This window comes from Zingiber officinale, chromosome 8B (genome assembly GCF_018446385.1).
Source record: "Zingiber officinale cultivar Zhangliang chromosome 8B, Zo_v1.1, whole genome shotgun sequence".
Taxonomy (NCBI): Eukaryota; Viridiplantae; Streptophyta; class Magnoliopsida; order Zingiberales; family Zingiberaceae; genus Zingiber; species Zingiber officinale.
In genome coordinates, this window is record NC_056001.1 from 3,745,726 (window position 1) to 3,817,814 (window position 72,089).

At 39.0% G+C, this 72,089-nt stretch overlaps 4 protein-coding genes and 2 long non-coding RNA genes across 11 annotated transcripts; 5 read left to right on the plus strand and 1 right to left on the minus strand.

Moving 5' to 3' along the window:
- The first annotated feature begins 695 nt into the window (after positions 1-695).
- Positions 696-3,190, plus strand: LOC122014438. The gene is made up of 2 exons (XR_006120674.1): positions 696-2,356; positions 2,868-3,190. It is a non-coding gene; the product is annotated as an uncharacterized LOC122014438 (long non-coding RNA).
- Positions 3,191-7,329: 4,139 nt separating this feature from the next.
- On the plus strand, positions 7,330-23,039 carry LOC122014320 (mediator of RNA polymerase II transcription subunit 15a-like). 3 transcript variants are annotated; one of them, XM_042570519.1, is made up of 11 exons: positions 7,330-7,591; positions 9,636-9,747; positions 10,220-10,334; positions 14,779-15,990; positions 16,909-16,976; positions 17,792-17,866; positions 17,978-19,381; positions 21,396-21,740; positions 22,212-22,403; positions 22,494-22,582; positions 22,666-23,039. In XM_042570519.1, the coding sequence occupies exons 1-11, from the start codon at positions 7,482-7,484 to the stop codon at positions 22,868-22,870; spliced, it is 3,927 nt and encodes a 1,308-aa protein (XP_042426453.1). In that variant the 5' UTR covers positions 7,330-7,481; the 3' UTR covers positions 22,871-23,039. The 3 variants fall into 3 exon arrangements, with proteins under 3 accessions (XP_042426453.1, XP_042426454.1, XP_042426452.1); XM_042570520.1 differs by having other exon boundaries at positions 22,669-23,039; XM_042570518.1 differs by having other exon boundaries at positions 22,212-22,582; positions 22,669-23,039.
- A 2,114-nt stretch (positions 23,040-25,153) lies between these two features.
- Positions 25,154-36,010, plus strand: LOC122014319 (F-box protein At3g54460-like). Of its 4 annotated transcripts, none has more exons than XR_006120643.1 (10): positions 25,154-25,808; positions 26,700-29,339; positions 29,417-29,630; positions 29,741-30,019; positions 30,093-30,152; positions 30,229-30,359; positions 31,611-31,725; positions 33,111-33,259; positions 35,706-35,784; positions 35,871-36,010. XR_006120643.1 is itself a non-coding variant. In XM_042570517.1 (9 exons), exons 1-8 carry the CDS (start codon positions 25,315-25,317, stop codon positions 33,255-33,257), a joined length of 4,080 nt encoding a protein of 1,359 aa, XP_042426451.1. In that variant the 5' UTR covers positions 25,154-25,314; the 3' UTR covers positions 33,258-33,259; positions 35,706-36,010. The 4 variants fall into 4 exon arrangements, 2 of the variants coding, with proteins under 2 accessions (XP_042426451.1, XP_042426450.1); XR_006120642.1 differs by having other exon boundaries at positions 25,155-25,808; positions 35,638-35,784; XM_042570517.1 differs by having other exon boundaries at positions 35,706-36,010.
- LOC122014323 lies at positions 35,496-36,690 on the minus strand. Its single transcript, XR_006120645.1, has 2 exons — positions 36,299-36,690; positions 35,496-35,826 (listed from the first exon to the last, which is right to left on the minus strand). It is a non-coding gene; the product is annotated as an uncharacterized LOC122014323 (long non-coding RNA).
- A 328-nt stretch (positions 36,691-37,018) lies between these two features.
- Positions 37,019-39,022, plus strand: LOC122014322 (two-component response regulator ORR9-like). Its single transcript, XM_042570522.1, has 5 exons — positions 37,019-37,467; positions 37,574-37,665; positions 37,757-37,834; positions 37,913-37,983; positions 38,527-39,022. The coding sequence occupies exons 1-5, from the start codon at positions 37,365-37,367 to the stop codon at positions 38,777-38,779; spliced, it is 597 nt and encodes a 198-aa protein (XP_042426456.1). The 5' UTR covers positions 37,019-37,364; the 3' UTR covers positions 38,780-39,022.
- A 1,438-nt stretch (positions 39,023-40,460) lies between these two features.
- Positions 40,461-41,328, plus strand: LOC122014321. The gene has a single exon (XM_042570521.1). It carries the CDS (start codon positions 40,570-40,572, stop codon positions 41,215-41,217), a length of 648 nt encoding a protein of 215 aa, XP_042426455.1. The 5' UTR covers positions 40,461-40,569; the 3' UTR covers positions 41,218-41,328.
- The last annotated feature ends 30,761 nt before the right edge of the window (positions 41,329-72,089 follow it).

A 72,089-nucleotide genomic window follows, 5' to 3' on the forward strand; every position in this document is an offset into this window, starting at 1 on the left:
AGGTAGAGTGGTAGCTAGCTAAATTTCCATAGTTAGGCGAAGTCTCGTGAAGAACGTGGAGTTCGGAGCACGATTCAACCTTCCAATCGTCTTCCCCGTTATCGTTTCGGAACCAACAAAAACGATTTTTGTGACAGACCCATTTGCAACACGAATAGTGGAATTGGCTCGGCATGGAACATAATTATGAAGGAGGAATATATCGCCCGTCATGTGATCCGATGCGTCTGAGTCAATAATCCATCGTCCAAGAGACCTGTTTATATTTAAGGTATTAAGAAAAATACCTTCATTGTGAGTTGAGTAACTAGTGAACTCCATATGGGTTGATGTAGCATTGGGTCTTTTTTTGGCCCGAGTGGGGTTAAATTTTAGATTGGGCTTTATTACCCCCAGGGTGTGGCACAGACGGTGGGTGCATGACATCTCTGGCATAATGGCCAGGGGTCGATTCTCAAGAATTGACGACCTGAGGTTTACCCCACCATGCGCCTATGGTCTGTGTACCTGCATGTACCTCCCTCCATATCCGTGGGGCTGGCACTAGGGGGACTGCTGAGGTAGCGGAAATGAGAAGATGAAAGCATTAATCTGTCATTGAATCTATTTTGTCACAAAGGCTACTTCCGGCACAGTAAGCCAACAGCCATCTCTTTCTTCGGAGCACAGCAAACTCTCGGCGACCACTGTCTTGTTCTCGTCATTAACTGCAACAAAAAATTGTCGGCAGCCAACCCCTTCAGCACTTCCTATGAAGATGTTGCGTGATCTACCAAGCAGCGAGAGACATGTGAAGGTTGAAAATCAGGTTGGATTCTTTTCCCAACACAGGCCCACTGATACTATGAAGAAATTTAGAGAGAGAGAGAAGGAACTAGAATGAAGAATTTCTCAAATTATTGATATTAAATCTGTACATGAGGATCATTGCTTATTTATACATTTCTTCCCTAGTTATTTATGGAATGAAATACAATCAAATCAAATAAACAATCAAATCAAATAAAATTTGATCCGTCTAAATTAAACTATCCATATTTACAATATATTCTATGAAAGTTATAGTGTGAAAGCTATAGTTATGAAGTTGCTGATGATAAAATAGTCCCCAAATTTTTTTTTTGTTAGTGAAAGCTATATTTTTTTATTCTAAGAAAGTTTTAGATTGATTTGAGATGTGGTGTTTTTGGGGATGAAGAGATTTTTTTTAATTCCCCGCAATGATACTTTCTTTGAAAAGAAATACAATCAAATCAAATAAACAATAAAATAAAATAAAATAAAATCTGATCCGCCTAAATTAAACTATCCATATTTACAATATATTCTACGAAAGCTATAGTGTGAAAGCTATAGTTATCCATATTTACAATATATTTTGCGAAAACTATAGTGTGAAAGCTATAGTTATGAAGACGCTGATGATAAAATAGTCCCAAAATTTTCTTTGTTCCGTGAAAGCTATATTTTTTCATTCTACGAATGCGTTAGATTGATGAGATGTGGTGTATTTGTGGACGAAGAATTTTTTTTTTAAATTTCGCGCGATGATACTTTCTTTGACAAGTGTTTTTTTTTTAAAAAAATATTCTGATACAAAACAAAATTAATGGATGGTGAACTTGAAAAGCTGTTCGTATGTCTAGTATCTTATTAGTCCATATAAGGAGGAAAGACATCACATGTGTGAAAAGTATGGACATCGAAGGATCTAGAAATAATTAAAAAATAATAATTTGATAGAGTGCTTATTGATATATACATGTCATTTTTTTACTTGTTCTTCTCTATTTTATTTTAATGTTGAAAGGCCCTTACTGAGATGCCCATGCCCGCCTAATGCCTGGGCGCTGTACAATGGGCTGAGCAGCTACTGCCTGAAATTACTTTTCAAAGCTTGGATTCACAACTCGATATGGTTTAGGGTTTGAAAATTCATGAAAATGATTCATGATACAAACCTCAATTGGATAACTTTTTTATGGACATCATTCATGCTTCTTCTGATATTTTCCAATATTGTATGCATGCTTCTACCCCTTTTCTTGATGAGCTATGCTAATATTTGTAGAATGCATATGTGTTTTCTTAAGTGATACAAGTGTCTGCACCAATTTTCAGTAATCTTCTCTCTTATCCACTGCCCAGATGCTAATTGTCATTCATCTATCAATTATCAACTATTCTATTTGTCCTATAATCTTTGTGCCCCATATATTTTGTAGCATTATACTTGAATAATTTATATTTCAGAGTGGACCTTTTGATGAGGCATTTGCCGGTTGATTTTCCTGTGCATGAACTTCAGAATGTTATTATTCGGTTCGAGGAGATGCATACTACAGTTGCAAATAAGGTCGATCTTGTAATCTTGTTCATTTACTCATCTATCTTGGCCTGGTCTGTGCTAGGATGCTTTTACTCTCAGTTAGGTTCATGCTTAACTCTTGTTTTAATACTTTTTTTTTTCATGTCTGATGAAAATGAACACCATAGTCTTATGAAAATTCTCGATATCTATGAATCAAATGTAACAACACAACTTTATAGGATCTCTTATTACGGTAGCAAAAAGTAGCTAGTTTTTCTTCTTTTTGTGTTCTCAAGCAACCGAATATTTTCTTTCTAGGAATTTATCCTTCATAAAAAAACTTCATGGCGCTCACAACTTCGATAAAGGAACTGCACTGGTGTTAGTTTAGTGCAGTTTCATTACCAATTTTTTTTTGGATGATTACTTAGATTTCTATTTTTTTTAATATCACTGTGCTATTTATGAGAGGCAGGATCATTTCTTGGCTACTACTATTTTTTGCCTATATTTTGTTAATCTTCCGGTGTATTCCTCTAACACTATAATTTCACAGGACGAGTATTTCAGAAAAATATCTCAAAGACTTCAGATAATTGTGAGTGAGATTCAACATCCCATATGGCTTGGAGATATCAACCATCCTATTAACTAGAATCCTGTATATCCAAGCATGTAGCGTAGAAGTTTTCACTTTCATCAAGGTTAGGGATCCTTGACATGGATGTGAATAATTTTTGCTGGAAATCATAGATCTTTTTTGTTTCCATTTTTTGTTTTTTGCCCTTTGTAATCTAAAGCAAAAGGTTTTCTGAGGATTGAAAGATTGATTCTTGTAGGACTCAAAAGCACTATAGGGGATGGGATGAATATCGATCATTTGATTTTTTTTTTTCTTTTTCAAACATAAACTCATATCTGATCTACACTTTCCAATCTTGTTTAGTCGATTGATCATCCTGATCAGTCGACTGACTTTGTTTCATTTGCATCGATACAAATTTGTCTGTGCTTATCCATTTGGATCGATCGACAGACCATCCTGTTCAGTGAACCATTCGATCAACCCAAATTTTATTTTTTGAAAATAAAGTTAGCACACCAATAATGAAAATAGTCATGCAAAATAGAATTATAAACATATGATTATGCATGAATCAATCATAATAGTTATGACTGTTTGATCTCGACTTAGAAATTTTCATTAATTTTTTCAATTAGATTAATGTCTAAAGTTGTCTTAACTTAGACATGTCCTCATTGCCTACTAGAATGAAAGGTTTCTTGAGGATCTACTTTGTCAAACATTTGGTCTAACAGACCTGTTTAGACTTTTTCTTCTGCTTAGTGTCCAATTGATCTGATTCACTAAGACTTTTTTGCAACATCAAATTAGCATAATAGATACAAATAATAAAGGTAAAACAGTGTTAGCAATATTCAAAATATGTTGGTCCGGTGATCGCACGACTTCCACTTGCTTAGGTCAGTTTTGACCTGTCAAGACTTCTCTCTTGTTTGTACAAGTCTTGAGACATGACTGATTTAAGAATGATTGTTGGTGATCCATGACTTCTTGTAAATTGACATTTCCAAGTAACTAGACAATTTTTCTATTCTCAATGCATGCAATCAAATTTGCTCAACATTCCAGGGAAGCCATGCCTCTCATCATGTATTTGAAGAAGACATTGAATATCATCATCATTCGACTTTCTAAGTATCAATCCTAAATAGTTCAATCACAGAACCATAGAACTTGAAAAGACTTTTGATGGTAGTTGATTCGCCCATGTGTAGGTACTTGTTAAGATAGTTGGTTGGGACTCCATAAGCTAATTGGTGAATCACAGTCATGCATTTTTGTAGTGGTGACAAGCCTTTTTTTCTCGCAGCATCGTTCCTCTGCTGAAAATATGATGAATAACTCTCAAGTGCATTCACTATGCGACAAAATAAATCTCTTCGCATGCGAAATCATCTTTGAAATATTGGATCTGGACACACTGGGTTTGTAAAGAAATGATCATTGAAAAACCTTGCATGTCCGACTTCACGATTTCTTTGAATAAACCTTCTTTCTTCGCCATATCTTGTTATTATTTTGATATGCTTCAACTATTTGTCAGCTTTGTTGAAGTATCAATGACATTAGCTTATTTCCCAAATCATAATCTTCGTCAATAACTTCAACCTAGTCTTCATTTTCACTTGTCGAGTCAGAATTGATGTTACTTTAATATTGAGATATTTTGGAAGAATGTTCTTAGAATGAACAATTGTAGAGCACAATATGTTTATTTATTTTTTCTTATCAACGATTAAATTATAATGACTATATTTCAATGGACACTTTGTAGTGACTATGTGAATTGACCAGGAATTGTACATTAATAGAAAAAGTATAATAATACAAAATTACGTTAATTAAAAAATATAATAATAAATAATTATATTAATTGAAAAAGTATAATAATTAAAAATTATAATAAATGAAAATTACATATTCATCTCCCTCTAATCTCTTGACATAGATGTTCGTGGATAATAAATTATCCGTCTGTCATTTACGAAGTGTCCTTTGAAAGGATTATGTATTTCTTTAGTTGAACTTTGACTAAGACAACTTTTGCTTTCATCTCGGCAACGTTTACTTTCATCTCCTCAACTTTGAGTTATTTTTTTTATTTCAACTTCAGCCTTTTTTATACTTGTATACTTAGTAAACTTTACAAATATATTCTCCAAATTTATTATCATACATTCAATGTCTGATTTCATTTTGGCTTCTTCCTTTCTTTTTGCTTTCATTTTGGTTTCTTCCTTTCTTTTTGCTGCCTTCTAATCCATTGGACTAGTTTATTTTTCGTTTAGGCCCACATGTAGACTCACATCTTGATTAGATGATGTGTTGCTTGCCCAAACATTGAGGTGCTTGCCTTTTTCATGCCAACAAGGTGATTAACGGACTATGGAATAAATATTTGATGACCTTTTATGATTTTCCATACATGCTCGAGATTAAATATAATGTCGTTATTTTCCTTGTAATATTTTTCATACGCAAGCCGTAATATGTCCTCATCACTGTGGCCGCTATGATACATATTTTAAACTTATTGTAATTTACATTGAAGTGATATATATTTTTTTTGTATGGTATTGTACTAGTGCGATCATATGACACTAGCAATTCTATTGGATGTACTTGGAGGACGATTCTCATTATAGTAGCTTGCAATACGTCTCTAGAAATCATCCACCTTCTGATCATTGCCGATGATTGGATCATTACTGACAGTAACAAATGATCTTGTTAAAACCTCGTTTTCAATCTTATTCCATGTTGACTATTCTCTTCTATCCGTAATGTCGAAATCCGCCTTCTCTAAATTTACGAGTTTAATTGGAGATTCATGATTAGACAATTGAGTCTCTGAAATAAAAATAGGAGTAAATAATTTATTTTCTGCCGGAGATATATAAGATATATTAAAAAAACGTCCAACGCGTTTATTTTATTGAATGAGTTCCATGTTTTGATCGGCCTATGAACGTTATAACACCTTCGTACATTGGTTTTAACACCCCATAAACGTTATAACATCCTATTAATTGTTTAATATGGATGCTCTAATAAATAACATGAGTTTAAAAAATTTATTCATTAAATTATTTTGAATTAGAAAGTTTTGAAGTCTTAAATTGTTTTTATTCAATGATTGGAGAACTCAAATTCCAAATGGAAGGCTGTTTCAATTTTGTTTTCTATTTTTGAAACAAAATAGATATGGCTGAACAATTGATTAAAAATAGAATCTATTAAATTGAATAAATTATTATTCTTTAATAAATTAGATCGATCAAATTTTATTAAAAAAATAAATTAAATTGATAAAAAATTAATTAATTTATTCTGTTATTGAATTAATTAATTGTTTTTAAGGGTCTACATCTGACTGAGATTGTAAATCTGAAGTATTCTGAAATGAGTTGGGAATATTAATTATGATAAAAGATGAATACGTTTATCCCCAGTGTCTTCGTTAATTCGTCTCAAGATTAACATGGAGAATTCAAAATAATCAAGATTTTATTTAAAATTTTGAATTAACGGAAAATTTCATCGGTTTTAATAAAGATTTTGATCACAAATAAGTACGAACGTTAAAACGCTTTAAAACTTATAAATTGTTACGCTTATCTTTTTCAAAAAATAATATTAAATTATCTAAGGGAACGATAATATGGTAAATTTAACTTTGGGAAGATAATACCTAAATCTATCGTAAATGGTAGGTTTTTATTATAATAGTAAAATGATAATATTTTCAAATTTATCGTTATTATAAAAATATGTAAATATTAGAAAGTAAAGTTAAAATTTTATAAGTAATTTCGAAAATCACGAAATATATTAATTATTATATATGTCCCCGAGTCCGTTCCGTGATTCGGACGAAGAACATCTATAAATAAACCTCTCTTTCCTGTTTGTTTGTCCTCCCTGAACCCTTCCGCTCATCCTCCCTAGGGGTGTCAAAAATGAACCCGACCCGACGACCCAACCCGAGTCGACCCGAAAAAAATCAAGTTCAGGTTGGGCATTTTCGGGTTCGGGTCGAGTTCGGGTTGGAGGGTTGGAGAGTAAAAAATTTTCGGGTCGGGTCGGGTTCAGGTTGACCCGGGTTAACTTAAATATAGGGTTTTGTGGGTTTTTTTAGGGTTAAATCAAATTTTATTTTAAAAATTTAGATGTTTTTATGTATATTTGTATGATAATGATGGAGTATTGAGATAAAAGTGAAGAATTATAGGGAAAATAGCCCAAAAAAGTCGTTTTGAATCGGATTTTCGAGTTATATGGGTCGGGTTCGGGTTGATTGGGTTGGTCGGGTTCGGATTCGGGTTTAGGTGTTTTGGGTTGAACTCGGGTTCGGGTTGGGTTAAAAAAAAAAAAAAAAACTAAACCCGACCCAACCCGACCCGACCCACCCGAATTGACACCCCTAATCCTCCCCGAACCCTTCCTCCTCCACTTCCTATCCATTGTCTCCTCTATCTCACATCCGATTCTCCTTTGCTCTATTTTCTGTGAGCGTCATATCTTTTTGGTCCACAAGGTTAGATTGGTTGGAATCTTTTTGGTTCACAAGGTTAGATCGGTTGGATGGAGGCGAACAGTTGGAGGTCGACTCAGGGGGAGATGCCAGATGGGAGATCTGGTGACTGGAAGACCCAGCTCCATCCCGAGGCGCGGCAGAGAATCGTCAATAAGATGTATGTGCGACGCCCTAATATCTCCCTTTAAATATTACTCCTTTTAAGGTGATTGGATCATTCGCGTGAGTAATTCCTTATATTTACTGATTGCATTGTTCGATATTTGACAATTGAATTATTATTCGATTTGGGTGTTTACGTATGGTTCCTATCAATTTCTGTTCTTTTTCTGGCAAGTGTTATCGTTTCTTTGTTAACTAGTTTCTCTACTTCTATTTCTGGATATTTATTTAATGATATTCTTCTTTAAGAATCAAATTTTCATTTTTTTTTTTCAGAAGAATCGATGTCTCGTGCTAAAAGATTCCCAATGTTATGATTTCCTGTAAATGACTTCATGCTTCCCTCGTGATTAAGTTGCTGATGAAATAAAATAGTCACAAAGTTCTCCTCACTGGGAAGCTATATTTTTTATTCTACGAGAGTTTTAGATTGATGGGATATGGTGTTCTTATGGACGAAGAGTTTTTTTTTTTAATTTTCTGCAGTGATGCTTTCTTTGATAAGTGATTTTATTGAAAATATTCTGATACAAAATAAAATTAATGGAAGGAAAAAAAATGGAATTTCTATGATATGGATGATGAATTTAAAAAGCACCTCGTATGTCTGGTTTCTTATTAGTCCATATAAGAAGGAAAGGCATCAAATGTTTGGGAATAAGAGAGCGTTGACAACATTGTTTTCCCTTTTATATTGATTCTAAAGTCGTGTTGCCCCTAACCCTGGTCATTCTACCTTGTCTATTATTTGAAATATCATAGGGTGTTGAATTCTTGGATATGGGTTATTTTTGTGATCTAGTTCAACTAGAACTTTGCACTTCCACACTACTAATCCTATGCTCTGTTCTTCCTCTTGTTTGGGAAATTATGCTGGTGGAATGATGCTGGATTTCGTTGCCCATATTTTGTCCATTTTTTTTTAATTTCTTTTTTTCTTCAAACATATGACCTATAGATTCTTATAAGTAGGATGAAGTACTTGCATTGAAATTACTAAAAAAAGGAAACTGGCTTTGGAGTACTTGTTTAATTCTTGCTTAATTGTCTAACATTATTGTCTACAAGGCATGGGTGGTCACAGAATTTGTTCCTCTGTCAGGTGCTTGCTATTCACCTACAATAGAAGGCCAAGAACTTTATATTCGACATTAATAAATTACAGTGCTTTGTTCTTTCTCCTATATATGTTTATCTCTTAGCTTAACTTTATTGAGGAATTGACTTCGTGGTTGGTATCAGAAGTACTTGGATTTGATGCCACTATTATACTTCTATTGTGGTCTCTCTGTGAATTGTATTACTTGTATCTGATTTAACATTATATACCTCAAACCTAAGAGTTGGGATTTGAGGATTCCTAAAATTGTACATTGTATTCTTAAGTAATTCAGTCTAGAAAAAGATATACACTATTGGAAGCTCACTTGATTAAAGAAGAAATGTATTTGGAATATGCCAACTTACTCTATAACTAATATGCGTAAAGTAGAATTATATTTTAATCTAAACTTTATGATTGACCATAGTTCTAAAAGGAAGTATTGGTGGCTGTCTAGTCCCAAATGGGAAGCAATCACTTCACCTAGTAATTAAAAGATCTGATCTAGGTGGTTGCTTGTACCTTTTTTTCCTGATCTCTTCTAATGTTTCTAGATTTTCTATGTGTTTGTTAAGCGATATAACCATCTTCATCAATATTTAGTACAATTATATTTATTAAATATTTAAAATCAAACTTGTATTGTCTTTAAATAGCTAGACCTACTATATGCTGGCTTTTTTACATTTGGTTATTTCTTCGATCATTGTCTTTTAGGATTTTAATTTTTAAAATGTTCGTAGTATGTGCATTTGGACCAAATCTTCTCTCTTATTTATTTCTCAGGTGCTAGTTGTCATTCATCATAACATCTCTCTTTTCACTGCTCAGTTGCTAGTTGTCATTCATCTATCAATTATCTATTATTCTATTGTTCGTTGAATCTTTGTTGCCCCATAATTTCTGTATATTAATTCTTGAATAATTTATATTTTAGAATGGACACTTTGAAGAGGCATCTTCCAATCTCTGATTCTAATGGTCTAAATGAACTTCAGAAAATTGCTATTCGGTTTGAGGAGAAGATATATACTGCAGCGGCAGATCAGGTAAATCTTGTTATCTTGTTTATTTACTCAGTTATCTTGGCCTTATTTGTACTAGGGTGCTTTTACTCTCTGCTAGGTTCATGCTTAACTTTTGTTTTATTGTTATGTCTGATGAAAATGAACAGTCTTACCTCATGAAAGTTCTCAGTATCAATGAATCAAATATAGCAACACAGTTTTTCATAGTATCGCTCATTATGGTAGCGGAGTTGGTTGTTTTTTTTCTTTTTTGTATCCTCAAGTAACTGAATATTCTCTTTCTTAGAAATTTATCCTTCATAATGAACTTCATAGTGCTCATAACTTGTAGGCTTGATGATTGAACTTCATAGTGTTATTTTACTATGATCTTTTTGGATGATTACTTAGGTTTCTAAACTATTATTTTTATTTCAGTACACATTCTTTCTTTTTTTTTTGCCTATATTTTGTTAAATTTCTGATGTGTTCCTCTAACACTATAATTTCTCAGTCTGATTATTTGAAAAGGATTTCTCAAAAAATGTTGTCAATGGAGAAAAAGCCTCAGCATCCTGGAGGATCTGGACAAATTAACCATTCTATTAACCAAAATCATGTAGATCAAGGTATGTCCTGTTGAAGATTTCACTTACATCTAAGTTAGGAGGATCGTTCATATGTATGTGAATAATTTTTGCCAGAAATCTACAATCTTAATTTCCCCCCACTTACTGTTTAAATCTGCAAACAACATACACTCGTATTGTGCCTTGAATGTGTCCATTGAGTTCGTCCATAATTAGTGTAAAAAGGTAGGGACTTAGAGAGTTGATCCTTGATGTAATCCTATATTTATTAGAAATACTTTAGTTAATCAGTCTGAAGTCTCCAGGTCCTTAATTAGTTTAATATATGTTACGCTAACACATCTCTTTTCTAGAATTCTCGATATAATTTCTCTTAAACTCTATCATAAGTTTTTTTAAATAATACCATATGTAAATCTTGTTTTTGCTCTTGATACTTTTTAATTAGTTATCAAAGAAGATGTATAACTTCTTGTCAGCTTCAAGGCATGAACTCAAATTGATTTTTGGTTATCGTGGTCTCCTTAATTTTTTTTCTATTACTCTTTCCCAAAGTTTCATAGTATGACTTATTAGTTTAATTTTCCTCTGGTTTGCACAATTTTGTACATTTCCCTTGTTTTTATATAAGGGAACTAGAGTACTTACTCGGATTAGACATTTTTTCGTATTCAATTTTGTGTTAAATAATTTTGTAAGTCATTCAATGTCTTATTTTCCTATACTCTTCCATACCTCTATTGGAATATCATTTAGTCAATGACTTTTTCATTGTGCATCCTATTTAAAGCTTGTTCTACTTCTAAAGTTTGAATAATATGATAAAAATTAAAATTTTTACACTTATTTGACTTACTTAAATTACTTAAGTTAAATTGGTCACTTAAATCTTCATTGAAAAGCGAATGAAAATACCTTTTCTATTGCTCTTTTATTTCTCCATCATTTACTAGTATCCTATTGCATTCATCTTTAATACATTTTATTTGGATAAGATCTTTTATATTTCTTTCTCTTACTTTAGTTATTTTATAAATATCTCTTTCCCCTTATTTTGTATCCAATTTTCGATATAATTGTTTAAAAGTTTTATTCTTTACTTCATTTATTACTTTTTTAGCCTCTTTCTTAGTTATTGTATATTTTTAAAGTTTTTCTCGTTCTTACAAATATATAATTCCTTATAAGTTGTTTGTTTTTTCTTCCATTTCTTTTGTACTTTATCATTCCACCCCCAAGATTCCTTAGGAGCATTCCCTTTGACTCACCGAGTATTCTCTTAGCTACTATTTTCTAGTGTTCTAAACGTTGAGGCGGCCGCCTATGCGGGAGGTGGACATCAACCACACTGCCTCAGGCTGAGGAAGTGCTTTAGGTGGTAATTCACCGTCTTCCGCCACCGCCACTCTTGTTGTTGCCGTTGCTATCGTTTCGCCACCGAGACACGTCCAGATGCATGGCTTAGACCCGACGATGAGTTCGAATGCATCGTGCGAGCCCAGACGTGGCGTTTGGGCCTGTGATGCGTCCAGATGCGTCGCGCAAGCTTGGACACGTGGTCCGGGCTTGGCGATGGCCCTGGAAGTGTCGCTCGGTCCCAACGATAGGTCTCGACACGTTGCTTATGCCAATGGCGCGCCCGAACTCGTCGCGTGGTCCTGACGATGTGTCAAACTTGTCGCCCGAAAACAGAGTACGCGAATAAGTTGTAAGTTAGAGTTTAATTAAATTACTTTATGTTAATAATTTTAGTCAACTCTTAACTATGATTGGGATAATTTAAATAGACTTAATTAAAACTTAATAAAATTATCCTATTATATATATATATATATATATATATAATTGTAATTTTTTATTTTTAAATATTTAGATTAAATAATTAATTTTTAATTAATATATTTTTATTAAAAGTAAATATTATAAAGAATAATGATTATTTATAATATTATGTATAAAAAAATGTAAAGAATATTCAATCACCTAGGCGGTCGAGGCGGTAGGCGGTCATTGACTGCTCCGCCACCGCCGTAATTTACAACACTGCTATTTTTAACTTTGATTACTTCTTATCCCATGTCGTATTAGAGTCATCGTATATTTCACCTAATGTTGGTATTTCTACCTTCTTCTTAAATATGTTTTACTTTCCATCCTTTAACTTCCACTACTTAATTGTAGGAGTCGTATATATTTTTCTTCTATCAATACTATGCTTGATTCATATATCCAACATTATATTAGGTGACCTTGCAATCTTTACAAATCTTTCTATCCCTCTTTCTAATTATAAAAAAATCAATTTGTGATTTATTATTTCCACTTTTGAATATGACCAAGTGTGTTTGTCTTTTCTTAAAAAATATATTAGCTAATATAAGGTCATATGCTATTGTAAAATCTAAATATAGTTTTCCTTCTTTATTTCTCGTTTCAAACCCATAATTCCATATAACCTCTCATATTCCTCATTATTCACTCCGACATGCTCATTTAGATTGCCTTCTATTAAAATCATTTCATCCGGCGGAATAGTTTGTAATACTTCATCTAAGTAGTCTCAAAACCTTGATTTGGTAGTTTTATCTAATCTACTTGAGGTGCATATATGCTAATTATGTTTATAGTTTCTTTTGTCAGTACTATCTTGAGAGCTATAATTCTATCCCCTTTTCTAACTACTCCTGCTTCATCTTTTAACGAACTATCTGTAACAATACTCATTTCATTTCTTGTTTTACTCTTTTCTATGTACCATAACTTAAAATTCGAATTCTTTTTCATCTTTGCATTCTCGTCTACCATTTTTATCTCTTGTATACACAAAATACTAATTTTTCTCTTAATCATCGCATGGACTACCTCCATTGATTTAGTACCATGTTCCAAATTTTAGACTATTAGTTTTTCTATAATATTTGTTCTTATCCAATCTATGGTGTGAGCATTCTTGCCTATTTAACATGACATCCAAGTTCTCATGGAGATGTAGCGGTCCTTATCGATACGTTATAGTTGGACCTTGCAATGCGAACTCTTGCATATTTAGAACTACATCTGAGTTCTGGAGATGTAGCGATTTTTGCTGAAATGTTACAGTCGGATCCTGCAATGCGTTCCTTCCGAGTAACAACTTAACATTAGTACAATAGTTTAATTAATCAATTCATTGAATATTTACCTTAGTTTTAATGCTGGTTGGTAATCTAGCGTAACCCTCCTTTTTACACGGGCTTAGGACCTGCCATGACAGAGTTGGCAAGTTCGTTAATGTAAGACATAATATTAAATCTAAAATACCCATCTAGAAAGGTGATTCACATATGCTCTATACATGCTGGTGAGGTGAAGTTGGCAAGTTCGTTAGTGGCATTGTCCTGGTTGCCTGTGAAGGCCTTGATCACCAACAGGGTTTGACAGGAATCACCAGTAGCAACTACAGTCTTGAGCAGTAGAGAATCACCTTAGTTGTTGGTGGATGACATAGCCCATAACACGAGATATAGTTTGTCCAGGGGGTAAGAATGCTGTAGGCATTGATGAAGATAATAACTCATCTCATGCAAATTGGGATTGGGAGCGAGCAGTAAGAAGATGGCAAAAGAGACCTTGAAAAGTAAAGAGGACCACAGATGCAGTGGGACTGCAGTGAGAGAAACCACAAACAGGAAAGAGAAATACATTGATTGTGGGGAGGTAGAAGAACTATATATGTGTGTGTGGTTGTTGTTGTTGTTGGGTCTAGCAATGATGGTGTCTGCCTTGGTGATGGTGGCAGTGGCCTAAGAATCATTCTTTTAAAATCTTTACCCTGATAAGGAGACTATGATACCATGTTAAGTGTAGAGAATTGAATATTTTGTTCATTCAGGAGACACAGCACTTTTATTATACAGGATGCAAGAAATAATTATAAACCAAGATTAACAATGTGAAACTAAATCCACTCTCCTAGTAACCTAACAACTCAACACTCTGAACAACTTTCATTATGACATTTCTCTATTTTTTGGTCTAGAGTTTACCATTTCTTTTTATGTTTTATATTCCCCTGTACTTGAAGATATTTCTTGTCAAGCACAAACAACAGAATTTACTTCCAACCATCAACATTGTTTTCCATATGGCATGCATTAGCAGTCTTGTCCAAGGGCACAAGACTTGTGATGATGAAGTTTATGTGTTGCCAGCTGTGACTTGCATTCCTTGTGTTATGGAAATTAATACTAGAGCTTGTTTTCTTTTACTCTGCACTTAACTAGTTGAGGCGTCAGTGCATGTATGAAACATGGTAATATAGTCTCTCATCAGAACCCTGGTGTCTTGCCGTTGCTCATTTTTTTTGTCTATGTTTTTCAATCTGTTACTACAATGAATCCACCATCAACAAGGCAGCAACCTTTATACCAGAACACACAACGTCACTCTTCAATTGCATCACAAAGTACTTCTAACCTGTCTTCTGCATTGCTATCCATTATAGGTCCCAGTCAGTCTACTATATCCAGTGTGAGCCAGCCATCTAGCATACAGAACATGACTAGCATATCACAGAATTCTGTCACCAACTCATTGGGGCAAGCTGCAGCAACAAATATATATTCAACTGCACAAAGACAAATGCAGGGAAGGCAGCAACAACAACAAATGATTTCCCAGCAGCAGCATCAATCCCAAAACCAACTTCTATACCAACAGCAGCAGTTTCAACCACAATTACTGAAACAGAAACTTCAGCAATCGACACTCCCACAATCACATGTTCAGCAGCAAGCTCTGCTGCAACAAACAACGCAGCTGCAATCTTCTCAACAGCCATTTATAGCAGTAACATCTAATCTTCAGTCGGGCCATTCCAGCATTCAGCAAACACAACCTGGAGCAATACAGTCAATTGTACAGTCTGGCTTATCCCAAAATTCCATTAGTTCAGTTCAACAATCTGGCACATCCTTGCTTCAGCAACAGCCTCAATCAGTTTCCAGACAACAACAACAACCACAGTCTAACATGCTTCAACAAACACCGTTGCAACACCATCAAACTTCAGCTTCTCAACACTCTAACTTAGCTATGCATCAGCACCAGCAGTCAATGTGCCAACAATCAAATATATCAAATGTTCAACAGTCCCAGCTGGTCGGTCAACAAACAAGTGGCACTGATATGCAACAACCACAGAGGCTACCAACTCAACAGAATAATCTATTAAGCATGCAACAGTCTAAGCATTTGTTGAATCAACAGTCAATGCCTTTACACCAGCAACAGATGTTAGGCACTCAAACTAACATTTCAGGGTTTTCTCTGCAGCAGCAGCAACAACAACAGCAACAACAAATGCTTGAATCATTATCTAATGTCTCAAATTTGCAGCCGCATCAGCGCCCTATGCATGTGCTTCAACAAGCTAAGACAGTTGTACAGCAGCAGCAAAACCAGCAGGCACCTTTGGCAATGCTACAAGCACAAGGTCAACCCCAAAATCAATCATTGCAGCAACAACAGATTTCTCATATTCAATCGCAGACTGTACCACATCAACAGCAGTTAGTACAGCAACATATTGGTTCATTGCAGAGAGATATGCAACAAAGAGTTCCAGCTTCAGGTTCCATACTTCCCCAGAATGCAATGGAGCACCAAAAGCAGTTTGTTCAATCACAAATGGGGCTTCAGGAGGTGTCATCTAGTTGTAAGTTTGTACATTTTCCATTTCATGTTTTTCCTTAAAATTAGTGAATGCCTTGATATGTATTAAGTTCCTAAGTCCGTAAGTGCCTCATCAAATATTTTTCTCATTTTTCCCTTCAAATGGGTAGTGTCTTAATTTTCTTAGGATATTTGAGTTGATGCAATTGGATGGGCAGGTTATCATAAGTGTTTTATTTACCTGATATGACTTGGAAAGCTACTATGACAAAATCTCTATTCTTTGATGAACTAGATTATGTGTAGAACCTGTAACCTAATCTAATCATTTAGAACTTTTGAGTTTTCCTTTATTCTCAAATTATTGGATTGGTTAGACTGACAACAAATACAAGCACCTAGCCTAAGGGGAACTTTTGGCTAGATTTAATCCGTTTGGTATTGCTTGGCCAACTTGACTAAGCTAATGAACTCCTAGCAATGGATGCTTATATTGATTTTCAGCCTTATCATTTTCCTTGTTTCTCAATCTCCAATCAATAAAAACTGTTGGTGACACCATGGTGAGATGTGAAAACTTTTGATTCCATTTTGATCCCTATATGCTGAATAAACTTTTGCATGGTTGCACCATATGTACTGACATTGTTCCATTACGTGGGGACACCCATCGAAATAACTAGTTGGTGATTGATACTACTAACTGGAATACCCTAACAGTCCTGGCACTGAACTGCTTAGTGAGGTAGTAAGCTTACTTGGATGGAACATCCCAGGTAGTAGGAAAAGGTAATGGTAGTCCCTTCAGGAGACTTGTGATGCTCTTCATTACAATGGATTGCCATTCTGGTTTTTATAATCCGTTTGCTATATTTTTTTTGGATAGTTGGTACTTCTGTGCATGTATCTAAAGAGTAATCTTAATGGTTGCTGATCTTCTGCTTTTCCCTCATTTTTACAGCTACACTGGATTCCATAGCACCAACAGGAATTGTTGCAGTTGATTTGCAGGAGGAGATCTACCAAAAGGTTTGTAACAAATGTTGTTTTTTTTCTTCTGTGCTGACTTTTTGTTCTTAAATTTATCTATTATTATTGAGTTCGTTTATTATGGTAGGCTTTTTTGTAGTTGAAGATGTCTTGTTACATCTAGTTTCTTTTTCTTTTTCCTTCAAGAAGTTTGATTGTAAAATTGTAATAGCAAATTCACCAGCAGCAATGTATATGCACCTGGAAGTCACAAGATAGTTGTCAAGTAACTAGTTATGAGATCTTTATTTATCAAGCGATATGGAGCTTGGAAATTTTAAAATTATCCATGACCTCTTTTTTACTACCCATACGCTTTATCTACATCTGATTGACAGATTGTTTTTATTAAATAATACCTATCGCTTGTGAATCCTGATATATGCTTTTTTGATAAATTGATTTTTTTTTAACATCTTGTTTGTTGATAAAAATTGAATAAATATTAATGACCTTTTTTACTACCCTGGTGAGGTTACTAAGATCTGGTTGGTGCCATTAAATTTTTATTAAATAACCCCTAACAGTTGTGAATTGTGATATATGGCATGTAATAAGCTAAGTTTTATTTTTAACATCTTAAGTGCTCCAAATATTCCATCAAGATTTGATTTCTTTGGATTCGCTTTCTTAAGTCCTATTATATGCTTGCTATTTACACAATTACTTTGTATTTTGGCAATGCCATCACTAATGCACACACACCTACATAGCTACACATGCTTCCATTAATATCTGCATGTATCTATCTTACTAATGAAAGAATTTATTAATTGACTGTTGGATGAAACTAACATATTCTTCATTTGTGGTAGGTCAAGTCCATGAAAGATCTCTACTTTGCTGACCTGAATGAATTTTACCAATGGGTTTCTCTGAAGTTACAGCAGGTAATTATCCAGTTGTTTCTGGACAGACTTGCTCCTACTTTCATTGCAATCACGCAAATGAATCCAACTTATTTGTTGTCCTTGTTGCTTGTCTTATATGTTGAGTTTCAGAATGATGTTCTGCCATCTGCAAAGGCAGCAGAACAATTTCAGAAAATGAATGATTTTAAGAAGATGTTAGAGTGCATATTGCAAGTATTGAAGTCACCAAAGGCCAATATCCATCCAAGTCTCAAGGACAAAATTCCTATATATGAGAAGCAAATTCTAAATATTCTAGCTTCAAATAAGAAAAAAGGTATCCCTTCACAGCCACATGGACAGCAACAATTTCAGCGTCCCAGTAGCCACTCTCAATTAGTGCAACAGCAACAACAAACTCAAATTTCTCAACTGCAACAACATGACAACTATACAAATCAGCAAAATAATATTCAAAGTTCTTCGAATTCAACGCAGGCACCTGCTGTGCAAGGTGTGCAACATGGTTCTGTGCCATTATCAGCACAATTTGGTGTTACATCTCAACAGAATATCTCAAATGCATTACCGACTGGATCTACAGTCGATCCAGTACAAGGAAATTCTTTTAGTTCATTACAGCAGGGAGCAATTGCTCCCATGCAACAAGGTGGTCTGGTATCTGCCCAGAGTTCCATTGCTCAACAAACCAATGCTAATATTATGCCAAATGCCTCAATGAATTCATCACACAACAATGCAATTGCCCAGCAACCAAGTTCTAATGTAATGCAACAACAACATTTCAAGCAGGAGCAGCAGCATCTGATGTCAAATCCTCAACTAAAGCAACAATTACAACATCGTCATATGCAACAACATTTGCTGCAGCAACAACAAAAGCAGCAACTACTTCAAGCCCAACAACCTCTGCAGCAACAGTTGCAACAGCAACAACAAAAGCAACAGCAAACCTCACAGATGCCATTGCACCGAATACAACAGCTCCACCAATCAAATGAAGTCAATGACTTGAGGTTGAGACAAGCACCTGGTATTAAGCTAGGACATTATCAGCAACATTACTCAACTGGTCAAAGACACAGCTATTATCAAGTGAAACCAGGTGCCACTGTCCCAATTTCATCACCTCAAAATTTTCAAGCATCATCTCCCCAGGCTTCTCATAATTCTTCTCAAATTGACCAGCATTGTCAGCTATCATCTCAAATAAAATCTGGAACACCTTTACAGTCAGCTAACTCACCTTTTGTTCCATCTCCATCCACTCCTATAGACCCCTCCCCAATCCCATGTGAATCTGAGAAACAACTTTCTAGCTTCACACCATTACCTAATGTGGGACATGTTGGACATCAACAAACAGCTATAGCACCTCAATCTCAATCTCTTGCTGTTGCTACACCTGGAATATCAGCTTCACCTTTGCTGGCAGAATTTTCATGTCCAGATGGTAATCAGACTACTGGTCTGAATTTAGTTCCTGGGAAAGCAAGTACCCCAGAAAGGCCTCTTAAACGTTTAATAGAATTGGTTAGTAAACTATCATCATCTTGTTCAGTTACATGATTTTCCACATAACGTGAGTTTAATAGCATATGTTATATCACCATGCCCATGATAATTGAAGCTTATGCTTTATTCTTTATACATTTTTTCTGCTAGGAGTTATTCAAGGAAATGCCATCAGTAGCTCTAGGAAACTGTGTATCTCAATAATCATTTCTCTTGCTAGAGTAGCAGTCATAATCAGGCCAATTATTGATTTCATGAAATATAAGGTTGCATCTGCTAGAGTGGAAGGGAATGGAATAAGAATGCTTCATTCCCCCTATGATTCTATTCCATTTCTTGGATGAAAAATTTGAGACAGAATGATTGATTACAACAAATGACTCATTCCATTCTACACTTTTAAGAGGCGGAAAGATCCATTTCACCTTTATCAAATATAATGGTTATTGACCAAATTATCATTTAAAAACTATACAGCAACAACCAAGCCTTATCCCACTAGGTGAGGTTAGCATCATTTAAATGATCAAATTATCATTTAAAAACTATAATGAAGATAAATAAATTGAATGGATTGGATAGGCTAGATAAGATGGTTGGACTAGTCAGTTCTGAGCAGGCTTATGGACTGGGTGGGTTGATCAAGGCAAGCATGCCGTATGGGCCAGTAGGCCGTAGTGCTAGTCATGTCGGTTAGACCAATATGATCAATCACGCCAATCAAACCTTCGAACTGTACAGGTTGCACATGGCAAGCGAACTGATTGAACTAAGCATGTTGGGTGGATCAACCAAGTCAGATGTGTCAAAAAGACAATAAATTGGGTGCATTGAACAATTTAGACATACCAAGTAAGCCATATTGTCTGGAAAAATTGGATAAACAAGATGGCTCAACCATATAATAAATAGGCCCACTCTTTATAACATTCCATTATTACAACCAAATAGTAGTATTGAATAAAATTATTCCCTTTTTCATGTCATTTTATTCCATTTCTAATCTCATTATGATTCTATTTCATTCCATTCTAGAGGACCAAATGCACCTAAGTGTTTATTAATATTTGTTATAGTTCCTAGTTCATTCTTTTGAGCATGTAGAATATGGTTTAATATTCTTTAAGGTCGTCATTTTTTTCTTCATGGTGCACAATATTCTAAATCTCTGGTTTTCTGCTGTGTTACTCATCTTCCCCTGGTGGGTCTGTTTTTCTTACTATTTTCCTCTTGGCCTACATCCTAGTACCTTCTTCTCTAGCCATCTCTGTCATAAGCTGGCCACTGGCTACCTTCTGCAAATTACTAGTATTGTCATCTTCCTTAGATATCACAACCTGTTTGGCCTACCTCTTTATGTTTTAATGGATTGCAACTTTTATAGATTTGATTTGGCATATATCCAAATTTTTGTTTGGGATTTATCCTTAAAGTGCTGGATAAGAATTGAATTGGTGACTGCCATGGAGAAATGATGATTTGTCTAGGTTTGGTGAATTCTTATCATATGATGCTGAATGTACTTGACTATATTAGCATCATTGTAAATACTAATATAATTATTTTATGGCCTCTGGATCTTACACAACCTTGAGTCTTGACAATTGTGAATCCTGCGTTGGTACCTACCTTTTCTTTATGGATTAGTAGCTGGATGGTCAGTTTGATTGAACATAACAGAAAATGGAATTGACTAATCTTAATGTTCCAATTTACAAGTCCTTTCCTATGACAGTGGATAAGAAGCTTACTCTTAATTGAATGTCTAGAGTAAAATAAATTGAAAGTGAATTGCTTGTAATGTAAGAGGTTCTGATACTTGCCATGATTCTTCTACCTCTATCTTTTAGGGGTTTCCTATGTATGTTGTAGTGAAAGTCTGATTCTCTTTGGAGTTTGGATATAATATATTGGTTCAAGTATAACAATAATTAGTAGGCATGTTTATTTCATCACCCTCTTGTATACATGAATAAAAACAATTTTCTCTTAAGTTTACCGTGTTGACAATATGATCAACAAAATATTTCAGATGCAATCGTTAACGCCCGAGGCTTGGAGCTCAGCTGTTCGTGATATTCATTCTGTAGTTAGCATGATAGACAGGATAGCAAGTTCTGCACCAGGAAATGGTTCTAGAGCTGCGGTTGGTGAGGATTTGGTTGCAATGACAAAATGCCGTTTACAAGCCAGAAGCTTCATGTCTCAAGATGGAAGTGGGCCAACAAAAAGAATAAAGCGTGATATAAGTTCCATTCCTTTGAATAATATTTCATCTGCTGGAAGCAAAAATGATAGCCTTAAGCAATCATATGGTCTTGATACATCTGAACTAGAGTCTACTGCCACATCGTGTGCTAAGCAACAAAAATTTGAGGTGGGAGACTGTTCAATTACTTTTTTGCAAGTGAATTCTTCTACAAGTTTTTATTATTATTTTTTACATTTACTATCCATTCAGTTCTTCAGTGTTGTTTTTCTTGGAGGCTTGATATTTCTATATTACATGGGATTTATTATTCCAGAATTTTCTTAAATTTCTTTTCAGTTCTCTTTTCCTATTTTGTGCTCATCAAAAACTTTGGAAACTAGTGCTACTTCTCTTTGTTCGCTCATTGATTATAGCCTAATAGAAATCTGTCTTTTCAGAAAAGCGTAGAATCTTTAACTGATACTTCTGAGAGAAATGCATGACATCTGAAATTGTTATTTTCATCCTCTATTGTTTTAATAATTTCCTTCTCACCTCAGTCTTCTGCTCATGCTGCACTATGTAGCCATGATTTTTCTCTACATGTTGTTTGGGCAATTATTAATTCTATTAGATCATAACACTGTGCAATTGCAGGTAAATCATGCCTTAATTGAAGAGATAAGGGAGATAAACCAGTGGCTCATTGTTACAGTGGTTAACATTAGTGAAGAGGGTACTGATTCAATTTCTGCTGCATCAGAAGGCGAAGGAACAATAGTGAAGTGTTTCTTCAATGCTGTGGCTCTATGTCCAGATTTAAAGTCTCAATTTGCCAAAGAAGATGTGGTCAGTTCAACATCAGAAACATATCATATACCTCTGAGCTACTTTCAGTTTTCATCTGTTCTTACTTTTTTTTGCGCTTTGGTTGTCCAGGGTCCAATTCTACCTCTGAGGTTATTCGTTCCGTCTAATTATCCAAAATCTTCCCCTGTTCTTTTGGACAAGGTTCCAGACGAGCAAAGGTATGACATTTTTCTGTAGGTCAATGCAAAGTCAAATAGAGTTAAAAGCATCAAACTGACATTTTTGTTTTTATTTTAAAAAGTAGGGAATCCGACGATCTTTCTGTGAAGGCTAGGTCAAGATTTGTCATTTATCTTCGCAGTCTGTCACAACCAATGTCGCTAGGAGAAATGGTAAAGACATGGGATGCATGTGCTCAAAGGGTGATTACTGAGTATGCTCAACAGACTGGGGGAGGGACTTTTAGTTCAAGACATGGTGCCTGGGAAAACTGCGTAGGTGCTTGATCCACAATGTTTAATGTTGCAGTGTAGAGGATATTGATTTAATATATTATTAGAATTAGCTTCAAGCCTTTAGTTGAAAGTGTACCCCATCTAGCTGTGTGAAAAACTTGGATAGTCATACAGAAAGTTTTGGATAATTTTATCTGGTAATCCATATTTATCACTAGAAGGAAGGTTGCAACAATTATATATTTTGTGACTATACCTGCAACCCCTCTATTAGAGGAAGTTTAATATGTTGATGCTTGCCCGATGTAATGAGTTCGACTGCTCTGTCTGGAAAAACTGCCACATGCTGTTTAGATTTCCATATGGGCACATTTCTCAGCTTGTGCTTCTTCTCAAGGTTGCAGTCATTGCTGAAGCAGGTTAATCATTAAGCTATGTCTGGCATCGTGTTTGTTTTTTTTTATCAAAGTTGCAGGAACTGTTTTTTTTTTTTCACTCTGATTTGGTGTTGCACCGGGCTAGAACGAGCCTGTTCTGAGTTGAACTGGTTTTTCGTTTTGAAATCCTCTCCCTTTCCTCACGTTGCTCCTCCCTCTCTGTTTTTTTAGTTGATATTGGTATCTAGTTCTTAGAATTGATTAATTTTGAGATGATATCAATATAAAAAATTTTTATTGACCATCAGCATCAATTACGAAGTATTTATAACGATTTATTCAGACTGCTAATATTTACGGACAGCATTTTAAGTACGAGGAAAAATCTTTTAGTGTATCACATTAAATATTACATCTCTTGATTATTCATTGTATTGTTGTCCTGACTAGAGATCTTCTGATCCATTTTTAGCGGATCAGATCTTGATTATTGTACTGATTGAAAGGGTTCAATGATCCAACTGATCAAGACAGACAAGACCAGGATCCCACCTGTATTGTCCTGGCCCTCTTTCCCGTTTGTTGCTTATAAAGTTAGGAGGCCCTTCACAGTCTTTATAAATTCCTTTTTCTAATTAATTTTAATATAATTTTTTAAGGGTAAATTATCCCTAAACTTTTTAATAGTAAATTTAACTTCCTTCTTAGTTCCTATATAAAAAAAATTATTCTCATTTCCCACTTATAAACTTTATTTATTTATCTAATTTTCCTTATTCTTTTAAATAAAAAGTTTAAAATCAGATATATTTAATTAGAATCAAAGTATATTTTCTATCCAATTGAACATATTTAATTAGAAATCATACCAATAGACATTAACCCCAGGTAGGATCGACTTCTGGACCTTTCAGTCACAGAACCATGTACTTCCTATCTGTGCTTCCTGGGGACAATAATAATAATAATAATAATAATAGGAAAAGGAGTTATGTTTTTTCATAATAAATTTTTTTGATTGTTGATCAATTTCTAATCTATAGGTGCTGTCCATTGATAAAAAAATATACTAAATTAAATTAGGTTGGATTTAGGAGAATTTGTATTTTATTTTATTTTATTAAAAAATAAGAATAATTATATATATATATATATATATATATATATATATATATATATATATATATATATATATAAAAGGATTTGTTATCCTGCGCGACGCCACAGTGCGCGACTGTACGTGCCGCGCAGGATATCAATTGTTTTTATTTTTTTTAATTTATGAATTAAAAAATAATTGAAAAAAAATAAAAAATAAAATATTTTTTTAAGAGTTTATTTCTAGGGTTCAGGTTTTGGTTATAGTGTTAAAGTTATTTTTTCTTTTAGATTTTACCTCTGGGGTTTAGGCTTCCCAATTAGGTTATAGTGTTTGATTTTAAAAAAAATTAAAATTAATTTAATTTAAGTATTTATTGAGTATTGTAATATGTTAAGGGGATATATTAAGGGAATATAAATTTATATAGGGAAATGTTAAATTTTTTAATTGATTTTTTAAATTTAAAATATTAAAAAAATAAAAAAACCGAGCGATCTCTTAAGAAAATATTTTATTTTTTATTTTTTAATTCATAAATTAAAAAAAAATAAAAACAGTTGTTATCTTGCGCGATATGTACAGTTGTGCACTGTAGCATCGCGCAGGATAAAAAAAAAAATATATATATATATATATATATATATATATATATATAGGAAATTGAATGGGAGCCGAAGGTCACGATTAAAAATTTGAAAAAAAAAATAAGAATAATTATATATATATATAATTAAAAATTTGAAATCTTACTAATTAATTTTTTAAAACACATTTTATTATTTTCTTTTAAAAAAATAAGATTGTCGAAGTAACGACCCGGCTGCCCCCACCCGTCACGTCACGAGTCGGGGCTTTTCCGGTCTCTCTTCCCCTTTTGCAATTGCATTTCTCCTCTCTCCTCCCCCGCGTCGATCCCATCGCCGTTTCTTCCTCCTCCGTTGCCGAGGAATTCCTAAACCCCTCAATGGTTCATAGAAGCCCTTAACCTCGCCGCCTCTACCGATTCGGGCTTCTCCATGGAGTCCGGCTACAAATTATGTGGCTTCCTCCAGGCCGTCCTCTCCGCCCCATCGCCTCTTGAATCCTTGCGTCCCGGCACTTCCTGCTCCCTCTTCGCCGATGGCCCAAATGTCGGGTTCCGTACCCAGGAAGATGGAACCCTTTTGCTTCCCCTCCCCTCTCTGACAGCTGCTGAGGCCTCCGCTGCGTCGACTCCGGAAAAGGCCATGGCTGGATCTCGCGGCGGGGCCGTGACCCCATTTTTGAAGAAAAAAAAGCGGAGGATGTTCGGGTTGGTGAATGGGAGCATGAGCGTGGTTCACCAGTTGCAAGCGCTCACCGCCCGCAAGTGCTTGACGATTGGTGCCAGGGTTGTAAGTGTTTCTGCAAAAGAGGATGGGGAGGTGAGGGCAGTAGTGCTGGTTGATTTATACCTGCCGATTGCAATTTGGACTGGCTGGCAGTTTCCCAAATCTGGAGCCCTAGCTGCGTGCCTGTTCAAGCATGCAAGGTATTTGAGCGCAATTTATTTTCTTTAGCTCTTCTATGCTAGTTTCTCGCTAGAAAAGCGTTTTTTTTTTTTACATTTATTTTATTACACTGAATTTGATTTCACATTTTCATTTGCTTCGAAGTCGTGCTATCAAAGTCTTCGAACTCTTTTTTCATCTCCAAGGAAACTCTTTTTGCAAGTTCATGTGAAATTAATGTTATTTACTTTGTCTAGGATGTATTATTATTGAGGTACCTTCTGTTTATTTTTGAAAAATGGAATACAGGTAGGATGCATCATCAGCTCAAAACTGCTAGATTTATCAAAACATTTCAAAATTGAAAAGTAAGAACAATTTTGAATTCCTCACATTTCTAGAAACACAAATATAGTCTTATTTTTATCTCACATTGTTTTAATCCATATACCAATTTTTGTCAAAATTGTTAGGTGGATTGAAATATTTCAAGATTGGAAAAGTAAGACCTTATAGGAATTCATATTTGAATTCTCATACTTCAGGGAACACAAATATTTTCTTATTTTTTCATTTGGAGTTCATTTGGTTATTTAAGAAAATTAAATCAATACACTACTTAATAGGCGTATTTAGGGAAGAAAAAGAAAGAGATGCGAAGGGGTGCACCCTTTGGTCAAAAGCAAAGTGCTCTGAGAAAAAACTGAAATCCAAGTATACCCTTTGGGAAATCTCCCTTTCTTTGGTAAGAGACAGAACCGTAATGGTGATTTTGTACTTCCCATGTGTTAGTTCACGTACAGTTCTGTTGCTTATTTCTTTTTTATTTAATAAATGAATTTATTTAATAAAATTTATTTTAGATGATATCACTCATACAAAGACTCAACAGCTTGATCTTTCTAACAATAACTAGTAATGTTCTCTTATAGTGATAATTGGGAGGCCAGAAATTCTTTAATTGCTTTCAGTTGTAATGTGGGCAATGGTTGCACTTCAAATGATCAGTCCATTTGGAACTGTTATGATTGTGGTATCTTGGGCTGCAAAATGCATTGTACTCTATCTGATTCTGACAATAGTAATCTATTTGATCTTCATGAAATTTTCAAGAGCTTACCTAGCATTGGAAAGGAAAGGAAGACACAATCTTGTAGGATAATACCTAATGACAAATGTGCAAGCCCAGGTATATGGGATATCACTGATGATGTTTTGGCAAATGTGTTGAATAAGCTTGGGCCAAAGGATCTTGTAGTTGTTGCATCCACTTGTCACCATCTGAGATCATTGGCAACACCTATCATACCTTCTATGAAACTAAAGCTTTTCCCTCACCAGGAGGCAGCAGTTGAATGGATGTTAAAACGAGAGCAGAATGCTGTTGTTTTGCAACACCCTTTGTACATGGAATTTTTGACAGAGGATGGGTTTTCTCTGTACATGAATTCTGTTACCGGTGAAATATCTTCAGGAATAGCTCCTGCTGTATGTGATTTTCGCGGTGGAATGTTTTGTGATGAACCTGGTTTAGGGAAGACCGTAACTGCATTATCTCTTATCCTTAAAACTCATGGAACAGTTCCTGATGCTCCTCATGGTGTAGAAGTGGTTTGGTGCATGCATAATATGGACCAAAAATGTGGTTATTATGAACTTTATGCCAATGGTTCTAATTCAGCTAATTTTCTGTCAGCGAGAACAAGATCCGTGTCACAAAGGGATGAGGCCCACTGTCTTCAGTCACAAGAGAAACATGGTTCCATTGACAACTCAAGTTGCTCACTGCGTGATGGAAGTAGATCTGTGGATTTTGAATTTTCAGTACAACGTGCAGTTTCCTCTTTCTCAAAGTTGGATGAGTTATCTGGTAGCTCTAGTCTAACCCCTCATAGATTCATGCCTAGGAGAGCTAGGAGCTTGAGTCAAGTTAAGAGAAATCTTTTGAACACATATGGAAAGGGAATAACATGTGACAGAAGCAAAATTTGTACAGGAAATGCTGTTGGCTGCAAAAGTACTTCAGATACTGTAAAAAGAAAACTTGCTAATGACAAAGAATCCGTCTTTCCTGCTATTAGCAATTCTTACAAAAAGCCTAGGAAGGAGATTGCTAATTCTGATTCTAGTGAGATATGGGTGCAGTGTGATGCTTGCAGAAAGTGGCGAAAGATATCTGAGAGAAGTATACTTGATTCTACAGCAGCTTGGTTTTGCAGTATGAACACTGATCCTATGCATCGCAGTTGTATTGCTGCAGAAGAGTCTTGGGACTCTAAAAGAAGAATAACATGTTTGCCTGGATTTTATGCAAAAGGAACGACACATGGGAAAGAGCAAAATATCTCATTTTTCATAAGTGTGCTAAAAGAGCATTTCACATTGATTAATTCTGAAACAAGTAAGGCTTTGAAATGGCTGGCCAATCTCTCACAAAGAAAGTTAGAAGAGATGGAAAAAAATGGTTTGACACGGCCAATTATAATTGCACCCTGGGAAGAATGTACAAGAGAGGCTCATGGGTACCAGAAAATATTTCAAGCATTTGGTCTTGTTAGAAAGCTTGAACATGGCACAATAAAGTGGTATTATCCATTAGCACTTGATAACTTGGCCTTTGATTCTGCAGCACTTAGGATTTCTCTGACTGAACCATTCGGCCAAAATAGGTTGTATTTGTCTAAAGCTACTTTAATTGTTGTCCCAGCAAATCTAGTGGACCACTGGATATCTCAAATTCAGAAGCATGTTTGCCCTGGTCAGCTGCGTGTCTTTGTGTGGATTGACAACAAAAAACCTTCTCCTCACAATCTTGCTTGGGATTATGACATTGTACTAACCACCTTCAACAAGTTAAGTGCAGAATGGGGCCCTCGCAAGAGGAGTGCCCTAATGCAAATTCACTGGCTTAGGATAATGTTAGACGAAGGACATACACTGGGTTCAAGTCTCAGCTTGACAAACAAATTACAGATGGCTGTTTCTTTGACAGCATCAAGTCGATGGATTTTGACTGGTACACCAACCCCAAATACTCCTAATAGTCAAGTATCTCATCTTCAACCTATGCTCAGATTTCTTCATGATGAGGTTTATGGCCAAAATCAGGAATCATGGGAGGCAGGTATACTTAGACCCTTTGAAGTGAAGATAGAAGAAGCAAGGTTACGTCTTCTTGATTTACTTAAGAGGGTTATGATTAGTTCAAGGAAAATAGATATAAAAAATATTCCTCCTTGCATCAGAAAGATAACTTTTTTAAATTTTACTGAAGAGCACGCAGCAAGCTACAATGAATTAGTTCTCACAGTTCGTCGAAATATATTAATGGCTGACTGGAATGATCCTTCTCATATTGAGTCACTTTTGAACCCGAAACAATGGAAATTTCGCAGTAGAACCATTAGGAATCTCAGACTATCTTGCTGTGTTGCTGGACATATCAAGGTGACAAATGCCGGTCAAGATATACAGGAAACAATGGATATGCTGGTACAAAAAGGTCTTGATCCTCTTTCAGAAGAATATGTTTTCATAAAGAGTTCTCTTTTGAATGGTTGTAGTTGCTACAGGTAATTGAAGCATATTAAATTTCCCAATGGATGGTGTCTATCAATGTTAAGATTTCTTAATCTGTTTCTCCTTTTAGGTGCAAAGAGTCATGTAGATTACCTGTTATCACACCATGCCAGCATCTGTTATGCCTTGACTGTGTTGCACTGGACAGTTGTAGATGCACCCTACCTGGCTGTGATAATGCTTATGAAATGCAATCTCCAGAAACATTAGCGCGACCAGAAAATCCAAATCCAAAGTGGCCTGTTCCCAAGGATCTTATTGAGCTACAGCCATCGTATAAACAGGCATGCCATTCTTTGTTATTATCAATGCATTATTTTTTATTTTGAGAATTATCAATATATTGTATCTACCACTTTTGCTGGAGATTTTAGTATCATGTTGTTTCCCACAGGATAACTGGGATCCAGATTGGCAATCAACATGTAGCAGCAAAGTTGCATACTTAGTAGAGCGGTTAAAGGTTCTACAAGAAACAAACAGGAAAATTGGTTCCTCTGTGGAAGAAATAGATAATAGCAAGATAGAAATTTATTATTCGAAGACAAACTATAGGTTTTTAGATCTCCAGGAAGCTTGGTCCCTGCAGAATAGCAACTCTTGTAAGATATTGACTGAGAAAGTGATTGTTTTTTCTCAATTTCTTGAGCACATAAATGTTATTGAACAGCAGGTACCTATGATAATAAGATTTGTTTATCTGCCTAACCTGCAGTAAAGGGTTATTGATCTCTTCTACGTTTTAGTTGACAGTTGCAGGGGTTTCTTTTGCTAGAATGTACAGTCCAATGCATTCCAGCAACAAGGTCTGAAACGGTTAACAAATTACAAAGCCAAATTCTTCCTGTGGGGTTCTCATTGAACTTATTTTTTTTCTTTTAGATGAAGTCATTGATGACTTTTCAGCTTGACCCCAATTGCATGGTTTTGCTAATGGATGGAAGTGCAGCCTTGGGTCTAGATTTGAGCTTCGTGACAAATGTATTTCTGATGGAACCTATATGGGATAGAAGGTATATTCTATTTTGCTGTGTACATTTTTTTTCTTACTAGTGATATAGCCTTGCATAAGCTCAATGGAGGAGCAAGATTCATGTAGCTCAATGGATGAGGATGGTGATGGTTCAATTGATAAAATTTTCAGTTGTACCATTAAGGACCAAACCATGATTCAAATAGCTCCTGGTACTGGCCCCAGGGCAATTCCATGGACCATGATTCACAACCATTTATGATTCAAACTTAGTTACTTCACGCCAAATTGCATCTGGTTGTGTCAACTTTTGCCATCCCAATTAGATTGCAGCGTAGACCAGGATATTTAACTATGCTACTCTTATTAAATCATATAAATTTTCTCAATACTTTAATAGTTTTAATTAATCTCTCAAATTTATAAAATATTTTCCCTCTAGGCTCTATCCTAAAATTCTTTGGACTCAAATTAAATAGAATTAATAGGATACTCATTTCTAGAAATATTTACATGCAGAATGATTAAAAACATAGAGTATTTTTACTATATTCAAGTTTTAGGAATAATTTACTTTAAAAAAATCAGAATAATATTCTCTACAATGTACATTTTAATAATGAAAATAATTAACTTATCTGGAATATATTTAACAAAATAGTTAAACAATCATAACTATATGTGCGATTAAATCAAAATAAATAAATATAAAAATAATTTTGTCAAAATAAGATAAAGAGGAAATCAAACGGGTGGTGAAAACATTAATACATAGTAATAAATGAGCATTCAGAAAAATTCATAAGAAGAGAGTTATATGAATATGAGAATAAGAATAACAATGTTGCTAGAAGGTTTCATAGTTTGCAATCATGCTGACGCACAACAGCCATTAATTGGACCATAAAGACATGTTTCTAAGTGGCCATTGATTTTTAGGCTAAATACCAAATTGTTCAGATTGTTTAATATATATAATAGATGAGTGCTTACCACTGATCATATAAGTATAACTAACTTGTAATTATCCTTTGTTGATCATGCTATAAGTTTGGATCTTCATTGGGATTCAGTTATGCACTTTTGTTTTTTATTATTTATTATTTATTATTTTTGTTTTCTCTCGGTAAGATAGCATTTCAGGCCTTAAAAAAAATGGTAATCCATCTTAATCCTCTCTTTTCTTTTTATTTCCCTTTTCATTACCTTACTATTGCATGTATTTCCCTTTTGTCGTTTCTAAAGAAAAATTGGGTGTGGCTTATGCAATACTTTTTGCAACATATAACAGCATGGAAGAACAAGTGATTAGTCGTGCCCATCGCATGGGTGCTACTCGTCCAATTAGTGTAGAAACATTGGCAATGCATGGCACCATTGAAGAACAAATGGTCAAATTTTTGCAGGTATTTATATTCTCCTTTCTGCGGTCTGTTTAGTCCATTCAATTGGTTATTTTAAAAATCATGTTCGATGTAGTGCTTCATTCAAACTGTGGTTATTACTGATCATTAAGCTACTCATGTTCTCAAAAAATGAAGAGTAGTATATACCAATTTCAATACTAAAGCTAAGAAGTTTGATTTGTGAAACACATAATGCAAACCAATATACTATATATCATCCTTAAAAGGCATATCCTAGGGCTTGTAATGCTAGTTCTGTTTTAAAAACTGCCATATTTAGGAAAACTTAAGTAGAATTTCAGTCACTATTTTGTTAGATCTTTGGCCTTGTTCTCTGAATCTCTTTTAATATGATTGAATAAATTTACCTTGCTATATTCACGTGCATCCATCACCATTTATGATATGATGAGAAGATAATCCTTATAAAAACGTCAATATAGTTAGGTTGTTGTTTGTAATGATAAATCTTCCTTCAATGATTAGATTGAATTCATTCATCTTCTTAGGTGATTCTTTGTCGATAATTAGTTGGATCATTTTTGGGTGGTCAGGTCATTGAGGATTTGTTCCTTTAGAAGCATGCATTCACATAATCTACAGCTGTATCAATAAATAATGGATGTGAAATTGTAGTATAGTACATGCTGGTCCAATTTGTTTCGTTTGCATGATTTGTGATACCTGTTCAATCAGTTAAAAACCTACATTTCCATATACTAATATCTTCTTTGCTACTCTCTCTCTTTCTATCTCTCCCATAGTCTGTCTCGTTTATCCATCCGTCTTGTTGTTCTCTTTATTTTCATCTTTTTGTATTTTTCTTCTCGTCCTTTCTTTTCTTCCTAGATTATCCTCCTTTTCTTTGGTGCACCTAGTACCACCTTACCAACACAAGGTGTCCTAAAGAGCCTTCATCTGTTACACCATGACCAAGTATAATTAATTAATTTAGTTATTCTCTGATAATATGGTGCAAGTTTTCATTGGAATGCTGGACCCTGACCAATTGGATGATTTATGGATGTGGAATAAAGTGGTCTTCCATTTTTGAAGGCACTAGGTAGTTGTAGCAATTGACATCATAGTTGATCCCACCATGGTGTTTTTATTAACTTTGTAGTGACTATCTATTAGGTACCGAAAAGATTTATCCTCATTCATCCACATCATTATTTTAAATAATAAAATAATCTTTTACCTCGTCTAAGTCAAAAAGTTGCTTCAAATGACCTTTAGTAGGCCTAGATGTCAAGTGAATTATTATTTATTTAATGAATCATAACTGCATTTCTCCTGCTTGAAAGTTTAAAATGTTTTATGAGTTTAATATTTTAGATTAAATCTGATGTACCAGTAAGCACTAACTTCACCTGTTTTTACAGGATTTCAGTGCTTGTGAAAGAACACTAAAGCAAGAAGTTGGAAAAGATGAATATGAAGGGACTAGAGCCCATCGTACGGTCCATGATTTTGCAGAAAGCAATTATTTGGCCCAATTAAGCTTTGTGCATACAAATGTAAAGGCATAAAGGTATTGTATCCATCACTTGTTAACTTCTGAATTATCAATTAGTATTTGTAAGGTCTTGCATGGCATATGACATTGTCTTCTTTTTTTTACTATGCTAACAAATATCCTGGATTGATTATGGGATGTGGCATATGTTTGTTACACATCAACACATGATCCTCCAGAGAAATTGCAAGACCCTGTTGAGGGAAGAGGGGGAAAAGGAGGAGAGAGAAAATAGCAAGAACATTTAGAAGGAAATAATAGTAACAGTTCGCACATAATATAGATTTAATATATATGCCTATGTGTAGACTTGAGACAAGAAAAAAACATTGGAGACATGGGGATGATAATGATCATGGTATCCCTTGCAAGAAATAATGTGCCCTAACCAGATTAAATAAAATAAAAATGACAATGACCTTTGCATCCTTTTATTTGGCAATTGAGATTAAATATAGAATGTGAGTCTTATTGATGTTCCATGATTTAGGGCGTGAATTGTGATTATGAAATCATATAAAGAAAAGTAGCAACAGGTTAAGTGGTAATCGACTATATATATACAAACAAGAATCATTGATCTTTGGATGATTTCAAATTTTCATTTGCAACTCTCAAGTTATTCTTCCAACTGATCTTGTATGGCCCCTCTGATTTCATGTTGCTAAACAATTCCTAGTAGTGAAAGATGTGGAAATATTTACATTATTTAACTAAATGCCATTACAAATGTGTTTTGGCCAATATATTTCAACTCCACCTAAGTAGATTATATAATCACATATATGAAACAAGGTGCTGATTCTAAGCACATTTTAGTTTTGTTTAACAGAATCTCCTTCCAATTTTATACTCTTCCAAGATGAAAACAAAATTAGAAACCATGAACATTATGACTGCAAGATGATTGGACATGAAGTACAGTGAGAAAGAAGAAACTCAAGCTACCCTTTTGTTGAAAGATTTCCTTTTAATCATCTCCAAATGGATGCAACTCCTAAAATGGAGATTGTGTTTCTTGTTTTTGCAACCTGAGTATCAAATTACTAGCTACTAAGGTCTCGGAATTGTACATGTCAAATGATCATTGCATAGCATGTGATGCTGTGAGAGGTTAACATGATGAAATCACGCAGCTACTACATGTTATACTAGGTTCTTTCATAGATAAACTGTATCATCAGTATCCACAAAACAAGGATGTGTTTGTGTCATTGATTTGATCTTAATCAACAGTATCCACCTGACTAAAAGTTGCTAACTAGCTTAGTAGGTGAGAAACTGAAAGCTGTAAATGCTTAAGTTTGAAATGTTATTATCATCTAATTATTTATATATAATAAGTTGCAATAACTGCACCTGAAAAGTTTGGTAGCCACTAATACTAAAATTTTTTGATATTGTATCTGAGACCTCCAAAGGTTTCTAAATTGCACTGGACAGACCTAAATTAATATTAGTTGGTCGTGAGAATTCTTTTTTTTTTTCTTCTGATATGCTGTTTTAGATCTGTATTTTTTTTTCTTGTGAATTGAACTGGAATAATGTGAGCCATTCCCCACTAGAACTCTAACTATGATGTGTAATGTTTTATCTATGTTGAACCACAAATGTGGACTGGATGGATAATAATACATTAATATGTTATTCACTGAGGGTTCTAATGATTATTATTATTGACTGTTACTAAGTGGTGCTGTTGAACTGTCACTAAGTGGTGCTGAGTAAAATTTTGAAATCATTCCTGGTGTAGCATCACAACTTTTAGTATGTGATTAGCACACTTACCTTATTCATAGCACAAGCATCATAAGAGCATTCATAGTCGTGAGACCTCTTCGAGAGCTCTCTTGTTGTCACATCTGCACGTAAAAGTAAAAAACCTCACATATCTCTCCACTATAAAAAAAACCTCTCAAAAACTCCTATATGGGTCCTGCATTTTTTAAACCCCCACGCCACATCTCTCCCCTAATTAAAACCACCTCCACTATCACATTTAAATTAAAAAATTTATTTTAATAATAATAATAAAAAACAACGTGAAGGAGCAGCTCCGTACCCCCGTAGGGGAGGGAGCCCCTCGCACTTTGGGAGGGAGCTCCCTCCGTGCCAACAGGAGCTTCCACTGTAGATATCCTAAGTCTCCTTGAAATACAAATAGATAAATTGAGCAAGAATTTCCAGGTCTACTTTTCTGGTTTATGAAGTTTCTGCAGAAAATATCAAGGACATTTATTTTTCTCAACTCAACCATATATGCATATGCAAGTTCTCAGTAAATCCGATTTCAGAAAACAGTGTTCTATGAAACTTTTATTTGATAATTTCTGATCTGACTTCTGATTTAAAGAAAAATTGCAACTGCTAAACTACTAACATTTTCTCTACAGGAAATTATAAAAGATCGTACGCTGACAAGATTTTGCCCCTAATGGTGCTCATATACTTTCAAATGCAGGGTTGGAAGTGGTCACTACGTGCCTCATTTTCATGATCGTCTGACATTTTTAACATCTACGGGAGATGAATCGTTCCAAGTTGTGTTGGCTGACCACTGGCTCCCTCTGTTTTGTAGATTTCTGCATTTTGCAATGCTCTAATATATGATCAGCTGATTTTGCAGGAAGTTCCATCTAAATATTTATATGCATGGAAAAGCATGTCTAGATGTAGCTTTCATTGGAACTGACAAGGCATCTGATTATGTGAAGAAAAACTCCCATTCTTTATATTGCCATTAAGTGCAACTAAAGGTAAACAAAATGGGAAAATTTTCTTTTAAGAAACGCGATTATAAGCCAGCAAATCATCGAGAAATAAAGCCTCAAATTTAAATTAAATGTCTTCCGGTGGTAAAAGGTGAAGTCGTGTCTTTTTAAAGAAAGTCTCGTACATTCTGAAAGGGAGTTTATTCAGTTTTGCCGAGCGAAAAAGAGAAAGGATAAGAGATAATTTAAAATAGTATTTGTACATTTTGGGAATCAAAACATGTCTCTTTAGCGGCAAACCCTGTCTGAGTAGTCGATAGAGAAGGAACAAGTAGCGACTCACCTTGGTTGTTTTTCTAGCACAAGAAAATGATGCTATTCACTCCATTGTGTCCTTCAGATCCACAAACGACATTCTTGATACCCCTCCCCAGCCAACAGAAAACTGGACCAGCCTAGTCTTGTTGGCTAGTCACGGGAAAATGAAAGGATAGTGATACCAAGAATTAAATTTATACACATCCACCTCCCCCCAACTTAATTGTTCAATCAGCAAAACAGTATCCCCGAGGAATTAATTTACACCGACCGACCGGAATTAATCCAACCAAACCTCACGAGTCATGAGGAATATTTAAGTCTTTAACAACTCTCACTGTGAATGTCGGTAGACAGGGTGGTGGTGCTTATGATTTATTTAACCATTTTTAGAATATATATATCTATATATCTAAAAAAATAATTGTCCGATTAGTCTGCCAAGCGAGAGGGATAAAGAAGTAGATTGGAAAAGATACTTGGAGACAGGAGGAAGAGGGGTCGAGGAGGCAAATCTAGAAGGGATCACATGGAATTGCCTTGCGGGGTAGGAGAGGATACAGCAAAGACCACAAGAACTCTGCAAATATAGGCCAAGGATGACGTCACCGAATCTTGTTGGAGGATTGGGTGGTCCCCCACCAGCGCCTGCCTTCCTCCTTCGCACGCATCTTGAAGCAGTCGGGTGGAGGAGATGGGCTCACGTTGGTGTGGCTGAGTTGTTCCGGAGGGACAAGCGAGGAGATGGCTTATAAATAAAACAAGAGATCAAAGGAAGCCATGAAGAGAGGAGGTGGTGGTGGCTTTGCTTGGTATCCAATTCAAAGATTGAGTGAAGATTTGGGGGGTGAAATCTGATGGCTATAGTTCATAGCATTTGATTTCCTCGCTGGATGTTGATAAACAAACAAAAAACAAAACAAAACAAGGCTAGGCAAGGTGGAGAAGGACAAGGAGAGGGAGAGGGAGAAGGAGAAGGAGAAGGAGAAGGAGAACCTTCATCGCCTCTTCCTCATCTTCTCTGCCATTTGATTCCTCTCTTCGGCATCACTTGATTACAGAAAGAAAGAAAGCAAGCAAGATAAGAAAATATGGGTGTTGATAGACAGGCACAGTTTCATGTGTTGGCTGTAGATGACAGTCTCATTGACAGGAAGCTCATTGAGAGGCTCCTCACGACCTCATCCTACCAAGGTACTTCCATTGATAAGGACAATTGTCACTTATTTGGTTTAATTTCTTTTTTTTTTTCCCCTCTCTCTCTTTCTCTCTTTAACAAGCAGTTTCTTTGATGCTTCAGTTACCACAGTGGATTCCGTGAGCAAGGCTCTTGAATTGTTGGGACTGAGAGAGGAACCGGGTGTCTTATCACCTGATTCATCAGATAAGAATGTAATCATCAACTGATCAATTAATTTTGCAACATGGCTTCCTGAAGATATGAGTTTCTGATGAAACATTTGATGGTAATTTTGATTCATAGGAGATTGAGGTGAACTTGATCATAACAGATTACTGCATGCCCGGAATGACAGGGTATGATCTTCTCAAGAGAATTAAGGTACTTTTGGCTCTTGTTTCCTTACCTTCACTCTAATTTGTTACAAGATTTCATGTCTGTTTGTGTTACTCGTCTCAGGGTTCATCGTCTTTGAAGGACATTCCAGTTGTGATCATGTCCTCTGAGAACGTGCCTTCAAGGATCAATAGGTGAGAAAGATTAATATCAAACAGTCATCAGAGAAATAGTTAGCAAAGTGAATTGCTTTTTTAATTATATTCTATTTTGACAACTTTACGATTGTGAGGGAACTTTAATAAAAGGTAAAGTAGGAAAAAGGATGAGCCGTAGTTCTAGATCTTCTTTAAGGTTTGGTGGGAAGTAATATGCTGATCTAGGAATTCTTTTCTCAAAAGATACTTTCTTAGAAATGGAAATGGAATTCTTTAAAAAAAATAAATTATAATCAATTTGTCTCGTGGCAATAGGTGGAATTATTATTATTTTATTTTTTTTTGAGGGAAAAGGATTCAGTCTATCGACTATCAAGTGGTCCTTCACATACATAAATGTGTCCTTGGAGTCATCTATCATGGGGTCATACCTTGTTAGGAATCAAGAATAAAGTGAATTCCAGTGAAGTACCCAAACGTCCTACAACCCTTTGCCTTATTTTTATTAGATTTGCTCAATATTCTCCTTTAGATTTGATATCGCATTGGACATGGAAATTAATGATGCACTGATGGCAGATGCCTTGAAGGTGGAGCAGAAGAGTTCTTTCTCAAGCCCATGCAGCTTTCAGACATGACAAAGCTCAGACCTTATATGCAAAAAGGAAAACTGAAAGAAGAGCAACAACAGCAATCACAACAACAAGAGGAAAAAAACAGCAACGACGGAAATGTCAGTCATAAAAGAAAAGCCGCCATGGATGATGATGATGAAGTTAAGCCTGAGAAAACAAGGCCAAGATTGTCCTGTAGCAGCTCGGCATATACATGAAATGAAGAGAGCTAGTTTCTCAATTACCATTTTTTACTTCTTAATTTCTTCTCCTGCAACTAATTCAAACACATACACCTATTACTTTCCGGATATTCTAGTTTTCCTCACAAAACCATTGATGTTCGACGCATACACTTCTTTCTTTAGGGAATTAGGAAGGAAAGAAGATGTGTAGACATGTGTCATTATTGTGTTCCTCGAGCTTCCAGAGAATCAATTTATTGTCGTGCATTGTGGGAAGCTTTTCAGTGACTCACTGAACCCTTGTTCTTAGTTTTTCACGAGTCAGGGACCACAGCTAGCTAGCTAGCTAGCATCCAGGGTTTGACCAGGAAGAATAGACCATACGTATTATCTTAAACGTGCTCATAATCAATTCATTGAATCTTAGGCGATCAGACAACGAATCTAGCTAGTTTTGAAAATGAGTATATATCACGAAAATCCAGAAATCCATAGGATTTCTCAGTTCTTCATGTTCTTCACATTTGTGAAAAAGAAATGCTAACTAGATCTAATTAACTAGTTTACATATGTGTGCAATGACGTGTCTGCTCGTCAACTCGTAGCAAGATAATGAAAGCATCTTAAACGTGTTAAACATGTGCAACTCCAACGTGTGTACGTCACCAAGCCACGCATGCACAACACTCTACTCTATGGCAATTTTTCATACTATGATTTTTGAAGTTTTGAATTAGCCCTCAGATTTATATGTATCTCCATCTCATCCAAAAGAACTCAAATCCATTAAAACTAAAAACAATTGAATTCTCACTTGAAGTCCAAATGGCGGCCGGGCAAACTCCGGGGGCCAAAATGTCAACCGCTTTTATGGATGAAGCAAAATCGAACAAGCAATCAAAGGATCTACAAATTGGAAAGTCTCACTGTATCAATGAATATTTCGCCTTACTATCTTCTTTCCCTTTCTTGCAGATTTTCATAATATTTTTTCAAGCATACAATTTCTGCATGTTTGACTTCTGGGTCATCTTTTGCTGCTCACCACTAATTAAATAGCAATCGAAATAACTTTAATTTGCTGCCGTGGCCATCCGCAATCCACATTCTAACTTGTCTAGGGACATTATTAATTAAGGTAGAAAGTTAGTCGACAACTTTTACATCCATTGTATATCTCAAAAGTTTGATTTAAACTTTAATCATTATATATTTTTTAAAAAAAATTACTACGTGCACACGTGATTATTTTTGAAAATCTAAATTATTTGAATCATCTTTATGATTTCCTTATGTAAAAAAATTTAATTTAATTTAATATTATACTTATCTTAATAAAAAAAAATTAAGAAAAATATATTTTTTTAACATTGTCGACCTAAAATATTTATAAAAATATTTTTGATATAGTGTTGTCAATTCTAAGACGTGGGACTAAAGAGAACTATATTTTTTTTATATAAAACAATCAGAAAAAATTAATGATGAGAAAAATTCATAATAACATGCCACAACTGAATCTCGAACTTTAGATCATTGATTGTTTCGCTTGTGGAATTAGTAAATTCATTTTAAAATTCATCAAAATTAATTAATAAAAAAACTAAGATTTTTAATAAAATAATAAGATATCTATATGACTATATCATATAGATATGTATCTTGTAACTCGTTGACTAACTGCTCACTTTGATCATGTCTCTCACATTAAAAGTTGGTCAGAGTCAAACCATAACCAACCCATATAATTATATTGTTGCCCTTTTATCCAATCGTACTCATCTTTCCCCTTTCTTCTTCTCTTTGTGAACTTGTTGATCATCATGGGAAACGCCTTCTGGCCATGCCTCAAGGCTGCCGCTCCTGCCGTCGAGCTCATCTTCTGGGGCGGCGCCACTGAGCGGATCACGCTTTCCCGCGGCGGCGCGAAGCCACTCCTCGCCGGCGAGATCATGTTCCGCTTCCACGACCACGTCGTCTGCCACGCCGACTCCTTCTTCATCGGGCGCCCCGTGCCCGCTCTCTCCGTCGGTGACCAGCTCCTCCCCGGCCACACCTACTTCATCCTCCCCGTCGACCGGCTCCCGGACTTGCACGACCCCCTCACGGCCGCGTCGCTGACGTCTCTCTCCGCCTCCCGAAATTCCCCTCAGGTCGCCGGCGGGAGGCAATCTCCGTTCGAGTATGTGAGGGGAGCCGACGGGAGGGCGTCCATCAAGGTACATCCGGAGTTCGTGACCAAGCTGATATCCGTCTGCGATGCGGAGGAGAGCGGCGCTTTGTGCAGTACGCCGGAGCTGAAGAAGCACTACGAGCAGCTGGTGGGGTCGAAGGATCGCCGGCCGTGGTCGCCAAAGTTGGAAAGCATAGAGGAGAAGGAGAAGGAGAAGGAGAAGAAGAGGAGGATGCTGCACTCAACAAGCAAGTTATTAATGTCGCCAGCTAAGTTAGCGTTGGAGAAGATTACGTAGAAAAAACAACATAATTAGTTAGTTGGATTTAGATTAACTATTAAATTAATATTCTCAACTCCAAATAATTAATTCCTCAGATCACGGATATATTTTCCGAATGGTATACGTGCATTGATGAAAAAACACCAATCGCATCGATCTAATAAACTCTTTGTTAATTATTGTATTATTAATTAATTTTCGTTGTACTTGAAATTCATTTCAGTGTGATTTAATTGGAAAAAAAAAATAAGAATTATACTTTTTAATGTTTAGGATCATACAACATTGTTACCGTACTTAGTGATCAATGAGTTATCGTTTTGTATCTTCCCTCAAGTTTATGATTTTAGATGGATGCGTTTAGAAAGCTCTCTTGGTGTTGGAGTTCATCTTCTAATTAGAGGATTTTTTAAAAGGAAATCTCCTTTCTCAGAATATTTTTTCTATTATTTTGAGGAGTTCATCTTCCATGAGAGGGTATTATTCAGTTGAGGTTTTGTTAGTGAATAATTTTTGTATTATTAGCTCTCGATTTTTTTTTCCCTTCGTACCTCTCCATTACTTATATATATATATATATATATATATATATATATATATATATATATATATATATATATATATATTCCTCCATTTTTATTTCCATAGTCAATGTTGAGTTCAATTAGTGACACTTCAATTACAAAATCAAATGTGTCTTGGTTTGTGAAATTAGAGCAACACTACTGAATTTGATAAGCAAGGAGTGTAGAAATTAGAGTGGAGGTTATGATCATGAATTAAAAATTTTCATTCCCATCTAAAGTTTCATATAATTTTTTCACAATCTCCACTTTATCTCCATGATCAATGTTCAATTCAATTTGATACGGATATATATATCTTCCACGCGCAGGCAACCCCCTCTCCTCCTCTCATTGACAACTCCTTTCGCCGACAGCCCCTGCAGTAGCCTAGTATCAACACCGTCTCTAGCATTGAGGTCGTCACCGCTGCCTCCCTAGCGCGGCAGCCCTTTCTCTGTCTCCACGCCAACACCACCTCTCGCCCACTCTATAGCCCCTGTGAACAACCACTAGCTGTTGACGCCACTGTCAGCATCACTACCGGCGCCCCCGCTATTGAATCAGACTAACCGGCACCCCTATCAACGGATCTGATGGTTCAGCATTCCACTTCGCCCTGATCTAGCTTGTTTCCGACCATTGAGCCATTATGTTTCGCTCTTCAAACCACTATTATGATTGTGAGTTGTTGGTATTATTCGGCTTGTGAGTCATTATTACGATTCGACCTTCGTGCCATTGTAGCATTTGAGCATGCGATCTATTATTATATTCTGGCCTGCGTGTCGTGTGTTGTGTTCCGGCCTTCGAGCAGCTAGGGTATTCTGGCCTGCATACTATCTTTCGGATCCATGACGCGTCTAGCTCCGAACCGTCACCCCCAGATCTAGCTCCTCGGCCAACTCACATTCATCTACTCTTCCGGGTCACGGTGACTCAATCAGCATCACGACTAGCTCACTGATCTACCAGAGAGCGCCCCCTAAGTCAAGGTATGTCATCGTACTCACTCTTCATTCATTTCCTTGTTTAACTATTTTCCTGTTCCTTATATATCTGTAAGATCTGCCTCGAGCATCGGGGTGTCAGGACTGAGAAAACTAGGACCCTACAGGTAGCGTTGATTAGAGACCTTCTGACGTCTTGGTCAACATAGAAAACAACTCATCATACCCTCCACGTCCGGGACATAATAATTTGGTCAACATTTCAGCCACATCACATCGGTAGGTTCCGTCTTCTCAGCTTCCTGACATGATCATATTTGGATCAGCTGTTGGAACCCCAAGGTTGTTTTGATGTGATCAATAAGTTAAGTTATGTCATGTGGTATTTTAACCTTGTGTCTAAGTGTGCAGGAGCTTAGGAGCACAGGGAGTCGAGCAAAAGACGCAGCTAGCGAGAAGGACGACACGGGAGAGAGCCGACGAGCTCGGTGCGTCTGAGGTACGAGGTGTTGCGGAAGAGTACGCGGACGGACGAGAAGGAGGTGCCCGGCGTTTCCGAGGGACGAGAAGCCGGAGCGAAAGGTTGCTCGAGAAGGCTGAAATTGGGTTCAGGTGAGCCTTATTTCGGTTGGCTGAAATCACCCAAGCGAGCGGAGCCGGAGCAGAAGACCCGGACCGAGACGAGCAGCACTAGAGCAGAGGCCCGGAACCATTCCGGACGCTCAAAATTGAATCTTGATCGGATCACGGTCAGACGTGATCTGTTGTGAAAGGGATAAAATTTTATCCTCTCTTAGGCGCCTGAACCCTTTCAGGCGCCTCGACCAAGGCTATAAATACAGCCTTGGTCCATAAGCTTTTAAATTCATTCAAGAAATTATAACAACACTTATGCACTTCTATTATTTTGTTTAACTTCCTTCTTTTTGTGCTTACACTGCTGTAAATGAGGCTTCTCCCCCTGAAGGAGAATTTAGTGTGATCATCTTTCTTGGATTAACAACCTCCTCGGTTATAACCAAGTCAAATCTGGTGCCTCTTCTTTTTATTATTTTCTGTTTATTTAATTTATGCAAGTATTACTTTGAAAGTCCATGAATGGTAGTTTGTTTTTATTTGTGCAAGCTATTCAACCCCCTTTTAGCCGGCCAACGATCTCCAACAAGTGGCATCAGAGTCAGGACACTTCAGGAGGATTAACCGTCGATCGAAGCACCGAACAAATGGTCGGACCAAGCATATATCCATCGAAATTCGAGGGGGAGTTCACCGGCTGGAAAAAGAGAATGCAGGTATTTTTCAAAATGGATTTTGAGTTACTTTTGATTATGGAATTTGGTTTTGTAGTACCGGAGGGCAAAGAAAAATACCAGTGGACGAAAAAGGAGCAGACCGACTACGTGGCAAACGGCAAAGTAGAATTTCATCTGCTGAGTGTTCTTCCGCCACAAGAAGTCAACCGGATCGGCAACTACGACTCAGTAAAGGAACTGTGGGAAAAGTTCCTTGAGCTGCACGAAGGGGCATCCGAGGCCAAGCTCGCAAGACAGGATTTACTTCGCAATCAGCTCACCAACCTGCGACTTGAAGAAGACGAAACAATTGCACATCTGCACTCGAGAGTTAAGGAGCTCATCACCAAACTTTCGAATCTTGGAGATAAGGTAAGTAACCAAGATTCGCTAAGGTACGCACTCAATCCATTTCCTAGAAATATGAAATGGGCATCACTAGTAGATGTCTTTTATATTTCTAAGGACTTAGAAAAGATTACCTTAGAAGAATTGTTTTCGATGTTTAAAGTGCATGAATCAAGATGTGCAGGTACGAAGGAGCTCAAGCACAACATCGCCCTCAAAGCATCGAGAGACGAACCTGAGTCAGAGTCTTCTCTCGATGACGAGGAAATGACTATGATGGTAAGACGTTTTAAGAAACTTTGTAAATCAAGAAAAACTAAATATCCGCAGGGTAGAAAGAGAAGGACTATCAGATGCTATCACTGCAATGAAAAAGGGCACGTCGAGGATAACTGCCCCAAGCTAAGGAACAAGGACAGAGACAAAGGAAAGAAGTCTGCCCAAAAACACAAGACTCTGAAGGCGACATGGGATGATTCGTTGTCCGAATCGAAAGTCGAGGCCTTCTCCGAACTTGCATTAATGGCAAGTCATCAAAACGAGGACTACGATTCAAGCTCGTCTGAAATGAGCATCGAGAGCATCGATGAAGGAGGAGCTATGTCGGAAGAAAGCAGCAGTTCAGGGGAGCTACAGATAACGAGATCAACAAGGTAAGTCAGGTACAATCTCTCCCACCTGATAAATTATTCAAGTTTGTTAAATTATTAACTAAGGATTGCTGAAAGTTAGAAAAAGAAATTAAAAATTTTAAAGTAATTCTTGCTAAATCTTGCTCATTAAAAGAATTAGACAAATTAAAATTAGAAAATAATAATTTAAAAATACAAGTAAATAACTTAAAAAATCATGCATGTTCATACAATACAAATTTTAGAAAATACAACAATCTAAATTGGTATTATAGATTTCACAAGGGACAAATTAGGAATATTTTAAAGAAGTATGTCCCTAAGAAATTCTTAGTTAATCTAGTTGGCTGGAACCTATGGATTTCAAAATCTTGTTTAACCTAAACTCTAAATTAGATTAGCGCTTTCAGCGAGAAAATTAAACGTTAAATTTCTTTATGAGGTTTTGTCTAAGAAAGTGGCTGTTGCTCCAATAACCAAGAAAGCCTAGTGTCTCGCCACTGTCTGGAAACCAAATATTGAAATAAAATGTTTAATTAACTTTATGATAAAGCATTAAAATTAAAATTAGATAATACTTTAAAAAAAATTTAAACATTGTGGAAATTTCTTAAAAATATTTTTTAAAATTGACTAAGGTTAGAATTTTTTTAGAAATTTTTATTGCTTAAATTTTTCACTTGTTTTCAAAAATAAATCACTTGCAAAATTCTCTAACTCGGAATTCTCTTTTACTTAAAGAATTCTTACTTAGAATTTTTTTTAATAATATCGAAATAATTTTTCAAAGTTTTCCAAATTATTCCCTTAGAGTTTAGGGTTTTCTTAGCACCCCAATTTTTTTTATGTGATCAAAGGGGGAGAAGGAAAAGTATAAGTCTAGGGAGAGGTAGACTACAATTTTCTATCTTTATTATACTTTATTGCAATAATATCTGTTTTACTTTTATGTTTATTTACCCTACCTTAACTTGGGTTGCTCACATCAAAAAGGGGGAGATTGTTGAAGCCCCAAGGTTGTTCTGATGTGATCAACAAGTTAAGTTAGGTCCTGTGGTATTTTAACCTTGTGTCTAAGTATGCAGGAGCTTACAAGCACAGGGAGTCGAGTAAAAGACGCAACTAGCGAGAAGGACGACACGGGATAGAGTCGACGGGCTTGGTGCGTCTGAGATACAAAGTGTTGCGGAAGAGTATGCGGACGGACGAGAAGAAGGCGCACGACATTTCTGAGGGACGAGAAGTCGGAGTGGAAGGTTGCTCGAGAAGGCCGAAATTGGATTCGGGTGAGCCTTATTTCGGTTGGCTGAAATAACCCAAGCGAGCGGAGCCGGAGCTGAAGACCTAGACTGAGACTGTTAGGACCAAAAGTAGCTAGAGGGGGGGGTGAATAGCTCGTCGCGTTCTCTCGGTGCGCTTCGTTGCTTGGCGTTGCTTGTTTCTTCTTGGATGTGCAGCGGAAAATACAGAAACAAACACAAAACGCTAACACTAGGATTTTACTTGGTATCCACCTCACAAGAGGTGACTAATCCAAGGATCCACACCAACGCACACACCCTCCACTATGAATAACACTCCTTTATGGTAACTACCAAAGGCGGAGAAGCCCTACAACACTCTCAATACAAGAAGAAGAAAGGGAAATACAAGTTAAGCAAAAGCTTACAAGATGTGCAGTAAAAACCCTAACCCTAACTTCTTCCTGTCACGCCCCCAAAGGAGACCCTGTCCGAGAAAATTTCGGCAGCATCTGCCCTGTACGACGGACAATCAAAAATTTTCTACAAGCACTAAATACTCAGCCACATGCGGCTGGAATCATAACAATAATAAAAATCAATCACCACGCAGTTTATATATATATTCAGCCTCTGGCTGACACAACCACGCAGTAATAATACTCTGACTCAAAAACCACCCTACTCAACTACACTCGTAAAGCTCAAAACCGACGAACTCACCTCTTCTGCCATCCAGGCAGGCATGTAGTAGAATAAAAACCAAATCCAAATCCATCAATATAATAAAATTTATATCATGTCCATAAGCAAATAAATCCAGAACATAACGAGTTCAAACAGTCTAGAACAGAAAGAAACCAAAGAAAACCAAACATATCCTGAAGGTCTGCAGGACCAGCACTACGTGCAGTGAGGACTAGCGACTGGAAACTCCCTCCTGACAGCATCAACCTGAAAATATCAACAATGGAGGCGGGGTGAGTCCAACACTCAGCAGGTACAGTTGATATGCAAAATAAAGAAACAACACCTAGCACTAATCATGCGTACAGTCTCCTGATAAGAATGCATCTGAAATAAACAGGAGAATACTGTACTAACCAGGTCCTGAGTATAAGGTCAAACAGTCCGAGGGATAAGGAAATCCTGTATGCATGTCAAACATAGGTATCCAAATAATATGCAGCATATAAATGCAGCAAACACAAACACAAGCAATAAATGCATCATGCATATGATGTCAATGATGCGTCCTGGTCACCCCTGACGCCAGTCGATCATCTCATACAAAAGTGAGGCCGAGTGGGTAGGGCTGTGACAACCGTGCACTCTGTCGTCACTACTCCTGATGAGTGACCGAGTGGACGGGATGCTGTCGGAGTACACCTATCCTCCTACCCCAAATCATAGATGGGGGAGCGCAATGCTCTCAACTCCCGGTACTCAAAGAGGAATCCCTGCCGGATAACACGTTGTGTCACACTACCCATGAGCGGACCAACGGTGCCTAACAGAGTCCCTGCTGCAACACACTCTGCCTGAATCGACCACTAACCCATGAGTGGTGGTGTGTGCAGATCCATGTAACTGGCGATGTGCTCAGCAATAATGGAGCAGACTATCGCACAGCATGCAATCATGCAAATGATGCATGGCAATAACCATATAAACATCCTGACCTAATCCATATATATAGAAATGTGCACCCTAGGTCAAAGAATCATATCAAATCAAGGTACACAGAAGGTATAAAAACCTAGGTCCTGAACATGGTCAAGCATGGCATATCACTACCCCTATAAGGATGTATAAACAGGTAAAAATATACCTGAGAGGCAAAACCAATCAATCAATCAAGCATGTAAGATTTGGGTAGTGATTAACCGAAACAGATAAGAAACACAATTAATGCAACATGTTAATTTAATTACTAAGCATATCAAATGACATAAGTCAAAAGTACCCGCCTCCGAAAATAGAAAGGTCCAATCTGACTCCGAGATACTCGTCTCGCGTCAAAGTCCTGTAATACCAAACATATACGAATTATTTAGCTAAATTCCTATAAATAGCTAAATAAATTCTTTAACCCTAAATTAGGGCAAAAACCCTAATTCCAAAAACACATAAACCTATTTCAGATTCATCATCATAATAATCCAATTCCAACCTAATTCAATGTATTTACCAAATCTAACAATCATCTACATCATGCATCAAATCCCTACTCCTTACCTCAATTCGTATGTATCACTGTTGATCCAAAATCAAAGACGTTGGCTGCTGAAACAAGATCAGAGCCGTTGCTGGGGATCATAAAGTTACTGCCCAAACAACACATGTTATGATAATACACTGCATCAACATCTCAAGATTGCAAGATGAATCAAATTGAAGCCCAACATTTCATACCTAAATCTCAACTCTGTATCAGCAGTCCCTTCCCAACCAAACCACACCAATCCGTGACCTCCAAAATCACACAGAACTCGGCTGATCCTGATGGCCGGCGGCAGTGTGGTACCAAGACAACGACACCAGGAAAACTAGGGCAGAGGAGAAGAGATGAAAGTGAGGCTCGGCAGATTCAGGGCAAGGAGCTTGGTCGGCTGTGGCCCAAATCTAGGGCAGAGGGCGTCCGAGAAGAACCGGCTGGAAAAATCTCGGAATGGAGGAAGAGGAGAGATGGCCGGCACTGCTCGGCGTCGGTGGAGACACTAGGGCACAGACGCACCTGCGGTGGATCGGCAGTGGCGTCGACGTCGCAGGAAGGGAAGGAGAATTGGTTTCGGCGTCGGCAGAGAAGAGGAAATCTTCTGTGGGTGTCGGCGCCGTCGACAAGGAGACTAGGGCACAGCCGACGGCTTGACCAGCAGTGGCTCGCGCTCGCCGGCGCTTGGGCAGACTCCGGGGAGGAAGAAACCGCCGGACCGACGGTTAGGGCACGACGTCGGGAAGAAGAAGGGAAGAGTTGCGGGGATGGCTTGGGTTCGGCGAGGTGAGGAATAAGAAGAGGAAATAAGGAAATAAAAAGAAACAAAAGAAAAGGAAATGTAAATATAAACATTTCCTCGCTTAAACGAGGTAGACTAAACAGGCTTTTCCGGGCCCCGTTTTTATCCCCGTTAACTCGTCCGTACGAACTCCGAAAAATCCCCGAAAAATGTCCAAAAATTCCGGAAAATTCCCTTATTCATATTTGCCTATTTCTGGTATTTTACATTCTCCCCCACTTATAAAAATTTGGTCCCCAAATTTAGTTATCTACCATCAGCAAGTACTAACAACAGACATAGAGTATAAATGCTGAACGGTAAATAAATCACATACCTCAAGTGAAAAGATGGGGATATCAAACTCGGATCGTATCCTCGAGCTCCCAAGTAGCCTCCTCGTCCGAATGATGCTGCCATCCGACTTTAACCAGCCGGATAGTCTTGTCCCGCAACTGACGCTCTTTCCGGTCGAGAATCCGTACCGGAACCTCCTCATATGTAATGTCAGGCTGAACTGGAACTGAGATTATCTATCAACACATGTATCAGATCGGGTACGTATCTCCTCAGCGTAAATACGTGGAATACGGCGTGAACGCCTGCCAAGGACGGCAATAGTGCCAACCGATAAGCTACTGCTCCAATCCTTTCCGAAATCTCGAAAGGGCCAATGTACCGCGGAGCTAGCTTACCTCTGAGGCCAAATCTCTTCACCCCTTTCGTGGGTGAAACTCGCAGAAATACCTGGTCGCAAATGGAGAACCCTAAGGGTCTCCGACTCCGGTCAGCATAACACTTCTGGCAGTCTTATGCGTCTGACATCCTCTGTCTGATAATATGGACCACTTTGCCTCACGTTGAGCTCTATGAGGTCTCAACAACTGGGTCTCTCGGATTCTCGTCCTGATCGACGACTGAGCAACTATGGTAACAAGAATGCCCTGCTCTGTATGTCCCTGCTCCTCAATGTCTAACTCAGAGAAACCCTGAATCAAATCTGTGACCACAACTCGGTGGCAAGCTAAAGTCCCTCTGGACCTCTAGCTAAGTGCATCGGTAACCACATTAGCTTTTCCCAGGTGATAGCTAATGGTACAATCATAATATTTCAGGAACTCCATCTATCTCCTCTCAAGATTAAGTTCCTTCCGAGTGAACAGATATTTGAGACTCATGGTCGGTGAGAATCTCAATGTAATATCATACAGGAGCCAAAAAAAATAACAATAACGGCCAACTCCGGATCATGAACCGAGTATTTTCTTCTCGGGCCCCTCAACTATCGAGAAGCATATAAGAATACTCCACCGTGCTGCAACATAACAACACACGCGTCGGTATAGAGGACAAATTCGTCCTCTCTAAGGTAAAACCAAAATCAAAGCGGACACTAGTCTCCGCTTGACTCCTAGAAGCTGGTCTTGAAATCCTCAAGTAAACTTCACGCCTTTCATGGTCACGTGAAAGTAGCATAGCTATGCGGAAGCAACCCTCTACGAAAGGTCTGTAATATCCTGCGAGTCACAAAAGACTGCGGATCTCCTACACTGATTTCAGCTGCTCCCAACGGTAACAACCTCTATCTCCTGTGGAACCACGGTACACTCCTACTGGTGACCGTGTGTCCCAAACATCATAACAAAAGACAATCCAAACCAGCACTACTAATAATCACATATAGATGTTCTTGTCGAATCATCTCTAGATCTATGCAAAGGTAGTGTACGTGACTCACCTAGGATCCGTAATAGATCACATCATCGTCCACAAAGATAATGGACACCTATCCAAACATCCTCGACATACTAGGATCATCGAGTCCCTGAAAACATCTAAGGCACTGTAAGCCTATATGACAAAAACCAAGACACATAATGTCCGTATCACAGACATTCCTATCCATAAGATCTCCAATAATAAATCGAAAAAAAAAATATGATCATCAATAACATAAATCACCAAAGAATAAATCCTCCAGGGTGAGAGCAGCGCTCCATCACAGGAAACACCACATATGTGGGAGCAACGCTCTACCACAAGAAATCCTCAATATGTGGGAGCAACACTCCACCACAAATAATCTGAAATATGTATCTGCAATAAATATAGGAGCAATGCTCCGCTACCAGCAATCCGTGATATGTGGGAGCAACGCTCCACCACAAAACAATATCCAAGTACCCCAAGGCACCTAACTATCCAGCTAGAGACTGTACAAGATCTCTCTACCATAATTCGCTGTGGTTAGCCTAGGATATAACAACCTAGTAACTAATCAAATCCATCATCAACTCTATCAGCATCCTAGTGGGTCATCCACTGATAGAAAAATTAGTTGATGAGTTAATTCAACAAATGACATAATGCAGTTACTCCACATTCTGCATTCAGTATAAGTAAAATCATCATACTGCTACCAATGTATACACCTAGCACACATGCTCACACAACATATGTATGATCAACAAAATCCTCCAATTATTATACACCAAACATACTCACAACTCAGGTATATTCAGTATGATACATCCAACAATACATACCGAACACGTGTGCAAAATCAACATAGGTAAAATCAACAATACACCTCAAACAATACTCACAGGACATATCTTTACCTATGCCAAGAGTATAACCAACATATACTTCCAATAAAACATACTAAACCCAGGTGCACTCACATATCAAACATAATCAAAAAGATACCTCAGATACCACACCAAACACATATGTACATATCACAACTCAGATTAAATCGACAAAATACCTCCATCAAAACACCACCGATGTACTTATACTACATCTCGGATTTAATCAACAAGATATCTTCAATAATACATCCAGATACATACACCGAACTACATAGCTATGATTCACAAGGAAACTTCAAACCATATCAGAACATGGATACATATACTACTTGCAAATGGCCAGTCTACCACATGACTCCTACAACACATAACAATCATAATATACATGTAACATAGACATGCAAAATCAGCACACCAGCTCAATCAAAGAGACCAACCTTATGCTACCAACACTCATGGGTTACCGGTATATCTAAACAAAATTCATGCATATATATCAAGCATGAATACATCAATCAAAAGCAACCCAAAATAAAGCAGCCTAATCATCCAGTAACAACCCTGCTCTAGGTTCAAAGGAAACTGGTATCGGACAAGAAAAATATACACACCGTGGTATAACATTGCCAGTCAATGTCATACACTACCAAGACTATATCCAATGGGAAAAAATTTTATCATCATAAATTCAAATGTACTCTTCCAGTTTACACTAGTAACGATTGTATCCCATAAGTGTTAAGCAATTAGCTCTACACTTCCTTACATCAGCGGGGTCGCATATTCCAATGCACCCTCTAAGTTATCCCACCAGGTATATACAGTTCACGGTCAAAGTCTTCATGGAATAGGATACATCGATCCTTTATAAACTATCAAAGCTGAAAATGATTTCTGACTAAATCAGTCCTTCCCACGTCAGTACAAAACATGTACTCAAAGGTGCTCTAGATACATAACTAAGCACAAATAAGCTAAAGGTTCGAACCTCTAAAAATAGATCATGGCAATCCTCTACTGATCAACCAACAAAACTAAATCATTCATCTACTAACTAATCAAGAATACCTTAATCCTCCACAAGCAACTAAGGTATATCCAACCACATAATATCATATGTATAAATGTGTACGACCCAAAAAAAATCAGAATTTAAGAACATCAAGACACTCTCATCTTCATCCTCAAAAACATCAGCCCACACTATATCAGATGAATAAATCTCTACTCCCCATGAGGGCAAGTTAGCATTCAAAACATCAATCATTATTTATCCACATATTCCCATATCAGAGGAAGCATATATCAATTTTTTTTTTTTTTCATCCAGTTAACTATCCATAACCAACCAGATTTATTAAAATCTCATAGGCACATTCAACCGTAAACTCTCCAGCACCCAATTTATAATCTGATCACCAACCATAATCATCAAACCTGTGAATATCATAAATGACACTCACTATGTCACCATCAATGACAACCCAAATATAAATCATCAAAATAGTTATCCACTAATAGATCATCAAAACAAATATCTAGTAATTGATCATCAGACAACCACATAACATTTACTCTCATAAATCATTAGAAATCAACATATCATAATATCTGATCTCACAATATCCCTCAACCTCAAATCATTCTCAACAATGATCAAACATGGTAACTCCCAATGACCAATTTCCATCGTACCTGGTACCCTAATATCCAAAAGATATGAGTATAAAACTCTCCTGGCTAAGTCAACAGGAATATGTAGGTATCATCCACTACCCAGCTAACAATAGCAGAGGCTGGTATGTGCCTCCACCTCCTAGTAGTAGTAACAGAAGCTAAAACTACTGTTGGTATGATATGAAAAATCACCAGAGACTATAATCCTTGATCTCTATGAGGGTCGACACAGATCAGTGGCTAACCCATCACATGTAATATGGCTACAACAACCAGACAGGTACTAAAGATAAAGTGCTAATACATGTCATAACTATCATAAAATAAACATCATACCTATTTGCTGTCTGGAGATGTTCCGTCGCTGTCCTGTCCCCAACCTTGGACCTCAAACTCCGAACGAGAAACATCGCCGGAAATCCAAATAAATACGAAACGGAAATCCGAAACATAACCATATCGAAAATCCGAAAATGCCCAGTTTGACTCGCAAACCTGGCTAACCCAAATATCCAGAATACCAATAACAGGTATCTGATAAATCTCCAAACACCAAAAGCAGGTATTATAACCCGCTCTGATACCAAATAAATTGGTATCAGACAAATCTCGGAAATCCAACAAACTGAAATAGATATCCAAAAATCCAGAACACCAAAAGCAGGTATCGTAACCTGCTCTGATACCAATAAATTGGTATCAGATAAATCTCGAAAATCCAAAATATAAAAATCCATCAAGTATCGCCCAACTTGGCGCTCTGATACCAAGTAAATAAATTGGTATCAGGTTATCCCAAACATCCAAAATACGAAAACAAAAGATCGTATACCTGTGCTCTGATACCACTAAATTGTCACGCCCCCAAAGGAGACCCTGTCCGAGAAAATTTCGGCAGCATCTGCCCTGTACGACGGACAATCAAAAATTTTCTACAAGCACTAAATACTCAGCCACATGCGGCTGGAATCATAACAATAATAAAAATCAATCACCACGCAGTTTATATATATATTCAGCCTCTGGCTGACACAACCACGCAGTAATAATACTCTGACTCAAAAACCACCCTACTCAACTACACTCGTAAAGCTCAAAACCGACGAACTCACCTCTTCTGCCATCCAGGCAGGCATGTAGTAGAATAAAAACCAAATCCAAATCCATCAATATAATAAAATTTATATCATGTCCATAAGCAAATAAATCCAGAACATAACGAGTTCAAACAGTCTAGAACAGAAAGAAACCAAAGAAAACCAAACATATCCTGAAGGTCTGCAGGACCAACTACGTGAAGTGAGGACTAGCGACTGGAACCTCCTGACAGGATCAACCTGAAAATATCAACAATGGAGGCGGGTGAGTCCAACACTCAGCAGTTGATATGCAAAATAAAGAAACAACACCTAGCACTAATCATGCATACGGTCTCCGATAAAAGATAAGAATGCATCTGAAATAAACAGAGAATATCAGACTAACCAGTCCCGAGTATAAGGTCAACAAATCGAGGGATAAGGAAATCAGATGCATGTCAAACATAGGTATCCAATAATATCAGCATATAAATGCAGAAACACAAACACAAGCAATAAATGCATCATGCATATGATGTCAATGATGCGTCCGGTCACCCCGACGCCATCGATCATCTCATACAAAAGTGAGGCCGAGTGGGTAGGGTGACAACTGCACTGTCGTCACTACTCCCGATGAGTGACCGAGTGGACGGGATCTTGTCGAGTACACCTATCCTCCTACCCCAAATCATAGATGGGGAGCGCAATGCTCAACTCCCAGTACTCAAAGACGGGAGGAATCCCTGCCGGATAACACGTTGTGTCACACTACCCATGAGCGGACCAACGGTGCCTAACAGAGTCCCTGCTGCAACACACACAGCCTGAATCGACCACTAACCCATGAGTGGTGGTGTGTGCAGATCCATGTAATTGGCGATGTGCTCGACAATAATGGAGCGGACTATCGCACAGATGCAATCATGCAAATGATGCATGGCAATAACCATATAAACATCCTGACCTAATCCATATATATAGAAATGTGCACCCTAGGTCAAAGAATCATATCAAATCAAGGTACACAGAAGGTATAAAAACCTAGGTCCTGAACATGGTCAAGCATGGCATATCACTACCCCTATAAGGATGTATAAACAGGTAAAAATATACCTGAGAGGCAAAACCAATCAATCAATCAAGCATGTAAGATTTGGGTAGTGATTAACCGAAACAGATAAGAAACACAATTAATGCAACATGTTAATTTAATTACTAAGCATATCAAATGACATAAGTCAAAAGTACCCGCCTCCGAAAATAGAAAGGTCCAATCTGACTCCGAGATACTCGTCTCGCGTCAAAGTCCTGTAATACCAAACATATACGAATTATTTAGCTAAATTCCTATAAATAGCTAAATAAATTCTTTAACCCTAAATTAGGGCAAAAACCCTAATTCCAAAAACACATAAACCTATTTCAGATTCATCATCATAATAATCCAATTCCAACCTAATTCAATGTATTTACCAAATCTAACAATCATCTACATCATGCATCAAATCCCTACTCCTTACCTCAATTCGTATGTATCACTGTTGATCCAAAATCAAAGACGTTGGCTGCTGAAACAAGATCAGAGCCGTTGCTGGGGATCATAAAGTTACTGCCCAAACAACACATGTTATGATAATACACTGCATCAACATCTCAAGATTGCAAGATGAATCAAATTGAAGCCCAACATTTCATACCTAAATCTCAACTCTGTATCAGCAGTCCCTTCCCAACCAAACCACACCAATCCGTGACCTCCAAAATCACACAGAACTCGGCTGATCCTGATGGCCGGCGGCAGTGTGGTACCAAGACAACGACACCAGGAAAACTAGGGCAGAGGAGAAGAGATGAAAGTGAGGCTCGGCAGATTCAGGGCAAGGAGCTTGGTCGGCTGTGGCCCAAATCTAGGGCAGAGGGCGTCCGAGAAGAACCGGCTGGAAAAATCTCGGAATGGAGGAAGAGGAGAGATGGCCGGCACTGCTCGGCGTCGGTGGAGACACTAGGGCACAGACGCACCTGCGGTGGATCGGCAGTGGCGTCGACGTCGCAGGAAGGGAAGGAGAATTGGTTTCGGCGTCGGCAGAGAAGAGGAAATCTTCTGTGGGTGTCGGCGCCGTCGACAAGGAGACTAGGGCACAGCCGACGGCTTGACCAGCAGTGGCTCGCGCTCGCCGGCGCTTGGGCAGACTCCGGGGAGGAAGAAACCGCCGGCCTGACGGTTAGGGGACGGCGTCGGGAAGAAGAAGGGAAGAGTTGCGGGGATGGCTTGGGTTCGGCGAGGTGAGGAATAAGAAGAGGAAATAAGGAAATAAAAAGAAACAAAAGAAAAGGAAATGTAAATATAAACATTTCCTCGCTTAAACGAGGTAGACTAAACAGGCTTTTCCGGGCCCCGTTTTTATCCCCGTTAACTCGTCCGTACGAACTCCGAAAAATCCCCGAAAAATGTCCAAAAATTCTGGAAAATTCCCTTATTCATATTCGCCTATTTCCGGTATTTTACACTTCCTCTTGCAATAGATCCGCCTCTTGACTTGGAAAGCCTCCAAGAACCTTCAAGAACTGGCGATTACGTGCTTGTAGAGAGCTGTGGAGGAGCTGGAATGAATCTGAGAAGAGCTCGTGAAGAGATTCCGAAGACCACGCTCGCCTGCGGCTTTAAACCCGACGCAACGGTCGGATCCCGATCGATTCGAATGTTCCGAATCGATCGGGGAGGCTTTGGATCGATCCATGGATCGATCCAGAGCTTATCGCGCGAAGCAGCGATCGATCCACGGATCGATCCAGCGCTTATTGCGCGAAGCAGCATCGTCCCAATCGATCGGCTGATCGATCGGGACCTCTGGATCGATCAGTGGATCGATCCAGAGGCTTTCTGTTCGCTGGGAAGAATCTGGATCGATCCACTGATCGATCCACATACTGGATCGATCCACGGATCGATCCAGCACTTGGTTTTTGCCCAAAACCAAGTCCCAAACCTCCCTAACCAACATCCGGTCAACCTTGACCTGTTGGTACATCATGCCTCGCATCTGGTCACTCCCTTGACCTGCCAGGACTCCCCACCAAGTGTCCGGTCAATCCCTTTGACCCACTTGGACTTTTACTCGTCGTGCGACCTACTTGGACTTCCCCCAGATGTCTGGCCAACCTTGACCCATCTGGACTTCCTTCCTTGCCAAGTATCCAGTCAATCCCTTTGACCTACTTGGACTTCCCAACACCAGATGTCCGATCATCCTTGATCCATCTGGATTTCCTTCCTTGCCTGGCTTCACTCACCAGGACTTTCACCTAGCTTCACTCACTAGGGTTTTCCATCTGCTTAGCTTCACTCACTAGGACTTTCACCTGGCTTCACTCACCAGGATTTCCTTCTGCCTAGCTTCACTCACTAGGACTTTCACCTGGCTTCACTCACCAGGATTTCCTTCTGCCTAGCTTCACTCACTAGGACTTTCACCTGGCTTCACTCACCAGGATTTCCTTCTGCCTAGCTTGCCAGTTAGGACTTCCCAGTCAAGTATCCAGTCAACCTTGACCTACTTGACTCTTCTTCAATCAATATCTTATTGTCAAACATCTAAACCCTAACCAAGACTCAGCTTGGTTAACCAGGTCACCCTTGACCTGAGGGATATTGCACCAACAATCTCCTCCTTTTTGATGTTTGACAATACCACAATAACACTTACAATCCCACATGTAAGTTAGGCTAATCCTATAGCCTCCTTCTTCATGCCACTAGGTAATGAACCCATAAATTAAGCTTTTCATTCTCCCCCTAAGAGGGCAAACTCCCTCTAGGTAATGAAAACCTAACTTACTTCCTTTCATTCTCCCCCTATTGGCACACATCAACCCCCTTCAAAAAAAAAAAACATCAACCCGTCTTTGGACACACATCAACCTATGCTCCAATTTTGGGCACACTTCAACAACTCCATTTGTTGAAGACTCTCCCCCTGAAGAGTTGCTCATCGTGATCACAATTTCACTCATTGTGATCAACTCAATATTGAAGGTCCCATACCCTTCATTATCTTTAACTTCTCCCTCAATGTTGACATATACCCAACCTTGAGCATTTTCAACCACTTGAGTTGCCACTTGAAATGATGAGGATATCCACTCCCCATTTATCCCCATTTCAAGTTGAAATGCTCAACCTTGAGCAAGTTCACAACGGAAGGTTAACCACCTTCCAAGGTTCATGAAAAATAATTTTCATGTCTTTAAAGAGTCCCTCCCCCTAAAGACATGGTGGTAACTTCTGTCATTGCACCAACAATGACTTGGAATCCCTAAACCTTTAGGAAACCCAGATTTAGAAGTTTTGAGGTTCAAATGTTCAAAGTTTGAAACAAACCTCAACCTAAACTTCAATGAAGTCTTCCTTAACCATTCCATCCTTGTTTTCAACACGAAAACACCCTTTTTATGTATACAAATATATTTTAAGGGTTTGGAATGGTTACCTAGACTAAAATAGGTTCAAAGTGCTAAAATCAGGCTTTCCCAGCCAAAATCAGCAACTTGGATCGATTGGAGTTGGGTTCCAATCGATTGAACCTTTCTGAATCGATCTACTGAGGGCTGGATCGATCCAGCGAGCTACTGCTCGCGAGATTTTGCCTTCTGAATCGATCCATGGATCGATTCAGGCACTCCAATCGATCCATGGATCGATCGGAGCTCTGATAGTTGCTGAAATTCCATTTTAGTCAACTTCAGAAACCCCTAGAAAATTCTACAAAAATCAAAAAATTATGAAATTTCGTGTAGACATTGTTTAGGGCATATATTATCAAGGAAAAATAGTTTTCTATGAAAATACATCATATTTTCAAAGATTGACACAAACTTGAAAACTTGCAAAAACTTTAGTGTTTTCTTCAAGTTTGTGTCTAACTATTCAATGATGATTACTATCAAAAGATAGCCTTCACCAAGGTTTTCCAAAATCATTTTGAAAACTTTTTCAAAACCAATATCCCACCATATTCCTTGGGCTTAATGCACATGACTTGTACATTAACTTTCCCAATGATGGGAAAACACATAACTATGTGTTTTGATGAACTTAAAAACTCAAATGAATGCACTAAATCAACATCTTGAGCTTTGTTCATCATCCTAACATCTCACTTGTATCTAATGTGCACTAAAGCACATACAAGTCACCTTATAGTCTTTGTGAGATATAGATTTTGGTTTTGCCCTAATCTAGGGATCATGCATATCTATCTAGGCATTTCAAAGATATTAGACATCCACCTAGGATGTCACTTGTTAATAAGTGTTGTTAAATGCCATTTATCCTTAATTACAAGGAATTAAACTAATGCATGATAATGTTATGGCATACATCAAAAGGAAATAATTTTCAAAAGAAAATATCCTATAACTACATGATGTATGAATGTCATGACATGGTATTTTTGTATTTTTCATGATAAGTCATGAATGCAAAAGTAGACATGATGTCATGGCATATGATGGGCAAACAATCATGGCAAGATTTAGCATAAATAAAATATACCTAGATTAACTATCTAAGTATCCTTAAAACCTTAGCTAAACTTACAACTTAAACCTAGATTGCCCAAAAGTGCTTCAGGAAAATGCCAAAACCTAAATTGACATTTCTAATTCCCTTGATTAATTTATGCCAATTGAAATTAAGCATATTCCTCAAATGTTGGCATATTTCATTTTTCCACAAGAGTAGCACTTTAAAGTTAAGGCCCGGATTGCCTTAAATTTCCTAAGAACATACCAAAATCCCAACTTGGTAGCTCTTATGAATTTCCCAATATGTGCCTTTTAAGATTAAAATCAAATTTTCACCACTAGGCACATTTTACTCTTTCAAGGAGTAAATAATAGTTCCATTTCATTTTCAAAGGTTAACAAAAACCTTGAAAATGCTCCTTGAGTGTCAATTTCCTCAAAGTTGGGTTAACTACCCTTCTAATTGGAGTTGACACTCTCTAACCCATTTATGGGGTAGAGAAGATGCTCCTAGGAACCCAACACCTATTGGTGCTCCTTGGATGCTCTAGGTACTCACTAGGATAACTTCCTAGATACCTTCCTAGTGACCTTGTTGGGCTTCTTAGAAGCCTTGGTCACATTTTCTAAGTCAACTCTAGGGATACCTTGTGACCTTGTTGGTGACTTTCTTAGACTTCTTAGAAGTCTTAGTCACTTTGGTTGCAAAAATACTCTTAGGGATGACTTCCCTAGTATTCTTGACTTGACCACTAAACCTAGGGTTTGTTCCATAACTGTATGGAACCCTATGATAACTAGGCACATCCTTCTTAGCCTTTGGTTTGTATCCCAAACCTCTATGGCTATTTGATGGCTTTGACTTTCCTAGCCCTAGGTTTTGCTCATTTTGCCCTTTTAGGATATTTTCCATCCTTTTTAGGGTCTTTTCCATTTTATCAAGTCTTGATCTCAAGACTTGATTTTCTATCATTAAATCCTTAGAATTTGGTTTTTCATTAAGTCCATGAGCATTTTGGTTTCTAGGCTTGTATCTAAGATCCTTAGAGTTATTGCCTAGACTTTTACCTACATTCCTAACCCTAGGAGTGATAGTCTTAGCATGTAGGGCCACATGCTTTTCCTTAAAGCCCTCATGCTTTCTATTCTTATGATAAATTGCATTAAAATGATAAAAATTAGAACTATCATGCTTTCTACCATTTTGCAAAGGAATAGGCTCAATGAATGTTACCTTCTTCTTTACCTTGGAGGCTCCCCCTTGACTAGTGCCTCCTTGAGCCTTGACCTTCTTCTTCCCCTTGGGGCATTGACTACGATAATGCCCCTTTTGATTGCAAGAGAAGCATATAATATGCTCCTTGCTCTTCTTTGTGTTGGGGATGGCCTCCTTGAGCTTCACCTTGCCCTTTTGTGCCACTTGGCCCTTCTTCTTGGCTAATTTAGGGCACTTGCTCTTGTAGTGCCCATGTTCCCTACATTCAAAGCATATAATATGATTTTTATTATTAATTGAAATATTTATACCTTTGCTTGTAGGGGTGGCATCTTTTTCTTTGGATCCGGAGGTAGAGACTTCCTCTTGATCGGACCTTGATTCTCCTCCATTTGATTTTTCTTGACTTGTGGAGGTAGAATCTTCTTCCTCCTCTTCATCTCTTGACCCGGATGTAGAAGCTTCTCCTTCTTCTTGATCCGGCGTCACCAAGGATTGCTCCCCCTCAATCCTAGAGGTGGAGGCTTCATCATCTTGAATATGAAACAAGGAGTATGCTCTCTCCTTGTTCCCTTCGTTGCATTCCCTTGAGGATGAAGCTTCTTGGATTTCCTCTTCTTCGGAGGTTGAGCATTTTTCAACCTCGGAATCCTCCTCTTGGTCTTGCTCCAAAGAGTCACCCTCTCTGGATTCTTCTTGATCTTGTACAGTGGAGGGGATCTCTTCATGAAGCTTGGCCAATTTACTCCAAAGCTCCTTGGCATCTTCGAATTCTCCAACTTGAGCCAAGATGTGGCTAGGCAATAAGTTGACCAAAAGCTTGGTCACTTTGTCATTTGCCTCGCCCCTTTGAATTTGCTCCGAGCTCCATCTGCTTTTCTTTAGAAGCTTGCCCTTGGAGTTCGTTGGAGCTTTGAAGCCTTCCATTAGAGCAAACCATTGCTCTATCTCCATCATAAGAAAGTTTTCGATTCTTGATCTCCAAGAATCAAAACTCGTAGAAGTGTATGGTGGAGCTACCCTTGTGTCAAATCCAAGTCCATCTTGGAATTGCATCTTGAAGTTGAGCTTGATAAAATCTTGAACTTGAAGAATTTGCTCCAACTTCTTCACCCTCTAGCTTTTCTTGATATGCTTGACCCTTCCGGCGATGATTCCGGTGAAGAGCGGCCTCGCTCTGATACCACTTGTTAGGACCAAAAGTAGCTAGAGGGGGGGGTGAATAGCTCGTCGCGTGCTCGTCGCTTGGCGTTGCTTGTTTCTTCTTGGATGTGCAGCGGAAAATACAGAAACAAACACAAAACGCTAACACTAGGATTTTACTTGGTATCCACCTCACAAGAGGTGACTAATCCAAGGATCCACACCAACGCACACACCCTCCACTATGAATAACACTCCTTTATGGTAACTACCAAAGGCGGAGAAGCCCTACAACACTCTCAATACAAGAAGAAGAAAGGGAAATACAAGTTAAGCAAAAGCTTACAAGATGTGCAGTAAAAACCCTAACCCTAACTTCTTCCTCTTGCAATAGATCCGCCTCTTGACTTGGAAAGCCTCCAAGAACCTTCAAGAACTGGCGATCACGTGCTTGTAGAGAGCTGTGGAGGAGCTGGAATGAATCTGAGAAGAGCTCGTGAAGAGATTCCGAAGACCACGCTCGCCTGCGGCTTTAAACGACCGGATCCCGATCGATTCGAATGTTCCGAATCGAGGCTTGATCGATCCACGGATCGATCCGAGCGCCTGCTCAGGAAACGCGCCTGGATCGATCCACGGATCGATCCAGCGCTTATCGCGCGAAGCAGCATCGTCCCGATCGATCGGCTGATCGATCGGGACCTCTGGATCGATCCACGGATCGATCCAGAAGCTTTCTGTTCGCTGGGAAGAATCTGGATCGATCCACTGATCGATCCACAGACTGGATCGATCCACGGATCGATCCAGCACTTGGTTTTTGCCCAAAACCAAGTCCCAAACCTCCCTAACCAACATCCGGTCAACCTTGACCTGTTGGTACATCATGCCTCGCATCTGGTCACTCCCTTGACCTGCCAGGACTCCCCACCAAGTGTCCGGTCAATCCCTTTGACCCACTTGGACTTTTACTCGTCGTGCGACCTACTTGGACTTCCCCCAGATGTCTGGCCAACCTTGACCCATCTGGACTTCCTTCCTTGCCAAGTATCCAGTCAATCCCTTTGACCTACTTGGACTTCCCAACACCAGATGTCCGATCATCCTTGATCCATCTGGATTTCCTTCCTTGCCTGGCTTCACTCACCAGGACTTTCACCTAGCTTCACTCACTAGGGTTTTCCATCTGCCTAGCTTCACTCACTAGGACTTTCACCTGGCTTCACTCACCAGGATTTCCTTCTGCCTAGCTTCACTCACTAGGACTTTCACCTGGCTTCACTCACCAGGATTTCCTTCTGCCTAGCTTCACTCACTAGGACTTTCACCTGGCTTCACTCACCAGGATTTCCTTCTGCCTAGCTTGCCAGTTAGGACTTCCCAGTCAAGTATCCAGTCAACCTTGACCTACTTGACTCTTCTTCAATCAATATCTTATTGTCAAATATCTAAACCCTAACCAAGACTCAGCTTGGTTAACCAGGTCACCCTTGACCTGAGGGATATTGCACCAACAGAGACGAGCAGCACTGGAACAGAGGGCCCGAACTTTGTTGACTTTAGTGGTCCTGGCGCCCGGAGCCATTCCGGGCGCCTAAAATTGAATCTTGATTAGATCGCGGTTAAACGCGATCCGTTACGAAGGGGATAAAATTTTATCCCCTCCTAGGTGTCTGGAACCCTTTCAGGCGCCCCGACCAAGGCTATAAATACAACCTTGGTCCAGAAGCTTTTAAATTCATTCAAGAAATTGTAACAAGACTTGTGCGCTTCTATTGTTTTGTTTAGCTTCCTTCTTTCTGTGCTTACACTGCTGTAAACGAGGCTTCTCCGCCTGAAGGAGAATTTAGTGCGATCATCTTCCTTGGATTAGCAACCTCCCTGGTTGTAATCAAGTTAAATCCGGTGCCTCTTCTTTTTGTTATTTTCTATTTATTTAATTTATGCAAGTGTTACTTTAAAAGTCCGTGAAGGGTAGTTTGTTTTTATTTGTGCAGGCTATTCAACCCCCTTTTAGCCGGCCAACGGTCTCCAACACCAATGACCTTCTGACGACTTAGTCAACATAGAAGACAGGTCATCATACTCTCCCCCTCTAGGACATGGTGACTTAATCATTATTCCAGCCACATCACACCAGTAGGTTCCTCCTTCTTAGCTTCCTGACAGGATCATATTTGGTGTCGTCTATGAAAATCTCTGCCTAATCTGGAACGTGAAGATGGATGATACTAGAAAACTCTACGTTCATCATGATTCCAAGGGATTTCGACGAACACATTATATTCTCCCCTTACTCCACAGGTATTCGGGAGTCAAGGAACCGAGTTGGATCCTCAATCGGTCAGCAGGTTAGATTTTTATTATACTATGTTTTTCCTTCTGGCCAGAGGATCCACTACATCTCTCCGATCGAGGATTAGGGGCTCAACTCCCTGGTACGGTATGCTACGGGCTTTGATCCCTTATATTGCTATGAGCTTCGCTCCCTTTGACGATCAGAGCTCAGATTATTTCCTCCTTGACTCTACGGACATTAGGGAGTCAAGGGATTGATATTATTTATCTCCCCGACTCCACGGGCATTCAAGAGTTGAGGTATTAAGTCAGATCTTTAGCTGGTTGGCACCATTCCTTGATCATGCATGATAAGTGCCCTGCTCCCTTATATTACTACGAGCTCCATTTCCACTGACATCAGGGCCCAACCTCCACCCGTTCGGGATCGAGCTATCTCCACTAGTCTCGGATCAGCTTATCGAAGCCTCCATCTCCCCCGTTCGGGGTCAAACTATCTCCACTGGTCTTGGGCCAGCTTATCAAAGCCTCCATCTCCTTCGTTCGAAGTCGAGCAGTCTCCACTGGTCTCGGACCAAAATACATCAACAATTGAACGATGACTATAAACCATTGAGTCAGAAAACATCAACAGTCGAACGATAACTATAAATCCTTGAGTTAGAGAACAACAACAGTCGAACAATGACTATAAACCTTTGAGTCAGAGAACATCAACAGTCGAACGACGATTATAAACCCTTAACTCAAAGAACATTAATAGTCGAGTGACGACTATAAACTTTTGAGTCAGAGAACATCAATAGTCAAACGACAACGATAAACCCTTGAGTCAGAGAACATCAACAGTCGAGCAGCGACTATAAACCCTTAAGCTAGAGAACATCACAGCCGAGCGGTGGCTATTAACCCTCGAGCAGTCTCCACTAGTCTTGGACCAGCTTTTTGAAACCTCAATCTCCCCTGTTTAGGGTCGAGTAGTCTCTACTAGTCTTGATCCAGCTTATTGAAGACTCCATCTACCTCGTTCGGGGTCGAGTAATCTCTATTGATATAGGACCAGCTTATTGAAGACTCTATCTCCCCTGTTCAGGGTCGAGTAGTATCCATTGGTCTTGTACCAGCTTATTGATGCATCCATCCCCCTATCTCGGACCAGCTTATTGATGCCTCCATCCCCCCCCCCCCCAAAAAAATTGGGGGCGAGCAGTCTCCACTGATCTCGGACCAGCTTATTGATATCTCCATCTCCGTCATTCGGGGTCGAGCAATCTCCACTGGTCTCGGACCAACTTATTGAAGCCTCCATATCTCCCGTTCGAGGTCGAGCAGTCTCCACTGGTCTGGGACCAACTTATTGATGCCTTCATCTCCCCCGTTCAGGGTCTAGCTGTTAGGATCGATGATCGCAGCTAGAGAGGGGGGGTGTGAATAGCCGACCCCAAATCTTCGCGTTTCTTCCTACGAATTAGGTTAGCACAGCGAAAATAAACACAAGAAACGAAAACAAGAAGATCAAACCTCAACGCGTCGATGTAACGAGGTTCGGAGATGATACTCCTACTCCTCGGCGTGTCCGTAAGGTGGACGATGCCTTTCTTGTTGACTAGAGTGATGAAGCAGCAACCTCACACCAGCAGCAGCTGACGAGAATCCAGTCGAGAAGCTCACGCGAAGCTTCAGCAGCGAGGAGCTCAGCAAAGCTCTGATAGCAGGTAAGAGCAGAAGCTCTAGAGCACCAGAACAGAAGTTCTAAGAAAAGAAGCAGCACGCAGCAGCAGCCCTTCACCTAGATTTATACCTGCGAAGAACCTGCAACGAAGACAGAAGACGCAGAACCTAGCCGTTGTCACTCACAACGGCTAGATCCAGACCGATCAGGCTTCACCCTGATCGGTCTGGGGCTTGCCTGATCGGTCGTGGGGACCGATCAGGCCCTGTGCTGATCGGTCCCCAGACCGATCAGAAGGCTTCACAGAGAGTTGTCCAACTCTCTGTGTGGAATCTGATCGGTCCCCGGACCGATCCCACCTCAGGTGGAAGGCCCCGATCGGTCCCGGGACCGATCAGCTCCATGCCGATCGGTCCCGGATCGATTAGTAAGCCCACGTAACCATGATCGCCTTCGTTGTTATCCGATCGGTCACCGCACCGATCGGATACACAACGACATCGATCGGTCTGCATCGATCCGCAGCTTGGTTTTGCCCAAACCAAGTCCCAAACCTTCCAAACCAATATCCGTCAACCTTGACCTATTGGTACATCATGCTTAGCATCCGATCACCCTTGACCGCTAAGATTCCCCACCAGTGTCCGGTCAACCTTTGACCCACTTGGACTTTCCTTCGTGCAAGCATCCGATCACCCTTGATCTACTTGGACTTCCCAACACCGATGTCCGATCACCCTTGATCCATCTGGATTTTCCTTGCCGGCTTAACTCAACGGGACTTTCACCTAGCTTCACTCACTAGGGTTTTCACCGGCTTCACTCACCAGATTTCCATCTGCTGACTTCACTCACCAGACTTAACCGCCCGGCTTCACTCACCAGGACTTTCCCTTGCCTGGCTTCACTCACCAGGACTTTCTCGAATGCCTGGCTTCACTCACCAGGACTTTCACCTTCACCTAGCTTCACTCACTAGGATTTTCACCTGGCTTCACTCACCAGGATTTCCCGACTGCCTGGCTTCACTCACCAGGACTTCTCCGACTGCCTGGCTTCACTCACCAGGACTTTTCCCCGTGCCAAACTCCCTGTTTGGACTTTCCCCGTGCCAAGTCTCCATACTTGGACTTTCCGCGTGCCAAGCTACCTGCTTGGACTTTTCCCGAATCAGGTCAACCAGGTCAACCTTGACCTAAGGTTGCACCTACAATCTCCCAAACACCTATTCTTGTCAAACATCAAGAATACAACTCTCTTCTCGTCAAACATCGTCAAACATCAAAACACAACTCGAGTCAGGTCAACTCGAGTCAGGTCAACCAGGTCAACCTTGACCTAAGGTTGCACCAACACTAGCAGTCTCCACTGGTCTCGAACCAACATATTGAAGACTTAATCTCCCTTGTTCGGGGTCAAGTAGTCTCCATTGGTCTTGGATCAGCCTATTGATGCCTCCATCTCCCTTATTCGAGGTTAAGCAGTCTCCACTGGTCTCTGACTAGCTTATTGAAGCCTCCATCTCCCTTGTTCGGGGTCAAACAATATCCACTGGTCTTGGGCCATCTTATTGAAGACTCTATCTCCCCCATTCGGGGTCGAGCAGTCTCCACTGGTCTTGGATCAGCTTATTGAAGACTCCATCTCCCTCGTTCAGAGTCGTGCAGTCTCCACTGGTCTCGAACCAACTTATTGATGCATCCATCTCCCCCGTTCGAAGTCGAGCAGTCTCCATTGGTCTCGGACCAACTTATTGAAGCCTCCATCTCCTCCGTTCGGGGTTGATCAGTCTCCATTGGTCTTGGACTAGCTTATTGATGCCTCCATCTCTCCCGTTTAAGGTCGAGCAGTCTCCACTAGTCTCAGACCAACTTATTAAAGACTCTATCTCTCTCGTTCGGGGTTGACCAATCTCCACTGTCTCAAACCAACTTATTAAAGACTCTATCTCTCTCGTTCGGGGTTGACCAATCTCCACTGTCTCAAACCAACTTATTGATACCTCCATCTCCCTCGTTCGGGATCGAGAAGTCTCCACTGGTCTCAGACCAGCTTATTAATGGCTCCATCTCATCCGTTTAGGGTCGAACAGTCTCCACTAGTCTAGGACCAACTTATTGAAGCCTCTATCTCAGTTGTTCGGGGTCGAGTAGTTTCCACTAGTCTCAAACCAGCTTATTGAAACATCAACCTCCTTCGTTTGGGGTCGAGGTATCTCCACTGGTCTCTGACCAGAGTATCTCACGAGCTCTGCGCCCGCTCGACTCACGAGTTTTGTTCTAGTTCGCCTTTGATTTCACTGTCTATGCTCCCACTCAATTCTCAGGTTCTGCATCCATTCAGTCACTTGCTTTGCATTCCCCCCGTAGCATCGCTCGACATTCGCTCGATCGTCTGCTTGACATCTGCTCGACACTATTTTTTGTCGCTTACTCGGCATTGCTATTGTCGTTAGATCGACACCGCTACTATCCCTTATGAGACACCACTACTATCGTGACTAATTGCGTGGCATTATACGACGGGTTCAACAATTTGACTCTATAGATGGGAGCAATTCAGCCTTTGTGACAGACTATCTAGTCAGTCAGATTCGCGCCTCCCTCAATTATACTTGAAGGGGATGTTTGTGATGTGGATATATATATCTTAGGCACATGAGAGAAATTAGGAAAGGAGAGAAGGGTATTTTGAGGAATTCACTGTTAGGGCTTTTTAGAGGAGGAGGTACTATTCACAGAGAAGGGGCGTCTTCTTCGCTTCTTCCACCGTTGCCAATAGAGCCACGCACGCCTCCGCTCCTCTTCCTCTTCCTCTGGCCATCTGCTGAGATAGCAGTCGGAGTCGTACACGTCGAGGAGCATCACGCCATTATCTCCCTCAAGTTAGCTCTGTTTGACTTCGTCGTCGCCACCCCCTCTCAAGCTCACGGACGAGGCGACGTCAGCACCGCCTCTATCTCTCCGCAGAGCACACCGCCTCACATTGGGGGACGACGCCGCTGTTGGTCCAGCGGGCCGGCTGGAGAGGGTTGAGTTGCCTGAAATAATAAAACGCCTTTCTTGATCTTCCAACTTAGGTTAGCGGCAATAGCAAATAAAATAAAACAGAAATAACAACTTAAATAAAATCAATAAAAGGCACCAGAATTTACTTGGTTACTACCTAGCTGGTTGTTAATCCAAGCCAAATGGAAGCTCTTAAAAAGTCTCCTTCACTGAAGGCGGAGAAGCCTTTTACACTTGTTAATAGCTCAGACTATTGCTAGGAAATCAATACAGTAGTTGTTGTTTCTTTCCTAGGTCCAGGGGTCTTTTTATAGCCTCTAGAAAACCTTATCCATAGGCTGAAGGTGCCTTCCATAGGGCTGGAAGGCGCCTCCAGCGAGGCGCTCGTGGATAAAACTTTATTCACGGTCAATGGCTCATTTGAGCCTGGTCGAAGGCGCCTTTCATAGCTTTGGAAGCCGCCTTCCATCCATGGAAGGAGCCTTCCACAGAAGGCGCGGAGGTGCCTTCAACAGCCTTTGAAGGCGCCTCCAGCATCACTTGCAGCCCCATTTCACTCCTTTGTTGTTGCGATCTCCTGGGTTATTTCGACCACCGTAATAGATCTCACCCGAATCTAATTTTCAGTGTTTTCCTCGAGTAGCCTTCCTCCCCAGCTTCTCGTCCCTCGGACCGCCACGCACGTCTTTCTCGTCCGCTGGTGTATTCTTCCGCAGCACCTCGTCCCTTAGATGCAACGAGCCCGTCGACTCTCTCCCGTGCCGTCCTTCTCGCTAGCCGCGTCTTCCGCTCGACTTCCTGTGCTCCTAAGCTCCTGCACACTTAGACACAGGGATCAGAAAATAACATGACCTAACCTAATTTGGTCATCGCCACCTCCTCGGTCCCTTGCTGGCTGCTTCTCATGCCTCCACCATTCCCCTCCTTCTTCTCCACGTGGAAGCTGTTGGTTCGTAAAGAATCGATAGAGGAGGGGGGATATCGAAAACAAAAAATCTTCGTAAAGAGTTAAGCAGCGGAAAAAGAGTAGGGAAAGGAAGAGCAAGGCTAACATAAGTTCTTTTACTTGGTTCGGAGCCTGTGTCGACTCCTACTCCAAGGCCCGCACACAAGGGTCTTTTGGTGGGCAATTACTAATAATTCGAAATCAGAGTTACAATGAAATTACAGGAATTATTAGTAAATAAAATACCGACAATTATGAAAACTAAGACAGGAAGAAATAAAACTTGTCGGTGAGCTTTTGGCAGCGTCGCAGGAGTACTGAAGATCTGATCGTGAGTTGTGTTTTGAGCTTCAGCCTTGACCCTCTTATATAGGAGGTTCGGGGCGCCTAGAACCTTCAGGGCGCCCTGGTGGTGACGTAGCCGAGCCAACCAGTGAGCTCCACATGTCTTAGTGACGTTGGGGATAAAAGTTAGGCTTCGAGCATCTGGGTACCTCCCGGGCGCCCGGACCATGTTTTTCAGCAGACTCCTTCCTGCAAGAAAAACGTTAGTCCGAGACACTCATATATCCTGCAAAACAGATTATTAGCACAGTTTATAATTCAATAAAAAGAGTATGACTTAGATTCCGTCTTTCCGAGACCGGAATCTAGTCACGATCTCGACTTAGAGTTCCGAAATGGTTCTAAGTCGGATCGGCGCCTAAGTTCCCTTCCCAGGAACGCGTCCTCATAATGACTCCCCTCCAGTGACTTACCTTTACTTACCTGCCAGACGTCCGGTCAGTCCTTCGACTCGTCTGGACTTTGCGCTAGCTATCCGGTCAGCCCGTTGACCTAACTGGACTTCGTGCCAAACGTCCGGTCAGCCCGTCGACCCGTTTGGACTTCATGCCAGCTATCCGGTCGGCCCGTCGACCTAGTTGGGTTTCGTGCCAGACATCCGGTCAGCCTGTCAACTTGTCTGGGCTTCTCCTGCACACTCGGTCAGAGTGTTAGATCAACAACAAAACTAACTTAACCTATTTTGTCATTCATCAAAACCTGGGTTAGACCGTTAGTGCTAACTGCACCAACAGAAGCCACAGTCATCTTCCTCTCGCCGCCTACTCCTTCTGCCGTCTCACGCATGTCGTGACGCCTAGGTAGCCCCCTCTCCTCCTCTCGTCGACAACTCCTCTCGTCGGCAGCCCCTGCGAGTAGCCCAGTGCCAACGCCGTCTCTAGCATTGAGGCCGTCACTGCCGCCTCCCTAGCGTCGCCAGCCCTTTCTCCCTCTCCACGCTAACACCACAGCGCCACCTCTCGCCCACTCCATAGCCCTTGTGAGAAGCCACCAGTTGTCGACGCCGCTATCGGCGTCACTATCAGTGCCTCCGTTGTTGAATTCGACTGACCAACACCCCTGCCAGTGGATCTGATGATTTAGCATTCCGCTCAGCCCTGATCTAGCTTGTTTTCGGCCATTGAGCCATTGTGTTTCGCTCTTCATACTACTATTATGATTGTGAGCTGTTGGTATTATCCGACTTGTGAGTCATTATTACAATCCGACCTTCGTGCCGCTGTAGTATTCGAGCCTGCGATCTATTGTTTTATTCTAGCTTGTGTGTCGTGTGCTGTGTTCTGGCCTTCTGGCCTTTGAGTTGCTAGGGTATTCCGGCCTGCATACTGCCTTTCGGATCCATGTCGCATCCAACTCCGAGC

Coding starts and splice junctions, on each gene's coding strand:
- LOC122014320 (XM_042570518.1), top strand. CDS start 7,482: ATGGAGGCGAACAGTTGGAGGTCGACTCAGGGGGAGATGCCAGATGGG. Junction 7,592..9,635: donor CAGAGAATCGTCAATAAGAT/GTATGTGCGACG, acceptor TTTATATTTTAG/AATGGACACTTTGAAGAGGC. Junction 21,741..22,211: donor CTAAGCAACAAAAATTTGAG/GTGGGAGACTGT, acceptor GTGCAATTGCAG/GTAAATCATGCCTTAATTGA.
- LOC122014319 (XM_042570517.1), top strand. CDS start 25,315: ATGGAGTCCGGCTACAAATTATGTGGCTTCCTCCAGGCCGTCCTCTCC. Junction 25,809..26,699: donor TGCCTGTTCAAGCATGCAAG/GTATTTGAGCGC, acceptor GTTCTCTTATAG/TGATAATTGGGAGGCCAGAA. Junction 31,726..33,110: donor AAATGGTCAAATTTTTGCAG/GTATTTATATTC, acceptor CTGTTTTTACAG/GATTTCAGTGCTTGTGAAAG.
- LOC122014322 (XM_042570522.1), top strand. CDS start 37,365: ATGGGTGTTGATAGACAGGCACAGTTTCATGTGTTGGCTGTAGATGAC. Junction 37,666..37,756: donor CTGATTCATCAGATAAGAAT/GTAATCATCAAC, acceptor TTTGATTCATAG/GAGATTGAGGTGAACTTGAT. Junction 37,984..38,526: donor GTGCCTTCAAGGATCAATAG/GTGAGAAAGATT, acceptor CACTGATGGCAG/ATGCCTTGAAGGTGGAGCAG.
- LOC122014321 (XM_042570521.1), top strand. CDS start 40,570: ATGGGAAACGCCTTCTGGCCATGCCTCAAGGCTGCCGCTCCTGCCGTC.